A 72,089-nucleotide genomic window follows, 5' to 3' on the forward strand; every position below is an offset into this window, starting at 1 on the left:
TCAGAAAGTATTTTTTGACTAATTGGCTGGCTAAGAGAAGCAATACTGGCCCTGGGTATTTTCTTCTGAAGACAAATAGAAGGGATTTGCTACTAGAGTCCACAGAAGCAATGGAGAAGAAGAGAACTGAGGTGACAGTAACAATCTTATGACCACTCTTTCAGATGATAACTTTCAGTGCTTCTATGAGGTCAGATGTTTGCCTCCCTTTTCTCACAAGAAGAAACTGAGAAGGGAAGTGGCAGGTCTCCCAGGTCCTACAGCCAATCAGCAGTGGGGCTGGAACTCCAACCTTGGGATCCCAATACCAGACCCTAAACTTCCTGCTCTAGCTCCCCTAAATCTGGGCAGGAGTTACAGCTCAAACCTGACCTAGATGCATTCAGGATAAGGAGTTTCTCCATATGTTGCTTCTGACCCTGGGAATGCTGTCATGATCCTGGGTGGTCCGCGATGCTTTCCAGGGTGAGCCCATTTGCCCTGAGAGGATGTACTACCTCTCCAAGTAACCATGGAGTCAAATGTCTATCTCTGGCCAGCCTCAGGACAACAAAGATGTTTTCTCAGACATCACTGAGCTGTACATTGTGAACAAATTCAGGGGGAAGCAGCAGATACTGGAGAACCTTCTTGCTCCGCTTCTACCATCTATTGCCTGTGAGACATGAGGAAATCAGTCAACTTCTCTTCTTTTTGGACCCATTATTTCCTGAAACAAAATGAAAGGCACAGGTAATTGAGGGTGGCATATGGTACTGATAAGCCATGCACCTCACAGGCTTTTTGTGATGCTCTAGTCATATAATGAACAGCAAAACACTTGTGAGGTGTAATGGGATATTTAAGTGTAAAACAATGTTACCATAAATCAGTGAGTGAATATTATTCTTGCAGGAAAATGCAGATAGGAAATAAGTATAAAATCCAGAAACCGGTTTAATATCTGCAGTGCTCATCTATGCCATGATAGGAATTATAAGAGAGTGTAGAGCTGTAGTTTTTGAGATTTGAAGTTGAGGAACTTTTTATCTATTGGTAGTTTAAAGTTTACATTAATGATGTCATAAACCTGGACCTGTAACTGGCCACCTTTGAAAGTATATAGAGAAGATATGCATGAGAATAAAGGTACCACAGGGGGAAAAACAAATCACAAAATGAAACAAGCAAAAACTTTATCATGATTATAACATTTGAATCAATGTTTTTTTTTTTTTGAGATGGAGTCTCATTCTGTCTCCCAGACTGGAGTGCAGTGGTGTGATCTTGGCTCACTGCAACCTCCATCTCCTGGATTCAAGCATTTCTCCTGTCTCAGCCTCCAGAGTATCTGGGACTACAGGTGCCGGCCACCACCATGCCTGGCTAATTTTTGTATTTTTAGTAGAGACAGGGTTTCACCGTGTTGGCCAGGCTGCTGTTGAACTCCTGACTTGAGGTGATCGGCCCGCCTTGGCCTCCCAAAGTTCTGGGATTACAAGCATGAGCCATTGTGCCTATCCTGAATCTGTGGATTTAGAGAGGCTCTAGGCCTTTTCTTCCCTCTGTTTCTTCCAGTATTATTAGCCAATATATTGCTTTCACTTTCTGGCACCTACAAAAAAAGGAAAAAAAGATTTTAATTAATATGTTTCTTTGTTTTTCTTTTTAATTCCCATAACATTCTGTACCAGGAAAGGAAATGCCAATTTCTTACTTAGATGTATAGAAGATTGTTAACTGGGTATATAGAAATTAAGGATATAAGCATATACAGACAAGGACTGGTGGTAAGGTCAGAACAACAGAATTTAAGAGCTGTGCGGGCCTTGGGATTATCTAGTCTACCTCCTCATTTGTACAGAGTATGAAACAGGTCCAGAGAGGGGAAAGGTCCTATAGGAGTCAGGTCTTAAATCAGTGTGTCTGACTCCCAAGCCACGCTGCTGCTGCTCCTTCTCCTTCTTTTGTTCCCCCTGCCTTTTTTTTTTTTTTTTTTGTAAAGGAAATAAATTGTTAGAGATATACTTTTAGTTCTTATTTTATTCCAACCCCATTTTTTCCTTTTGTCACTGAACTGTAATTGATACAAGTTTATTTTTTCACTATATGTTTATCCCCAAAATATATCTGGTTTTCATCTTTTAAACTTTTACCCATATAGTGTACTATGCCAGTATTTCTGTATCCTGCTTTTTTTGCTCTATTTTTGTGACCTTTTCATATGGATATATAAAATGCCATTTTGTGGCTGTACCACAATGTATATATTCCCAAAGAATGAATATTTAGGTAATTGTCAGTTTGAGTTTTGTTTTTTCAGTCCTTGTTCTAAAACATTCTTACACATTTTTCCTTTTGCACATGAGTTTCTGTTGTGTATATGCCTATAATTGCTGGGTCATAGTGTGGGTACATTTTTTATTTTGCTAGAGAATACCAAACTTCTCTTCAGAATAGTGACATTGGTGTGTCAGATAGAACCAGAATCTGCTCTGAGTACATCACAAGGTTTAGTGAGGATCCAAGCAAAATAAGAGTGTGAAAACACTTTTGAAGTTGTTGACAATGCTGTGCCACGAATCGTGAGGAGGCAATTTTAAGTCAGTGTGTGGACAACAATGATCATAGGTAGACATTGGATAAATGACCAACTCTTAATGAAGTCTTAATTTTATCTACCTTAGGATCATGTCCAGAGAATCACCAAAAACGATCACATTTAAATATGTCTTCAGGTTTTGTGAGGGCTTTAGATCTGATATAAACACATAAGAAAAAAATCATTTTTAATATAGCTGGAAGAGATATAATAACATCAGTTTCTGGGCAGAAAATCAGCTCTATACAAATTCTAAAGGCCAGTTACAAACTGGACAAGTTTTAACATGGTTTAGAATGTCTTCACAGGAAACTAGCACTGTGCCTTTGTCTCTGAGAAAAATAAACAAACAAGTCAATTATGTGTTTACGGTTTAATTCATATTCAATCATATTTTGTAGCTTAAAAGGCCACTAATAAAAAAGAAGAACAGAACAAAATAAATCTCACTTGGAATATTGGGGTTTTTTTTGGCTGGTTGGTTATTTTAGTGTACTTTTCTTTTAACTGTGTTTTGGTTTCTGGGTAAAGATGGTAGCAAACTGGTGATGCTTCATCCACTTTTATTCTCCCACTGAATAATTCATGATGGACTGGAGAATCTCAATGATTGGTTCACCATACTCTGGCAGAAATTCCTACTGACTGCCATACCTTGAGTAAGAAACTCTTGGTAACCAATGCAGACTCAGACCTCTTGAAAAACGAAAAGCAGGGCCAAGCTGGATAAAAGCCAAAATTACTGTTTGCCAAATTACACTGTTGGGTTTCATGGAACAGCTAGGACTCTCATATACCTAAAGATAGTGAAAAGATGTATAGAGGTTACTGAGGTTGGAAATATATGTTGAGGTTAATCTAACACTGTAATCGACAATGGCCTTTCAATGAAGATTTAAGGAATTTGGAATCTATTCTGCAGGCAGAGGGAAAGTATTAATGATTTTGAGCAGTGACAATAGGATCAGATGCATGTTTTAAAAGGTCTAGAAGTGTAAAGAGTATATGTATATTAGGGCTAGAGTGGCTGGAGGCTGGGAGACAAACTTATTGCAAGGCTCCACGTAAAATCATATGGACCTCACTGAATCCTATCCTCAGGTAAATACTAATAATTAAAAGGGTTTCACCATTTATAGAGCTTTCAGATGATTTATCCTTAATATTATTATCCTCACATCTGCTGATGAGCAAGCCTCTCAGGATCTTCTGCTCCAGTCTTGTGATGGTAGCATGTTCCTGCTTCTGGTGGTGCTAAACCCTGGGCAATCATCTCTGCTAGGAACAACTGTTCTTCATGGTGACTGCTGTGAAACCAACAGGATGGCCTCTTTTCTATTTAGTCCTAAGAGTGAGCATAAGGTAAGCATTCGTAAGATTTTACTGAAACTTTTGGAGTATAAAAAGGAAAATGCTACACAGAATATAATTACAACTATTCAAGCACAGGCCCATCCCAGAGCCTCTTACCAAGTTGACTCTCCTCTTTGTCTTTCTTTTCTGCCTTCACATGGCTTCAGACAGCTCACCTTCCAACCACTGGAAGTGTTTACAGCATCTCCACATCTCTCCACAAGGTGGAGTTCAAGGCCAAATTTTTCACTAGCCCCAGATACTGGAAGGAGTATTTTTTTCTTCATTGTATTCAATGTAAGGCCTGCCTCCTAGGTCTTTATTTCCTATTCGCACATTAAATCTAACAGTGGCAACGTATTCCCTGTGGAGGAAGTTCTGTCTAGGCCTAAAGCAGTGTGGTCTAGCTTTACGGTTTGATAAAGACAATCACACAATATCCAATATATTTCCTACATCACATGTAGGCCATCAACAGTCTGATCAAGGTTGGGCTATGTCAAATCAAACACAGCTTCTAGATATCAAGTGATTATAAACTCTGGAGGTTCAGTCTCACTCATAGCACCTGCCTTAGCCTGTTTTCTGTTGCTTATAACAAAATACCTGAAAATTTATTTTTTTTTAAATTATTTCCTACAGTTCTGGAGTCTGGGAAGTTGAGGATTGAGGGGCCACATCTGGTGAGGGCCTTCTTGATGGTAGAAACTCTGCAGTCCTGAGGTAGCGCAGGGTATCACATGGAAGGGGCTAAGTATGCTAACATGGTAGCTTAGGTCTCTCTTTCTCTTCTTATAAAGCCACCATTTCTACTTCTATGATAATCCATCAACAGATTAATCCATTCACAAGGCCAGAACCCTATGATTCAATCACTGTACCTCTGAAAGGCCATACCTATGAATACTGCCACATAGGAGATCAAATTTCAACATAAGTTTTGGAGGAAATATTCATAGCAGTTTCTGTGTATTTGTGTGCATGCATGCACACATGTGTGTAGAGACACAGAGAGAGGACTAGAGAGGCAGAGATACCTATACATATATACACCTGTACATTAAATGCAATTATGTACATATATGCAAAGTTGTAAAAATGGAACCATGGTATATATCCTCCTTTATAAATTTCTCCACTTAATAGAACGTTAACATGTTTGTAGGTTCTTTTATGCAGAGTTACTTCTTTATATAATATTCCATTGTGTGTAGCAAATCCTTGTTGATACATATTGGGACAACTTTCAAAGTTTGGTTATTATGAACAGTGCAACCAAGAACATTGTCATACACATATTGTTATACCCGAGAGAGTTAGAAGGAAAGTGCCACACTCTGAGTTCCAGTTGAGAGTCCTTTATTACCGGTGACCGAGAGTCAGCTCCTGCTCAAAATCTCTCGTCCCCTTCTGATTTCCTTTTATACCTAACCTAGAAGAGAGGGGAGGGGGACTCTAGCTGAAGCAGAATTTTACAGAAGCAGAACAAGCAAGTTAGTAGGAGGAAGCTGGTAACCAGGAGGCAGGAGGTTCCCATAGTTGCTGGTTACTAAGAGTATTTCCATACAGTCATCAAGGAGGGTAGCAGGGGGGACTTTCCATACAATCAATGGGGGGGGTTTCACAATAGCAGGTAGACTTGCCAAGCAGGATATCGTTACAGCAGTTACAGGTACTGAGAACAGGTGACCCGAACCTCAGCAGTTCAAGGCTCTGAATACAGCTGACCCAGTAATGCACCTGAGGGGGCCATGGCAGGGAGGGCGAAGCTAAGCTGGAGCTTGTCAGGCTTATTTCTAAGATGAAGTCAGGTTAGTTCATTTCAATATATTGTGTACTTATACATGAATTTTAATAGGATGAGCTGTTAATATAAATATTTATTTCTTATCTTTCCAGGTAAAATATTGTTGGGTACTTCCTTTGGAGTTCTAGACTCAGGATGAGATTACAGAAGATATGCTCAACATCCTCCTTTGACCTGGTCCCAGTTTCACCATATTTGATAGATGCTTTACAGTCTCTGGTAAGGAGGTGTGCAATTCTCTGATTTTATTATAGTTTTTAGGGAATTTTATTTTGTACATTTCAACAAAAAAAAATTACATAAATAAGTAACAGCTCCACTGAAAGCTGTGTTTTAAATGAACAAATATTGGTACTTTGTGAACAAATGTGGTGCTTTTTCTTTCTCTAATTATTGGCTATCAGTCTTATTTTACTAAATATATACTGACAAATTTATTTTGGTCCATTTATTTGAGTTCAAAGACTATTTCATACTCTTCCCAGTGAAACAGTCATGGGCTATTGCTATCTTCAAAAGAACTAAATATATAAGTAGCAGCTCTCCTCAAAAAAGATGACAAAGTCTTCTTTTCCCTTTAGAGCTTAAATTTCAGTGGCTGGTAAAACTATTTTAGCAACAATATGCTCACTTCTTCTATGATATTTTTTTCTTCTCTACTAAGTTCAAAGTTTCTCTCAGTAACCATAGCAACTCAAAATTGTTTCTCTACCTGACTGAAGTTGCCCTCTTCCACTGATCATTAGGACATTAACTTTTAGAATCATTTCTGTTTCTGCCTCTTGTTTTGAAGGCGCTTTTTAATTTCCTCAAATAATTGCAATGGAACAAAAAATTGTTCTCTTTTTTACATATGTGAACTTTTATAAGAAATGTAATGTTTTTAAATAAAATTTTTAATTCATCAAAAGCATGTCTGTAACAATGTGAAGGTTATAAAGATTAATAATAGTAGAAATATCTGTGTACCGGTCACTCAAAATAATTCTAGTTAGATATAGTTGTTGTAAGGACAAAAAAGAAAATAGATCTAAAAAGGTAAATAAGTGAGATCATTGTATAGTTCTTTACAGTTTAACAAGAGTTGTTTAGATAGGACCTGCTCCACACTTATTCGATTCTCCGTTTTCCACTGAATTTCCTTTCCAAACAATGTACAGTGTTTCCAATATCTATCAAAATTTCATAAAAGCTATGATTCCCAACTTATACAAACTGTCCACCAAGATGTTTTCTCCCAAACATTGCATTCTTGAACCAAGCCATTAAAGACTTGGACTGTGACACAGTTTTCATTCTGAGAACCGTACACATCTGTGTAATTACCGTCACTCCCATTTACTACCCTATACAGGGAATCCCTATGGCCTTAGGCTTACACACACAACTGGGAGCTATAAGGACCAGAAAAAGTGAAAAGTGATCCATTCAGTAAAGACCCTTCATTGCCTACCACAAGGAGAAACAATTCCACAGGAAATGGCTTAGGCAGAGTCATCCCAAACCCAAGCCACCTCTACTGGCTGGAAATCAACTGTGGAGTGCCAACCCACACTCACCAGCCAGCCATACCCAGCGCTTTCATTCTCATAAAAGACTAAACTACTATAAAACCAAAATAAAATTATGAGCCCCCCAACTCCACAAACCATCTGAATGGACATCCTCCTCTGCCAGGGCATGCTAAAATTTAACCTGAAAGACTAGTTCAGGATATGACAGAAAGTTGGGGCAGGGCAGGTCAGACCTGCCTCATTATATCCTCCAACATTAACATAAACACAGACCTTAAATGTGATAAGAAACATAATATATTCTCTCTGAAGCCTTCTACCTGGAGGCCCCATCAGGATGATGAAACTTTGGTGTCTACAACCTCGTACTATAAGCCAGACATTGCATTTTATTGATAATAACTCTTTCAACCAGTTGTCAATCAGAAAATTTTATAAATCTGCCTATAAATTGGAAGTACCCCCCTTCCAGTTGTCCTGTCTTTCTGAACCGAATCATTGTATATCATAAATGTATTTAAATGATGTCTCATTTTTCCCTAAAATGCATAAAATCAACCTGCACCCCGACCACCTTGGGCACATGTTCTCAGGATATCCTGAGGGCTGTGTCAAAGGCCATAGTCACTCATATTTATCTCAGAATAAATCTTTTCAAATATTTTACAGAGTTTGACTCTTTCTCCACACTATGCCCCTATCCTCTGTCCCCAGTCACCACAAAAACACAACCCCCAGCTCCACTTACACCCCTATCCCTCACCCATTCACTCAAAAAACCCCGCCCACACCTTCACACACCATTCGACTCTCATCTCCCAAACTCAACAACAAACCAATCAACCCCCACCCCCACCTCCTGCACACATTGCAGCTCATCCAATCAGACGATGTCTCTCTGAGGGTCCTGTCAACTGGCCTTTTTCCCTACCTGGGGAATTTACCACACAGTAGAGCCCAGTATACAAGTTGAAAGCCAATTTCTCCTGGGCCAGTACCAGCCTGAAAAAAGGGAGGGGCCAGCCTAAGGGCCTCATCTGCTAGGAAAGGTTCCCAGCTATTCCCACTTGGAAAGAAGCCAGGAAAGATCAAAATTCGAGCTGATTTGTTAGTTCTCACTCTTCTGCCCCTATCCAGACCTCCACCCTGTTGGTTTGTAGTGCAAGTTTTTGTTTGTTTTCCTTGCCAGCTGCCTAGAAACCCTGCCTGCTGCCTAGACAGAAAAATTTATCAAGACAGGGGAATTGCAATGGAGAAAGAGTAATTCACACAGAGAGGCTGTGTGGAACACTGGAGTTTTATTATTACTCAAATCAGTCTCTCCAAGCCTTCCCTAGGATCAGAGCTTTTAAGGATAATTTGGTGGGGAGTGCTGATTGGTTGGATTGGAGATTAACTCATAAGGGGTCAAAGTGAGTTTCTCTTGCTGACTTCTGTTCCTGAGTGATCACAGAACTGGTTGAGCCAAATTACTGGTCTGGGTGGGGTCAGTTGGTGCCTGGAGTGCAGGGTCTGCAGAATAACTCAAACACTGATGTTAGGCTTTGCAATAGTGATGTTATTCCAAGGAGCAATTTGGGGAGATTCACACTCTTGCAGCCAGAGATTTCATGGCCCCAAACCATAGTTTCTAATCTTATAGCTGATTTGTTAGTCCTACAAAGACAGACTCAGACTGGTCCCCAGGCGAGAAGGGGTGATTTGTTTTGTTTTGCTTTCTCCTTCAGGAAAGGGCGATTAATGGTTTTTAAAAGTTAAACTATAAACTAAATTCCTTCCCAAGGTTAGATCGGCCTATGCCCAGGAATGAACAAGGACAGCTTAAATGTTAGAAGCAAGATGGAGTGAGAGTGAGTTAGGTCTGATCTCTTTAACTGTCATAATTTCCTCAGTTACAATTTTTGCAAAGGCGGCTTCAGCCTTGCTGAGACAAAGCCTATGATTGTTTTCAAGGTTACCTGACTTACATGGCATTTTTAAACTGACCTAGGCCTGCTTTTCTCCTTCCTTTCTTGTCCCAGTAGTTGTATAGGACCAGACTGTGACAACTTGCATTTGCTTTTGCCTTTATCCATTGTCCTGTCTGCTTTTGTGATTAGGATATAATAAAGTAGTTAGACGCATCCCTTCACATTTCTCCAATTGGCTCTGCCGACTCTATATATATAAAGTCGGTATTTGCTCTGCCAGTGCATCTGAAAAATCCATCCGTATATTCATGTATCCATTGTGGTGGTGCCATCTGAAAAAGCTTTGACTATTAATATATTGGTATGATACCGATTGATACGATACTAATAATTGATGGTGTCACAAAACAGAAGAGGAAAAGCAATGTGTGAATTCAAATTTTCTAGGTGAGACTGCACCCCAGAAGGTCTCTGACCTATAGGACACTCTTAAAATGCTTCCCTCTTGAATAAAAAACACTTTTTCAGCCTGGCAACTAAAAGCCTTCATGACCTGGGTCCTTTTCCTTTTCCACCTCTTCTGTTTATTACTTCTGCAGCATTTACTACAGTTTCCTGCTCATTTTGCTTCAGGCCATGCCCCTCAACATACCAAGTGTTTCAGGTCTTCCTTTTGTATTTATAGTTTCTCCTACCTGGAATTCACTTTCTCCATCTGCTGAGTAAAGTCATGCCGATTATTCTAAACTTTCATAACTTGTCTCTGGAGCCTTTCCTTGAAGCTGTACTTAGATAAGTTATCCCCCTTTTTTCACTCACCTACCCTCTGAGAACCCCACATATCTGAGACAGGTCTCAGTTAATTTAAAAAGTTTATTTTGCCAAGGTTAAGGACTCATGCCCATGACACAGCCTCAGGGGGTCCTTAAGACATGTGCCCAAGGTGGTCAGAACAAAGTGTGGTTGTATACATTTTAGGGAGACATGAGACATCGATCGACATATTTAAGATGAACTTTGGTTTGGTCTGAAAAGACAGCATAACTAGAAGCAATGGCAGGATGAATTGAAGTGGGGAGGGGACTTCCAGGTGATAGGTAGATAAGAGACAGATGGTAGCATTCTTTTGAGTTTCTGATTAGCCTCTCTAAAGGAGGCAATCAGATATGCATTTATCTCAGTGAGCAGAGGGGTGACTTTGAATAGAATGGGAGACAGGTATGCTCTAAGCAGTTCCTAGCTTGACTTTTCCATTTAGCTTAGTGATTTAGGGGCCCCAAGATTTATTTTCCTTTCATGCCTCCATCCCTCTGTTACAGTATTTACTACTGGCAGGGTGTGTGTGTGTGTGTGTGTGTGTGTGTGTATTATACACATAACAGAAATCTTCATTTACTGTCACCTATAGGTCCTTGGAAACTGTGATTTTAAGTGAAATGTTGTATGAGGAAACAAATTTTACCATAGGCTAATTGATATAAATAACTGTTCAATTCCTATGGCATATTTCTGGTCAAAAACCTCACCAGACTTCTAAATGAAGACCCCAAACACATCTAATATTAACATTGAGATAAACATAAAGTAACAAGTAAGAAAATTATTACCCAATATTTGGTGAATCAATGAATGATGGTGGTCATAGTGGTCATGGGTTAAATCAGGCAATAAATATTTGCAAAGGGAAAACTGTAATGAGTACTTTCTATTGTCAGAGGTGTGTGAACCAGAGTGAATCCATCTTTAATAGCAGCTAGGTAAAATGAGGCTGAGACTTACTAGGCTGCATTCCTAGATGGTTAAGGCATTCCAAGTCACAGGATGAGATAGGAGGTCAGCACAAGATACAAGTGATACAGATCTTGCTGTTAAAACAGGTTGCAGTAAAGAAGCCATCTAAAACCCACCAAAGCCAAGATAGCAACAAGAGTGACCTCTCTGGTCGCCCTCACTGCTATACTCCCAGCAGCACCATGACAGTTTACAAATGCCATGGCAATGACAGGAAGTTACCCTATATGGTCTAAAAAGGGGAGGCATGAATAATCCACCTCTTATTTAGCATATAATCAAGAAATAACAATAAAAATGGGCAACAGGCAGCCCTCTGGGATGCTCTGTCTATGGAGTAGCTTTTTTTTTTTTTTTAAGTTTAGGATACATGTGCATGTTTGTTACATAGGTATACATGTGCCATGGTGGTTCGCTGCACCTATTGACCTGTCCTCTAAGTTCCCTACCCTCCACCCCCACCCTCCAACAGGCCCTAGTGTGTGTGTTTTCCTCTCCCTGTGTCCATGTGTTCTCATTGTTCAACTTCCATTTATGAGTGAGAACATGTGGCATTTGATTTTCTGTTCCTGTGTTAGTTTGCTGAGGTTGATGGCTTCCAGCTTCATCCATGTCCCTGCAAAGGGCATAATCTCATTCCTTTTTATGTCTGCATAGTATTCCATGGTGTATATGTACCACATTTTCTTTATCTAGTCTATCATTGATGGGCATTTGGGTTGGTTCCATGACTTTGGTATTGTAAATAATGCTGCAATAAACATTCCTGTGCATGTGTCCTTATAGTATAACGATTTATAATCCTTTGGGTATATACCCAGTAATGGGATTGCTGGGTCAAATGGTATTTCTAGTTCTAGATCCTTAAGAAATCGCCACACTGTCTTCCATAATGGTTGAACTAATTTACACTCCCACCAACAGTGTAAAAGCATTTTTATTTATCCACAGCCTCGCCAGCCAAGAAATATCTATTGTTTCTTGACTTTATAATAATTGCTTTCCGACTGGCATAAGATATTATTGTGGTTTTGATTTGCATTTCTCTTTTTTTTTTTTTTTTTTTTTTGAGACAGAGTCTTGCTGTCACCCAGGCTGGAGTACAGTGGCACAATCTCAGCTTATTGCAACCTCTGCCTCCTGGGTTCAAGCAGTTCTCTTGCCTCAGCCTCCCAAGTAGCTGGGACTGCAGGCCCATACCACCATGCCAGGCTAATTTTTTGTATTTTTTTAGTAGAGACGAGGTTTCACTATGTTGCCCAGGCTGGTCACAAACTCCTGAGCTCAGGCAATCTGCCTGCCTCGGACTCCCAAAGTGCTGGGATTATAGGCATGAGCCACTGCACCCGGCTTTGATTTGCATTTCTCTAATGATCAGTGATGTTGAGCTTTTTTTTATGTGTTTCTTGGCCACGTACATGTCTTCTTTTGAGAAGTATTTGTTCATATCCTCTGCCCACTTTTTGATGAAGTTTTTTTTTCTTGTAAATATGTTTAAGTTTCTTGTAAATTCTAGATATTAGACCTTTGTCAGATGAGTAGACTGCAAAAATTTTCTTTCATTCTGTAGGTTGCCTGTTCACTCTGATGATAGTTTCCTTTGCTATGCAGAAACTCTTTAGTTTAATTAGATTTCATTTATCAATTTTGGTTTTTGTTGCAATTGTTTTTGGCATTTTTTTCATGAAGACTTCACCATACCTATACTCTGAACGGTATTGCCTAGGTTTTCTTCTCGGGCTTTTATGTTTTGGGGTTTTACATTTAACACTCTAATCCATTTTGAGTTACTTTTTGTACAAGGTGTAAGGAAGGGGTACAGTTTCAGTTTTCTACATATGGCTAGCCAGTTTTCCCAGCACCATTTATTGAATAGGAGATCCTTTCCCCATTGCTTGTTTTTGTCAGGTTTGTCCAAGATCAGATGGTTGTAGATATGTGGTATTATTATCTGAGGTCTCTTTTCTGTTCCATTGGTCTATATGTCTGTTTTGATACCAGTACCATGCTGTTTTGGTTACTGTAGCCTTCTAGTATAGTTTGAAGTCAGGTAGTGGGTCTTGTTTGATTTCATATGAAATCAGTAGTTTTTTCCTAATTCCATAAAGAATTTCAATGGTAGTTAGATAGGAATCACATTGAATCTATAAATTATTTTGGATAGCATGGATTATCTATTTTTTATTCCTTTACTTTCCTAATAAACTTGCTTTCACTTTACTGTATGGACCTGCCCTGAATTCTTTCTTCTGTGAGATCCAAGAACCCTCTCTTGGGGTCTGGATTGGGACCCTTTTCTGGTAACACTACCACCATAAACTTCAAAACAATAACAAATATTGCACTCACTGAATGTTTTTATACCTAATTGTTTATTGTCATGCACTTGTATGATTCTAGTATATGCTGCAAATTTTTTATTTGCCAATAATTTTATTCATTTATTTTCCACCTGGCTTATTCCAGTTTAGAGTCTTGCCTATCCAGAGCCTATCTCAACAGTTCAGGGCACAAGGCAGAAAGCAAGATATAAATAACCATGGAAGCAAATTCAACCACCACTTGTTTTTATAAAGTTTGTTGAAACACAGCCATGCTCATTTGCTTGCATACTATCTATAGCTGCATTTGCTATAAAAACAGAGTAGTTGGCTGGGTGTGGTGGCTTACACCTGTAATCCCAGTACTTTGAAAGACCAAGACAAGAACATCACTTGATCCTTGGAGTTCTAGACTAGCCTGGGCAACATGGCAGAACCCCCATCACTATTAAAATATTTTAAAAATTAGCCAGGCATGGTGGCACACACTTGTGTTCCCAGCTACTCAGGCGGCTGAGGTGGGAAGATCACCTGAGCTTAGGGAAGTCAAAGCTGCAGTAAGCCAAGATTGTGCTACTGCACTCCAGCCTGGGTGACAGAGACCCTGTCTCAGAAATACAAAGGAAATAAAAAAAGAGAAAAAGCAATGTGTGAATTCAAATTTTCTAGGTAAGACTACACCCCAGAAGGTCTCTGACCTATAGGACACTCTTAAAATGCTTTCCTCTTGAATAAAAAATACTGTTTCAGCCTGGCAACTAAAAGCCTTCATTACCTGAGTCCTTTTCCTTTTCCAACTCAAAGCGAGACTCAGTTGTGATTGCAACCATATGGATTGCAAAGTCTAAAATATTTACTGTTTGACCTCTCACATTAGAAAGCTTACTACATTCCTGGAACAAACTATGGTGACCACAGCCCCACAGGAGGAGCACCCCGGCCACTTCCTCAGATTGAGGATTGCATGAGAGGCAGAGTCATAATTCCTCCCTACTTGGAACATCAACATTCCTACAGATGCTAAGAGGTGCATGTCTGACCTGAATAGCCAAAACCCTGAGACAGCAATGAGCCTGTAAGGGGAACAGCTTTCCTGCTCACCAGGCAGGGGAGCTGAGATAGTTCCCACTTTTTACCCTGGTAAAACCTCAGCACACCTAATTGAGAGCTACCCCAGCCACCCTCATCAAGGCTGGGACCTTGTTCCACTGCTGGATATTACATCTACCCACCTGCCTTAGCTACAGGGATATTTTTCCTATTGGCCTGAAGCGTGAATCATCAACTCAGTAAATAAAATACCAGTAAATAAATAAATAAAATGTATACCACAAGAGAATGAGATAAGCTTCAAGAGATCCCTGCCATTTCAACCCGACAAGAGACAGTGAACTTACCACACATCAAGAACGTAACTACTACAACCAGCATCTGGAAATAGCCAGTGTACAAAGATTCTCTGTAACTAAGGAAATCATAAAGAGCCTTCACCACTAAAAGCACCAAAAATCAAATTAAGCTAAAATAAACATTAAAGTCTGATACCTAAGAGAGAAAAAAAGAAATTAAAAAGAAAAAACACAGTCCAATCAAAAATTCAAGAGCAATTTGAAGAAATAGTATATCCAACTGAAATGGAATTTGCAAAAGTAATTCTGGTAATACAACACAACAGGGTTGCATGACATGCTCAAAAGATCACACTAGCTCCCCAGCAATGGATCTAACCCAATAAGAAATCCCTGAATCACCAGATAAAGAATTCAAAAAGAATTCAAAGAGATACCAGAGAAACTTGAAAACGAACTTAAAGAAATTTTAAAAACAATTCAGGACATGGATAAAGAATTTTTCAGTGAGTTTTCAGTGAGACACAGTGGCTCATGCCTATATTCCCAGCACTTTGGGAGGCCAAGGTGGGTAGATCACCTGAGGTCGAGAGTTCAAGATCAGCCTGATCAACATGGAGAAGCCCTGTCTCTACTAAACATACAAAATTAGCTGGGCATGGTGGTCCATGCCTATAATTCCCAGCTATTCAGGAGGCTGAAGCAGGACAACTGCTGGAACCCTGGAGGTGGAGGTTGTGGTGGGCTGAGATTGCACCATTGCACTGCAGCCTGGTCAACAAGAGCGAAACTCTGCATCAAACAAACAAAAAAAAAAAAAAGAAAAAGAATTTTCCAGAGAAATAGATTCCATAAGGAAATCACAATCAGAACTTCTGGAAATAGAAGACACATTTAGGAAAACACAAAATACACTGGAAAGTGTCAAGGAAAGACTAGAGCAAGTAGAAGAAAGAATTTCAGAGCTGGAAGACAAGGCTTTCAAATTAACCAAATAAAACAAGACAAAGAAAAAATAATTTTTAAAAAATGAACAAAGTCTTTAAGAAATATGAGATTATATAAAATGGCCAAACCTAAGAATAATTAGTATTCCTGAGGAAGAAGAGAAATCTAAAAGTTTGGAAAACTTACTTGAGGGAATGAGGAAAACTTCCCTGGCTTTACTAGAGATCTAGACATCCAAATACATGAAGCTCACAAAACTCCTAGGAAATTAATCACAAAAATATTATTGCCAAAACACATAGTCATCAGGTTATTTAAAGTCAAGATGCAGGACAGAATCTTAAGAGCTGTGAGACAAAAGCATCAGGCAACCGATAAAGGAAAACCTATCAGATTAACAGAAGATTTCTCAGCAGAAACCTTAAAAACCAGAAAGGATTGGGGTACTATCTTTATGCTCCTTAAATAAAATAATTGTCAGTCACAAGTTTTGTAACCAGAAAAACTAAGCTTCATAAAACGAAGGAGCGATAGTCTTTTTCAGACAAACAAACGCTGATAGAATTTGACAATACCAAATCAGCACTACAAGAAATGATAAAAAAGATTTATAAATCTTTAAAGAAAACCTCAAAATACACTAAAATAGAAACTCCTTAAAGCATAAATCTCACAGAGCCTATAAAACAATAACACAATTTTTAAAAAGGTATTTAGGCAACAACTAACATCATAAATAGAACAGTAACTCACATCGCAATACTAACATTGAAAATCAGTGGCCTAAATTTTAAAATACAGAATGGCAGAGTAGATAAAAAATGAAAAAAAAAAGAACAGCAACAAAGTATCTTCTGTTTTCAGGAGACTCACCTAAAACATAATGACTTAGACACACCGTAAAGGGTTGGGAAAAGATATTTCATGCAAATGGAAACCAAAAGTGAGTAGTAGCTATTCTTATGTCAGACAAAACAGACTTTAAAACAACAACAGTAAAAATAGACAAAGAAAAACATTACATAATGATAAAAAGATTAGTCCACCAAAAAGATGTTACAATCCTAAATATATATACATTCAATATTGAAGCTTTTGAATTTATAAAACAATCATTACTAGGCCTAATAAATAAGATAAACAGCAACACTATAATAGTGGGGGACTTCAATGCTCCATTGACAGCACTAGACATATCATCAAAACAGAAAATCAACAAAGAAGCAATGGACTTAAGAGATATTTATGGAATATTAATTCTACCCAATTGCAGGCTATACATTCTTCTCATCAACCCATGGAACATATCTCTAAGATAGACCATATTATAAGACACAAAATATGTCTCAATATATATTAAGAAAATCAAGTATCTTCTCAGACCACAGTGGAATAAAACTGAAAACAAACACGAAAAGTAACCCTAAAGCTGTACAAATACATGGAAATTAAATAATCTGCTCTTGATTGATCCTTGGATCAGCCTGAGACCCATCACTAGGTGAGAAACTGGTTTAAGATTCTGTCTTGCAAATTCCTTTTAAAGGACTAAAGTTAGCATTTAACAACCAGCTGGTGTTAATTTCTGCTTACACTTAGAGCACTCAGAGATCTTATAATTTGTCTGATCATTGCTCATTTAGCAGCATTTTCTCCTAGCGAAAATATGGTAATAAGATTTTTAAAAATTGTTTTTAAAGAGCTCAATGGTTAAAAAGTCAGCTTAACTAAAAGGCTAATATCCAAGATATGTGTGTGTGTGTGTGTGTGTGTGTATGCATGTGTGCATGTTTGTGTGTGTGTGTGTGTGTGTATGCATGTGTGCATGTTTATATTTGAAAGGCCTTTATGTTTTGGGTGTTTGTTTGTTTCTCCTAAGACCTTATCTTTTTTGGGGCATACCTTTTTTCTTTTTATTCTCAGTTGACTGAATTTTGTTTTCACTTGATTTTTTTTTTCTTTTTTTTTTTTTTTTTGAGATGGAGTCTTTCTGTGTCACCCAGGCTGGAGTGCAGTGGCATGATCTTGGCTGACTGCAAACTCTGCCTCCAGGATTCAAGTAATTCTCTGCCTCAGCCTCCCAAGTAGCTGGGATTACAAGAGCCCACAACCACGTCTGGCTAATTATTGTATTTTTAGTAGTGATGAGATTTCACCATCCTGGCCAGGTTGGTCTTGAACTCCTGACCTCATGATCCACCAACCTCAGCCTCCCAAAGTGCTGGGCTTGCAGGCATGAGTCACTGCACCTGGCCTGCTAGCTTTAAAATTATTGGTAAATAATATTTTAGAAATACGTTAAGAATTTTCCAGCATATATTTTTGTTTGTATTTATTAATCAAGCAGTTTCATACTTACCCCTGCCAAATACTGTAAGGTGTCAAAATTTTGGGGGTTACAAAACTATACACCACCCCAAAACAGAATAGTTACAAAACCATACACCACCCCAAAACAGAATATTTGCTTGTGCAATTTTTAATAAATCAGACATTGATGTGGGTTTAATAAAAATAGCTGCATCTTAAATTTAGTAAAATTACCATAACTTTCAATCCTGTGGCTATAGGCAGTCTGGTTCACCAACAATAAAGATGTTTGTTTTGGGGAAGGACTGTTATTGTCATTGTTTCAAAGCTATACTATAAACTGTGTTTCTCCCTAAGTTTGTTCAGCCTATGCTGAGGAATAAACTAAGACAACTTGGAAGTTAAGAGCAATATGGAGTCAGTTACATGAAATCTTTTTTCACTGTCTCAGTTATAATTTTGCTATGGTGGTTTCATAAGTTTAAATCATGACTATTACAGTTTTCTTAATCCACATAAACAGTTAAAATAAAATCAGTAAATGTAATTGGATAAATATTTGTAGGCAAACTGGTCATAATTTAGAATATAAAGCTATATTAAATTAAATAATAGATATTTTATTATTTGGGTATTTTTCAATAAATATATATCACGGGAAAACATTCTTGCTAAAGAAAACAGAGTATGTCCTTCAAAAAAAAGATGAACAGATTTTATGTAATTCAAAGCTTATTTAAAGGTCTAAAGGTCCAAAATGTCTAAAACAAGTTAAAAGAAACCAGGAATAAAAAAAGATGTAAAGAGGGATTCCATGTTTGGGTCCCCTTCCACGAACACTCCCTTCGTGGAAGCCATCTTTCTCTCTCCTGGATTTCCCCTCTGGAGTCCCCTTCCACACTCTCTCGTGGAAGCCTGTCTTCCCCTCCTAAACTCCATCTCTCTCTCTATTCCCTTCCCCTCAGTGTGGAAGCTGCTTTTCTCTCCTGGATTCCATCTTTCTGGATTCTCTCTTTAAAATAATAATAATAATAATAATAATAATAATAAAGATGTAAAGAAAGTTATAAAACTAAAGAAGTATTTTTTTGAGGTTAAAAAACTTAAAGAGAAATAATTTTATATAAGAAATAATCTTGTAGGGTAACATTAGTCCTAAAGTAAAATAACTGCTTTTTTAAAAAGGTGGGATGTTGGGAACTAATCAGAAAGTCTGACCATGTCATGAACAGTCAGTGTAAGTCACAATAAGAGGACTTACATATATTTACAAAAAAATCCCAAAAACTTTTATATAATCAAGTTTTCATACTAAGTTTTGGTTTACTTAGAAAAAAAAGAGATAATTTTTTTTAATGAAAGTTATTATATTCATGTTCTGTATGTGCTTTTAAAGTCCTTGTAATGGCTGAGTGCGGTGATTCACGCCTGTAATCCCAGCACTTTGGGAGGCCAAGATGGGCAGATCAGGAGTTGGAGACCAGCCTGGCCAGCATAGTGAAACCCTGTCTCTACTAAAAATACAAAAATTAGCCAGGCATGGTGGTTCACACCTGTAGTCCCAGCTACTTGAGAGACTCAGGCAGGAATGTTGCTTGAACCCAGCACGCAGAGGTTGCAGTGAGCTGAGTTTGCACCACTGCACTCCAGCCTGGGCGACAAAGCGAGACTCAGTCACAAAAAAAAAAAAAAAAAAAAAAAAAGGTCCTTGTAACATTGAGTTACAGGGCATTAGCTCCTGGGTTAAAGAAACCAAATTCTGCTAAATCTCAAATACTGACAGCAATTAAAGCCTCATCTTCAGGCCCCTTGGAAGATGCCAATAAAAACAAACTACGTTCCTGAGATACAGGGCAAGAAATTAAAGCTATTCAACTCCTCAAGTCCCAGGGACTATAGCAGAAGAGATGGACCCATAAGATTGTAAGGGCTGATTTTGAAAGATAAAATGAGTTCAGTTTCTCTATAAATTAATGTCAAAGGCACACTGATGTAAAACCAGTATATGGACTCCTGTGTCAGATTAACAAGGTTTTCTTGAAACATTAACCAGCTTCTTAATAAAGGTTATTAAAGGCTAATGGAAGTTATATTTTATAATCAAGATGAAATTTAATAGATTACAAAATTTTGAAAAACAAACGTAATTGGCTTCATGCTTTTTTCTTTTTTCTTTTCTTTTTTCTTTTTTTTTTTTTTTTTTTGAGACAGAGTCTTGCTCTTCTGCCAGGCTGGAGTGCAGTGGCATGATCTTGGCTCACTGCTACCTCTGTCTCCTGGATTCAGGCAATTTCCCTGCCTCAGCCTCCTAAGTAGCTGGGACTACAGGCGCATGCCACAACGCCCGGTTAATTTTTTGTATTGTAGTAGAGACGGTGTTTCACCAGGGCCAGGATGGTCTCGATCTCCTGACCTCATGATCTGCCCTCCTCGGCCTCCCAAAGTGCTGGGATTACAGGCGTGAGCTACCATACCTGGCCTTCATGCTGTTTTCATTAGGGTTTCTGGTTTAGAAAACTAAGTCTCCTCTCTCAAAGATTGAAGGATTTTTGAAATGCTTGAATTATCACTTTGGCTAAATAAATGTCTTTTCAATGACTTGTAATTCCATTGTTTAATATCAAGTGATTTAAACCTTTTATATTTGACAAATTTTCCAAAATCAAATTTTAAATTATGTATTTTTCTAACCTAATTAATCCTTTAAGACATTAGGTTTCCTAAAATCTAAAAATGAAATGATTTGACTTATTTTGATATAAAAATTATACAGGAAGCTTTGTCAAATATGAAATGGTATTTGCTTTTCTTTGGGCTGTATTTGTATTAAAATGTTACAGGTATGTGTGCCAAAATTATGAGAAACTCCTGTAATGCTGATATAACTTAGTGTACATTATCAGTAATCATCATAATTGTTATGTTAAAATTATTGTGTACCATAGAGTTAAGAAATTTTCTTGTCAGTTGTGTCTTTTTACTATGGCTGCCTTAAAACTTTCTTTTTTTTCCTGGCTGGGTGCGGTGGGTCACGCCTGTAATCTCAGCACTTTGGGAGGCTGAGGCAGGTGGATCATTTGAGGTCAGGAGTTAGAGACCAGCCTGGCCAACATGGTGAAACCCTGTCTCTACTAAAAATACAAAAGTTAGCCAGGTGTGGTGGTGGGAGCCTGTAATCCCAGCTACTCAGGAAACTGAGGCAGGAGAATCACTTGAACCTGGGAGGTGGAGGTTGCAGTGAGCCAAGATGGCACCACTGCACTCCAGCCTGAGCCACAGAGCGAGACTCCATCTCAAGAAAACAAAAAACACACCAACGAAATACCTTTTTTTAATCCACAAACAATTATCTTGTTCAGCATTGTTTTAAAATAAAATGACATAATGGAATTCTGAGCTTGGGGAGAAGGGTGGGAGGGGAGTGAGGGATAAAAGACATATATTAGGTACTGTGTACACTGCTTGGGTGACAGGTTCACCAGAATCTCAGAAATCACCACTAAAGAACTTTGCCATGTAACCAAAAACCACCTTTACCCCACAAACTATTGAAATATAAAAAAGATCCAGGCTCTAACAGATCAGTGTTTTCCAGAGGTTAAGACAGTGGGGGGCAGGAGGGTAACGGATGTGACAATAAATAGAGGTGTACCATGTGGTATTCCGTCCCACTGTCTCTTACCTATATTAAAGGCAAGATACTGGCTGTGCTATGGTACTATATTATTAAAAGACCAGCTCCCAACATATCAACGTGGATTCAAAGTCTGTCAAAGTGATCAAGTGGTCAGTGAAAAGAAAGAAAGACAAGGAAACAGTTTTCCTTAAGGCTGGGCCCAGGGGAGACACCACATAATGCTGCTCTGGGCATGTCTAACATTCCCCTGAAAACCTCACTTTTTATTATGTTCTTTCATTAGGGGAGGAGGAGTGAGGTTACACAAAGTTTCAGTGATAATTATACAAAAAGAAACATGAGCAAAAACTGTTGACCAAAGATCACAATATGGTATTGTAAAAGCAGAACAATGTAAAAGTTACTATCTGTGCATCAGCATAAAATCCATAAACCTTAGCAAGAATAGAGGTTAATTATAAACTTATAATTATCAGCAAGAAAAGCATTGGGCTCACAGCTGCAGGGAGAACAGGATCTGACACAATACAAGCAGCCTGACCACAAAACTGCAAGAGGAGGGAGACCTCCATGCAGGCCTGGAGGAGCAGAGGGAGAAGAAAGACTTACATCCTTATCTGAACCACAGAGGTTTTTCCTCACAACAGACGACCCTCATGCATCTGTTTATAGGCTCTCAATAAGGGTTGCATTCCCTTTCCAGGGCTATAATTAACATGCCTTTCCTGGGAAAGGAATCTGAGTAATAAGCCTCTCCATTACATGTTTGTTTATAGGCTATCTGCAACAGGAAGCTTATTACGTGCTTTGCTGTTATCTCTCTCTGGCAGTCAGGCTATGTGGTTTGTCTTTAACAGAGTTCCTGTTTTACAAGAACAACTCAGCAGAGCCAAAGTTACAAGCTACATTTTAACTTTTCACATCATTCTTCATTTTCTCAAATATAATCGATTCAGGAAGTAACAAGCATAACAAAGCAAATAACTCATTTTGGGGGAACCAAATTCTTAAGAGAATTTACAGGTTAAAAATTAACAACAATTTCTTGTTATTTCAGTTAGCTCGGGTTTTACCAATTCTTCCAGAATCTTGGGGTTTCTCATCATCACCAAGGGGTCCACACTGTTCCCAGCATTATTTATTAAGTTGGAAACTGGGTAAAGAATATGTGGGCATTTCTATATTATTTCTTAAAACTTCATGTAAATCTACAATTATCTAAAAACAAAAAGGTTAATTTAAAATAAATTTTATTTTTAAAAAAGTTGCTGATCCTGTTATACAATGTCAAGGATTTTGCAAGTCCTCCTTATATGGCTACCTGAGCATCCTTTGTAAATTGTTATTATTATTATTATTATTATTATTTTGAGACAGAGTTTCGCTCTTGTTACCCAGGCTGGAGTGCAATGGCTCGATCTCAGCTCACTGCAACCTCCGCCTCCTGGGTTCAAGCAATTCTCCTGCCTCAGACTCCCGAGTAGCTGGGACTACAGGCGTGCGCCACCATGCCCAGCTAATTTTTGTATTTTTAGTAGAGACGAGGTTTCACCATGTTGACCAGGATGGTCTTGATCTCTTGACCTTGTGACCCACCCACCTCGGCCTCCCAATGTGTTGGGATTATAGGCGTGAGCCACCGCGCCCGGCCAATAAATTATTTTATATATTGTATAATTTTATCAGGTAGCTGCTTCTTTTTAAATTTAGTGAACCATCAGCATTTAAGACAAAAAAAAAACTGAAAGAACTAAAAATTAAGAACCATGATAAAATCTACCCAGAGTTTCTTCAAAAATTAAAGATAAATGAGTGTAAAATATCTACAGCATAAAGTTTGTAATTTATTATGAAAGCAGAGATGAAATTAGGTCTTTCACTTAGCCCAGGTGGCCAAGATTATAGTGAGCTATGATTGCACCATTGCACTGCAGCCTGAGTGACAGAGCAAGACTGTGTCAAAAAAAAAAAAAAAAAAGGCTAGGTCCATCTGCCTAAAGTCTTCCTCTAGACTTTTCTTGGAAATGTGGCTGAGTGGAGAAAGAGGATGGCCAGGTCAAAACAGTTTCACATTAAAGATGAAGTTACAGGTAGTATTTCCTTATCAAAAGAACACAAGACAGTAAGGCTATTAATGAGAGATAAGTGCCATTGTTTTCCAACCACTTTTTACCTATGTGAGGTGTAATGTAATGGTTCTGAAACTGAAGTACAAGTGGTGAAATGTTAAATGATCTTGGGTGATCTAAGGAGTGAAGTACCTAAAAGATATCAGAGCAGTTGCCCATGCAACAACACTGGATGGCACATTAATTTGAGGAACATTTGAAAAGTTAAATGTATCTCAAGAAAACATTATATTAAAGGTAGTATAACAGTACTGAAAATATCATTAAGTGGTACATGAATGACTTAAGGATGCAGTGCAGATTCAGAACAATCACTGTGGAGGGTGTCTAGGTTCTTGGCATCTTAAACAAAGAATTGGACAAAATGCACAAACAAACCAAGGCAAGAGTCACAGTGTAGGAGCAGGCCTGAGCATAGGGGCTCGAAGTCCCTGTTACAAAGTTTTTATGAGTTTAAATACTCTCTAATTGGGGTACGCCCTACGTAAATGAAGAGGATGAAGTAAAGTTACAAAGTTATTTACTCGTTGTATGCTCTATGAAGAAGATATTTCCAGTTATAGCTGAAGTGTAAATCAGCCTTATGTTCCCTGCCTTCAGACCCTATTTTCCTGCCTCATCTCCCCCTGAGAGATGCGATTCCCATAAAACTTTATGGGAGGAAGAGGGACCAATGATCTTTTTTCTGTAAATGCTTCATGCTGACATGTGGCATAGTCCCTACCTATTGGGGATTATGGAACTCTTACCCTGTTCTGTCTAGTGGAGGCAGGGTAGCTCCTTGATGGCCAGGAATGGTGTCTTCACCTGGAACTGGCTGGAGCCTTTGTTGCATGATCATCTGAAGCTTGATGGTCTTTAGGTGAGAGGAAATGTGTTTGGTTGAAAGATTTAATGGGAACTTCAGGGGGAGGATACCTATTCTTGTTAGAAATGTTTGTTAAAGATATTTACAGAAGAAAGAAAAAACTGGTCTGTTCTAGAATCCATGTGTTATCTTAAAGTCTTAGCACAAGCAACTCCATTTTAGTTTGGTGTGGTTTGTTGGGGCCTAGTGCCTGAGCTTAGTCCCAAACAATGGCTTCCCAGAATTTTGCTTAAAAAATTCCTCCTTTTTGGTCAGGTTCTCACTTAGGTGAGAGTGTGACCAAAACTTAGGGCCTTAGCACCACTCTCAGTTATCATCATTTTGAGTTTCCAGTATTAGCACGTCATAAATAGCTTACAGTGTCCTCATGGTTGCACATTTCTTTTAGCTCCTGTTATTCCAGTTGAAGAGAGACCATGTGACATTCTAGAGATGGCCACATGCTGTCAAGAAAACAAAACAAAAAAGGACCTTTTTTTTCATCCACAAACAATTATCTTGTTCGGTATTGTTTTAAAATAGAATGATATAATGGAATTTTGAGCTTGGGGAGAAGGGTGGGAGGGGAGTGAGGAATAAAAGACATATATTAGGTAATGTGTACACTGCTTGGGTGACAGGTTCACCAAAATCTCAGAAATTACCACTAAATAATTTTTCCATGTAACCAGAAACCACCTTTGAAAGGTGGTTTAAAGGTTTAAAACCTTTGGAAGTCTCCACACCAGGGAGACTACCAAGAGTTCAACATATGCTCCTTACCCAAGGTCCCCTTAAACCAAACTTCCTAAAATCAAATAGATCAAAGAATGAGCTAGATAAAGAGTTGACTCACTTAACTAAGCAGTCTCTTTGTTAACCCCCTACCACCGAAATTCCATAATCTTCACTAGATGTATTTCTCTATAGGCCAAAAGTGCCAGCAGCTGCACAGACACTTTCTGTTTAGCCAATTTTATCATAACTTTCACAAGAGAATTTAGGGCCTATTGTGTAACTGTAGAATTTGCTATAGAACCTATCATGAGGGATACATTTCTAATCATTGCTTCTTTTGTTTTAAATCATGGAAAAAAGGACCGGACAAATGATGCCCCTTTAGAAGAGTGAAGGCCTTCTGACAACTTTCTCTTTAACCCATGATGTGGGCTAAGAGGAGTGAACCAATGTTTTGTTTTTGATTGATTATGAGGCAATGCATTTACCATTAAAATTTCTTACTTTAAGACTTCATCTTTTATCTATCAGAATATAAGGTAATCCATGTACAAGGCTGGCTGCTAACTCCTTCACAAATAAAAGTACACCCCATTAGTATACATAACAGACTCCATCTTCACTTCTATTGTTCATAGAGGCATAAGCAGAAAAAGAAAATCATAGATAATAGTTTCATGGCAGTAGAAATCTTTTTTTTTGTTTTTGTTTTTGAGAGAGAGTCTCACTCTCCATCCGGGCTGAAAGGGCAGTGGCGCAATCTCGGCTTACTCCATCCTCAGCCTCCTGGGTTCAAGTGATTGATTCTCCTGCCAGGCCCAGTGGCACACGCCTGCTGTCCCAGCCTCCTGAGTAGCTGGCACAGTGGGCGTGTGCCACCGGTCCTGGCTAATTTTTGTATTTTTAGTAGAGTCAGGGTTTCACCATGTTGGTCAGGCTGGTCTCGATCTCCTGACCTCAGGTGATCCACCTGCCTCGGCCTCCCAAAGTGCTGGGATTACAGGCGTGAACCACCTCTCCCGGCCAATGGTAGAAGTCTTATTCTGTGAACTTGGGTAAGCTGTTCACATCAAGGATGCCATCTTCCTCTTGGGACAAATTTCCCTACTTAGCTTTAACTCAAGGGTTCCAGTGGGTGTGAAGTTCCCAGAGTGTGGAGGGATCTTTCTCAGTTGGGAAACCAAGAACTGAAAGCCCAAAGTCCTGAAGTTTTGTTGCAGTAAGGATGTCAAGGTCAGTCTTTCTCTAATGTTTCCAGAAGATTGAAATCATAAAAAAGCTTTCTTTACCTGGTAAAAATACACTGTAGCATAATAATCAACTGTTATAATATCAGCCCTCTTGCATAGGAAAGCTTTCATACAACCAGAAAACATGCATTGAAAGTAACAATCAAAGGAAATCCCTTTATAAAATGTTTAAATGGTCTTAAAAGGTGACCAAATGCACCTGAAGCTTTAATTGTTTTCCCAGGAATATGGAATCAAGCATTGCTTATAAACTACTTTAAACAATTTTAGTATTAGCTGGATTAACATGAAAGTATTTTCTTGATATTTAATTAATTTTATGTTTTACTTAGGTTAGTAGCTTTATAGAAGGAAATTTGGTTATTTCTGTGGTTTACAATAACTTAACATGATAACTATAATTGTGATTGGTATTGTAAACTTAGAAATCCCATACAATTTCAGAATATATATTAGTATTCACAAAAATATAACCTAAAGAAGATTGAATATCATTTTGACAATCTCCTGTACCTAAACATATCAAATAATCCTGTTTACCTCTTCTCTCGATGTTTTTAAGGGCCCTCTAATCCATCCAGAAAGCCAGGCGTTAGGAAAGACAATTTTGAAACTTAAGTTTGATTTTGAAATTCCAGATTACCATACATTATTTATTTTGCCAAAATGATGACTCAGAAATTTTAAAGAAGCAAAAACCTTTTATAACCTTTACACACACACACACACAGACACACACACACACAGACACACACACACACACATCCTACTGTTCTTACACAACTTACATATGAAAGTGTTTCTAATAGTCTTAATTGTATGTTACAATGGCAAGTCTTAGCAATTTTAACTTTAATGTAAAACCTGGTAAGTTATATTCTAATAAAGTTTGACTGTTTCCAGCATAGCTAAAGGGTGGCCAACTCGACATGTCCCCAGGCCTTACCTAGCTGTAAGGGAGGCAAGTTAAACAATTTTCAAAAGCCAAAGAAGCAGTTTATGACCTTAAAGCATTTAGCAAACCTAATATTTGAACATAATTTAAACCACGTTTATGTTTTGAAGACATTTTTATTTTACCAATAATCTTGAAAAACAACTTTATTTCCCAAAGATTGCTAAAATCACATGAACTAAAAGGTGTACACTTTCTATTTTTCTATATTTGATTTGAGCTATTATTATTAAACCAATTAAAAATTTACAGAGGAGATACACAGTGACTTTTACTTTATATTTAGTTTACGTAGAGAGAAAGGGGCCAGAGACTGACAGGTAAGAAATTCTTACCCTTTTTCTGGCATGCCAGGTTTCTGAGTTCTCTGTCCCTGAGCAACTTTGGTGACCCTGCTTAACTGTATGCAAACAGACACATTGCCATGAATTAAGACTATTCATAGATAATTTACAAATTCTGGAGAAACTAGGCAGAGAGAGAAATATGACTCAAATTCTATTTGTGAGAGTATACTTAACACACTTAAGTATCAGGAAGCATAAAATCAAAAAATTAGTTTAAAGATAAAAAGATGGTGTGCTCCATTAATTCTTGCAGGCCCAACAAAGGTTGCTTAGTAATTCCATATAAATGGAATGAATGATGACTTCCTAGAAATTCATAGGAACACAGAACTAAATAAAAGTCTTCCACTAGGAACAAAAAAGAATCATGGAGATTTTATACATATATATGTATATCTCCATACACAAGCAAAGCCAGAAAAGAATAAATAGCAAACAAAAGAAAACTAGAAGCAAAAACACACAAGCAGGAATCCAACCTGAATTTTTCTACTCAATTTACCCTGGAGGTTACAGTGTTACCTAAGGCCCCCAAAAACCCACATAATGAATATTTTATTTCCGATATGCAATTCAACATCCTTAAGTTCACCAATATCATTATACATTCTGTGCAATCAAGAAATCCACTTTACGGCCATGACCAATAAGTACTTTAGCACTATTCACACAAAAAAGTAAAAATAGTGAGAAGCAATGCAAACGTGTATGTGAAATTTGGCTTCACACTAAATCCAGCTTCACGTTCAAATATATTAAAAAAAAAAAGAATTGCCAAACTTCTGATGCATTTTTACAATACTTATTATTTTACTTTAATCAAGAATAAGAGCTTTAGACTGGGCGTGGTGGCTCATGTCTGTAAATCCCAGCACTTTGGGAGGCTGAGGCAGGTGGATAACCTGAGGTCAGGAGTTTGAGATTAGCCTGGCCAACATGGTGAAAACCCGTCTCTACTAAAAATACAAAAATATTGGTTGGGCGTGGTGGTGCATGCCTGTAACCCCAGCTACTTGTGAGGCTACAGTAGGAGAATTCTTTGAACCTGGGAGGTGGAGATTGCAGTGGGCCAAGATTGTGCCATTGCATTCTAGCCTGGGCGACAGAGGGAGACTCAACATAGGGAGACTCTTTTTCAAAAAAAAAAACAACTAAGAGTTTTAACTATGAAAATGTTAATTAGCCAAATGTCTCCAATTCTCTATCATGTTTTAAAAAAGATTTTATTATTTAAACTTTTTTATATCTTTCTCCCCTACTCAATAATTGCTTACTACATTGTTTCATAAATAACCTCTTCAAATCTGTAATTTGAACTAACTTTTAAATAACTTTTTTAGACAATTTTTTTTTCCACTAACATAAGCCTTTTTGACACATTTTATATACAGAATTACATGTTAGGCTGGGTGCAGTGGCTCTCATCTGTAATCCCAGCACTTTGTGAGGCCGAGGTGGGCAGATCACCTGAGTTCAGGACTTCGAGACCATCCTGACCAACATGGAGAAACCCCGTCTCTACTAAAAATACAAAAAAATTAGCCAGGCATGGTGGCGCATGCCTATAATCTCAGCTACTTGGGAGGCTGAGGTAGGAGAATCGCTTGAACTCAGGAGGCGGAGGTTGCGGTGAGCGGAGATGGCGCCATTGCACTCCAGCCTGAGGAATAAGAGTGAATCTCCGTCTCAAAAAAAAAAAAAAAAAAAAAAAGCCAGGCACTGTGGCTCATGCCTGTAATCCCAGCACTTTGGGAGGCCGAGGCGGGCAGATCAACAAGTCAGGAGTTTGACACAATCCTGGCCAAACATAGTTAAACCCCATCTCTACTAAAAAGTACAAAAAAATGAGCCGGGCATGGTGGTGGGCACCTGGAATCCCAGCTACTCCAGAGGCTGAGGTGGGAGAATTGCTTGAACCCAGGAGGCAGAGATTGCTGTGAGCCGAGATCACACCATTGCACTCCAGCCTGGGGGACAGAGCAAGACTCCATCAAAAAATACATATATATATATATATATGTGTGTGTTAACTAAAATTTTTATTTTTAGTAACCTTAAACTTTAGTGAAACCCTAAAAAGCAAGAACTTCTGAACTATTAGATATGGGCATGTATTGATAAGAACAATTCCACAATTTTAGAAACATATTTCTCCATATTACAACCCTTTTTTAACTGGAAGTGACCCAGATATCAAATGAGCGTTAATAATAACTTTAAGATTTTAATTAACACAAAAATTTAGCTAAAACAATTACCCTATTCACTGTACTTAATTTTTTACTTCTAATAAGGGAGTCATGAGACCTCAATCAATATATGTAAAACAAACATTGGTTTGGTCCAGAAAAGTGGGACAACTGGAGGCATGGAGGAGGTTTGGAGGCTTTCAGATCACAGGTGGGAGACAAAGCGTTGCATTATTTTGAGTTTCTGATTAGCCTTTCCAAAAGAAGCAATCAGACATGCATCTATCTCAGTGAGGTTTTAAATAGAATGGGAGGCAGGCTCCCCCCAGACAGCTCCAGCTTGAGTTAACACAGACATTTAAAAATATCTATCAAAGACAAACATAAAATTAAAGCAAAATGTGGCCAAGCGTAATGGCTCACGCCTGTAATCCAGCACTTTGGGAGGCCAAGGCGGATGGATCACGAGGTCTAGAGATCGAAACCATCATGGCCAACATGGTGAGAAACCCTGTCTCTACTAAAATATAAAAAATTAGCCGGGCATAGTGATGAGTGCCTGTAATTCAAGCTATTCGGGAGGCTGAGGCAGGGGAATTGCTTGAATCAGGAGGCAGAGGTTGCAGTGAGCCGAGATCGTGCCACTGCACTCGAGCCTGGTGACAGAGCAAGACTCTGTCTCAAAAAAGAAAATGTGTGCTGACAATTCTGAAGGCCTTTCTATTTTTATTCCATTAATAATATTAAAGCTAGCTTTCTTAGTAAGTTATACTTACATCACGTAAACTTGAAAATTGCTCAGACTTATTTACTTGATTTATGACCATTCTTTTACTTGTAAGCAAATTTGGTAGACACAACATATAACAATAGGTGTACTTACAAATAAACACATCTAAACATGTATATGCACACATAAACAAAGATCCAATAATGTGAAACCTTTGCCATGAGATACCAATACAAGCTTGCCCGTTTTACTTTGCCCCAGTAGATAATTCAAAGAAGGTGGTGAACCTAAATTTTGGGTAAAGCAGTCTCCATGGCAGTTTGATTTTTAAAGGCTAAACTTCCTCAGACTCCAAGGAACACTAGAACCAAACAGTATCAAAGTAGGGTTTCATGTTAACTAGGCCCCTGCTTACAACAGTAGCACAAAAGCCTGGATACATGAAATGCCATTCTCCTTTTCCATTAGACAGGAAACTTGAGATTCTAAACAATTTTGGGACCAAGCAGCATTTCAACTTCGAGGGAAAATTTTAAGGAGGGCTTAATACTAGACTTCAGAACCTCTTCCAAGGCATCGTTTTTGGTCAGGCTGTGGTCCACAGGACCCATGGAGCCTCCTCCTGTGGGGGTCCAATATCAGAGTTCCAGACAGCTCTGGCCTTTCTTAGGTGGGCACTGGTACCACTTGGGATGCATTCCCTCCAGAGCCATCTATGAGCTTTCTTTTGTTACCTGGGTGTGATCCCCAATTTGTAGTATCCTTATAATTTGATAAGGCCACGCTTTTCCCTGCTTCCTGTTTCATTAACTTTAATAATAGAAACTAGAGGCTAGATGGGTTTCCTTTGCCTTTAGCCGGTTGAATAGGGGAAGGGAAAAATTTAGCATAAGAAAATAAGGTTTAAGTTGCCTGAAACTTGTTTGAGGTTGCTCCCAGCTATGCCACATTTAGGAATCAGAGACCACACATGGAAAAGATTTTTAAAAAGGTCTTCCCCCTTTGGGGCAGGGTGATTATTCCCACTCGTTCCTAGGCCTTCAGGCAATACCAGGTAGTGGCCCCAGCCAATTGCCCTCAATTGCCAAGGAGCTACTAGGAAACAGCCGCTGAAAGACTAAACAGAAATAAAGAAAAAAATAAAAGGACCCAGGTTCCTTAAGTGAACCGGGTGGTAGTATCAGACTTCTCCAAATGAAAACCCCTCAGTTTCACTGTCCACAGCCAGAAACCTGCAGTTGCTTCCATGTTTAGGTGCTGCCCACCAAGGGTCCCAGGTTGAAAAGGAAAAGAAATTCCTCTGTACGAAGCAGAAAGGAAAAGGAGAAAGGAGAAGAATAAATCCCAAATTTGGCTTACCGCTTCCTCCTGGCTCACCAAAATATGTTAACAGTGCAGGATGTCCAGGTTCTTGACGTCTTGAACAAATAATTCGACAAAACTCACAAACAAAGCAAGGAAGGAATTAAGGGATTTATTGAAAATGAAAGTGCACTCCACAGTGTGGGAGCAGGCCTGAGCATAGGAGCTCAAAGTCCCTGTTACAGAGTTTTTGAGAGTTTAAATTTACAGCTCAAGTATGAATCAGCCTTATGTTCCCTGCCTCCAGATTCTATTTTCCTGCCTCATCTCTACTATACATTTCAGGGAAATGTATATAGTGAAATTACAAACATTTCACTATACCAACCTCAGTTCATGGACAAAGAGGAGAAATGGGGAAGGGACACAATAAGGGCAACAAATTTATTCTGAATATTTTATTTCCTTTAAAAAAACTGAAGGATATTGTCCCAGCTTCTCGGGGAGCAGGGGAAGGAGGGTCCTTTGTACCCAGGAGTTTGAGTCCAGCCTAGGCAACAGAGCCAGATCCCAGGGTCAATCAATCAATCAATGACTGAAAGAAAAAAGGAAGAGCAGCAGTAGAAGCAACCTGGCCTGAGAATGAGAAAATACTACTTTAGGGCCTGATTTACAGGACATTACCATGGTACTTTAAATCTCTTCTCTCTCTTGACCTGATTCACACTCTATGCAAATAAGGAAGTAGATTAGATAATCTTCAGGTCCACACAGCTCTGGAATTCTATTAATCTGTGTAATCAAAAGTCATGGCTTATATAGGCTAAAACCTTAATATGTCATATACATAGTTAAGAATTTTCTATGTATCCAATCACCAAATTGACATTTAACTTACAGGTGCAGAATGAGACAGGAAATTACACAAAAAATAAAAAGGGCCAGACATAGTGGCTCACACCTGTAATATCAGTTACTTGAGAATTTGAAGTGGAAGGATCACTTGAGGTCAGGATTTTGAGACCAGCCTGGGCAACATAGCAAGACATCCACCTCTAAACACACACACACAAACGTAATATAATACTATGTATGTGTATGCATATGTGTGTGCATTTGTAGAACAAATTTTAGCTACAAGATCCACTATATACACATACATATATATTGAAAATGAAAGTACGCTTCACAGTGTGGGATTATATATATATATATACACACATACACATGCACATACATATATGTACACATACAGTCTATGCATGTACATACATATATACATATACATACATACGTGTGTGTGTGTGTATATATATATATGAAATAAAAACACTGAAAGAGAAAGGGATGTTGAGGGACATGACCCGGAGCATAACAAGCTGGAAATTGTAGTAAATGTTGCAGGAGTAGTAAACAGTGGAAGTGGAAAAGAACCCAGTGTTATGGGACTTTTCCTTAGTTCAGCTAAAGACAGCGTTCTTTGTCCTGCGGCCAGCTCGCAGACAATTTATGTGGTGAGTAAGACAGGGTTTTATTGGGAAAAAAGGAAGAAAAGGGGGAAACAGAGTGTCACAAAGCCAGAGTCCCTCCACTAGAGTGCTACCTGCCCACCGTGTGAATCCCAGGTTCCATCCAGGAAGAGGAGGAGCCCAGCTCCTTCCCACTGCAAAGGGTGGGAACTTCTGTGGCTCCACCCCAGTGGGCAGGCTGCTTGGAGTTTCTCTAGAGACCCCCTCCCACCTGTCTGTCTCATTTCTCACTCTAAAGAAGTACATCTAACTGCCATTAGATTAAGGATAAGGACAAAGACTGATCTTAACTGCTTCCTGTTGACAGGGGGTGCTGTTTTGGGGAAACAGCAGTCAGAGAGTCAGAGCTCCCTCGGAGGCCTATCCTAAGGGTTCCCAGCAGAAAGGGCCGTTGCTTGGGTTGTGTTTGCGTGACTGTTTGGAGTTTGATGGCCTGAGGGCAAGAAATTAGAAATCAAGTTATTAGAAATCATGTATCAAAACGAAACAAGGGGGAGATAAGGACAGCTCAAAAATTCCAAGGCGTTTTTCTGGTTTGCACAAGGAGAGGGGGACAAAAGCCCGACTGATAAAAGCAACTTTACCCTTTTGCTGGCTTGTTGGTCTTCTGGGTTCCCTTCCCCTGAGCCCAGTCATAAGCCAACCAGTTTAAGGTTTAGGAAATTAATTCTTTCCAGTTTGGAGGATGCATCTGAGGGGAGTGTCCCATAGTACGGAGACACAATTACCTATCAGTGAAGAGAGGACTATCAGTGAAAAGAGGACCGAGAAGGAGAAAGGAATAAAAGAGGGCACTTTTTAAAGGAGTCCCAGGGGTTTAGGATGCATTTGAAAGCGGTATAGACTGAAGATGAATAGCTACCCATCTAGAAAGAGGGGAGCAGGCATCCCTGGTTCCCTTCTCTTCCTAGCAGATACCTGGGAGTAACTGAGGGAGAGAGAGAAGAGCGTCCTCTTTTCCTCTTCCATCCTTGCCTCCCCAAGTCCCGGTTACCTTGTTAGGTCCCACTATGAGTACCAAAGCAGCTTGCACCCATGAAGCAGGGGGCCTAGAAAATAGGAATTATCTGTTCTCGTCTATGTCTCTTTCCCACCTACTGTCAGTAGCCTTGGATTTCCCTAGACCTCATTTATGCCATGGATATTAACGTGGCCTTTATCCATGAAACAGGAAGCTTGGGGTTGGCTTATTTGGCAGGAATCAGCCACGCTCACCTGTGCTGTGCCTTTTAACCTCTATTGTCATTTGCCTCTGGATCTCAGATCCAGTTTCCCTTCCTAGGGTTTTAACCTGAAGCTTGGTATTGAGTTTGGGACAAAAATGTGTCTCAGGGCCATGTTGCATGGACTCCTTAGTGGAATGCTAAGGTGCAACTGTGGAACTGAGTCTTCTTCCAGCAAGGGAGCGAAAAGGATGTCTTGTAACACACCCAGATAACTGGTGGCTATAGTTAGGCTTGCTAAGATTTGGGTGCATGGTGCTTGGCTTTGGTTATTTTTCGTGGTCTTACTTTCCCAAAAAGGAAACCCTCTCGTGATGCACATTCTATTTATTCCCATCACCTGGCAGAATTTGCAGGATAATTGCTCAGAAGTAGGATACTGATTCACATTTTTACAATTCATCTTGTTCTTTCTGAGCTGCAGCTGGAGATTGCTTGTTGGTTCACAGGAACAAGCAGGGTTAAAGTGTAGGGGAAAACTCAAAAACAACTAGTGAGTTTAGAATTTAATGACAAATATATGATAAGTTTTAAAACATGATTTCTCTCTCCAGTCTTCATTTTTGTTAAAAGATCATAGAACTGAATGGTTTGAAAAATAGACTTTAGTCTTATACATGGCCTGATTATCTGCATAAAGTGCAGCAAGGATAATTATTTCTACATAGGCTTTATAGATTGGCTTTAATGGATGTTTGTTCCACAAGGAATCTTAAATAAGACCTTTTAAAACTGAGCCCAGCTATGGGTTTATATCCTTAAATACCTGTGAGTTGGGTGATCCTCTCCTTGTAAGTTCCCAAGATAAACTTGGAGCGCCTAGACCTCCTCTTAGAAAGTGATATTCTTTACTGACCACAGGTTAGGAATCCTGTACAGAGACTGTGTAGATGAGGGTATGAGGCCAGTTTCCCCACTGGGTTTTATTGGAGCTGCAAGTTGAGATTGACTCCTTAAAGGAAAGCATACCCTTCAGTTAAAGCCTTGGTAAAATTAACAGTTTTTCCAATTGTGTCCTGTTGCGAAAGAAAAAAATTATTATTATTATTATTATCGTTATTTCTGAGATGGAGTCTTGCTCTGTTGCCCAGGCTGGAGTGCAATGGCTCTATCTCAGCTCACTGCAATCTCTGCCTCCCAGACTCAAAGAATTCTCTTGTCTCAGACTCCCAATTAGCTGGGAATACAGGCGCCACCACCATGCCCGGCCAATTTTTATATTTTTAGTACAGATGGGGTTTCACCATGTTGACCAGGCTGGTGTTGAACTCCTGACCCCAAATGATCTGCCCATCTTGGCCTCCAAACATGCTGGGATTACAGGCATGAGCCACTGCACCCACCTGGCCTGAAAAATGGATTTTTATTGCACTGATGCAAACAATTATATTGTCATAAGTTAAGAATACTCAGTTTCCAAGTTCTGCAGGAACCAGGCAGAGAGAAGCAAACATACTCCAAATTTTATTCTTAAGAGTATAGCTTACTTAATTATTAAAGGCCGTAAATCATTCAAAATAAGTTTCTTTGACTCTGAAAACCAGGATTAGTAATATTTCAAGCGAAAGTCAGAAAGGTTGCTTCAGCTCTCTGAGTTCAATATAGTTAACTCTTGTTTTCCTTTTATTTGTGAACATTTCAGCTCTTTATGAGTCCTGTACATCTTCCTTTATTCTGATGTTACAATCTGTAAAGTTATCACAAGCCTGTATTTGAGAGTACTGGTGAAAGTTCTATAACCATGTTTGAAAAGGATTAAAACAAGACAACAATTGCCTGTGAATAGCAAAATGTCCAAGGTAGTGACAGTTAGAAACACAATTAACAAAAAAGTTTGTTTATCTTCGTTGTTTACAATAACTTCAAAACCTTAATTATGATTTATAGCACATAGACATTAGAATTTTAGAAATCTCATACAATTTTGGAATATACATTAGCATTATTCACAAAAATAAAACCTAAAGATTGAACATCATTTTGGCAATCCGGTGTACCTAAACATATCAAATAATCCTGTTTACCTCTCTTTTCTGGACACATCAGGGGCCCTCTAAAGTATTCAAAAAGCCAAGTGCCCAGGAAGACAATTTTGAAACTGAAGTTTGATTTTGAGATGCCTTTTAAATATGTTTAAAGCACTCGATATTATGAAATAGAGTTCCAGATTTCAATAAACTGTTTTCCAAAAATGATGACTTAGAAATTTTAAAGAAGCAAAAACTTTTTATGACCCTTTTTAATTTTGTTAATATGTTCACACAGAGAACCTCATCTGCAAGATTAATTTCCACAACTTTTCCACCACTTGTCTGAACCTTCAGCTTTCTCTATCTAACTCAAAGAATCCTTTAACCCTAGGCAAAAGTTTACATTTCCATGCCTACTTATAACCTTCTTATATAAAAACACATGTTACTGTTCTTATACCCTTTGCATGTAAATTTATTTTTGATGGTTTCAATTACACGTTATAGCCATAATTCCTAGCAATTTTATTTTATTTTTTTTTTTTTTTGAGATGGAGTCTCTGTCACCAGGCTGGAGTGCAGTGGTGCAATCTTGGCTCATTGCAACATCCACCTCCTGGGTTCAAGCGATTCTCCAGCCTGAGCCTCCCGAGTAGCTGGAACTACAGGTGCCCAACATCACACCTGCTGATTTTTGCATATTTAGTAAAGACCAGGTTTCACCATGTTGGCCAGGATGGTCTCAATCTCCTGACCTCATGATCTGCCCACTTCGGCCTCCCAAAGTGCTGGGATTACCGGCGTGAACCACTGTGCCCGGCCAATTTCTAGCAATTTTTAACTTTAAGGTAAAACTTGGTAAGTTGCTTTAATTGTGAACTAAATGCAGCCAAGGTTTGCATTCTTAGTCAAGGGCATGGTTAGTTCCATATGTCCCCAGTCCTTACCAATTGTGAAGCCCTGAAGTCAAGTAGTTTTCAAAATCCAAAAAGCAGTTTGTTACCTCAAAACACTTAGCAAACCTTGCATCTGACCTGCATTTTACCAATAGTCTTCAGGGCTGTTTTTATTACTTCTGTGGCTCCACCCTATTACACAGGCCCTTGGAGTTTCTCTAGGGATCCCTTCCCACTTGGCTGTCTTACCAGGTCATGAAGGTCTTTAGTTGTCAGACTGAAAAAGTGGTTTTTATTCAAATGGGAAGCATTTCAAGAGTGTCCTGCAGGGCAGAAACCTCCTGGGGTTCAGTCTCACCTAGAAAATTTGAATTCACACATTGCTTTTCCTCTTCTGTTTTGTGACACCATCAATTATTAGTATCGTATCAATCGGTATCATGCCAATATATTAATAGTCAAAGCTTTTTCAGATGGCACCACCACAATGGATACATGAATATACGGATGGATTTTTCAGATGCACTGGCAGAGCAAATACCGACTTTATATATATAGAGTCGGCAGAGCCAATTGGAGAAATGTGAAGGGATGCGTCTAACTACTTTATTATATCCTAATCACAAAAGCAGACAGGACAATGGATAAAGGCAAAAGCAAATGCAAGTTGTCACAGTCTGGTCCTATACAACTACTGGGACAAGAAAGGAAGGAGAAAAGCAGGCCTAGGTCAGTTTAAAAATGCCATGTAAGTCAGGTAACGTTGAAAACAATCATAGGCTTTGTCTCAGCAAGGCTGAAGCCGCCTTTGCAAAAATTGTAACTGAGGAAATTATGACAGTTAAAGAGATCAGACCTAACTCACTCTCACTCCATCTTGCTTCTAACATTTAAGCTGTCCTTGTTCATTCCTGGGCATAGGCCGATCTAACCTTGGGAAGGAATTTAGTTTATAGTTTAACTTTTAAAAACCATTAATCGCCCTTTCCTGAAGGAGAAAGCAAAACAAAACAAATCACCCCTTCTCGCCTGGGGACCAGTCTGAGTCTGTCTTTGTAGGACTAACAAATCAGCTATAAGATTAGAAATTATGGTTTGGGGCCATGAAGTTTCTGGCTGCAAGAGTGTGAACCTCCCCAAATTGCTCCTGGAATAACATCACTATTGCAAAACCTATTATCAATGTTTGAGATATTTTGCAAACCCTGCACTCCAGGCACCAGCTGACCCCACCCAGACTGGTAATATGGCTCAACCAGTTCTGTGATCACCCAGGAACAGAAGGCAGCAAGAGAAACTCACTTCGACCCCTTATGAGTCCCTCCCCACTTCTGGAGCTCCTCACCACCAAATTATCCTTAAAAACTCTGATCCCAGCCAAGGCTTAGGGAGACTGATTTGAGTAATAATAAAACTCCAGTGTTCTACACAGCCTCTCTGCGTGAATTACTCTTTCTCCATTGCAATTCTCCTGTCATGATAAATCGGTTCTGCCTAGACAACAGGCAGCGTTTCTAGTCGGGCAAAGTGATCACGTTGGGTGGTTTCAAGGCTCCTTAGGGAACTCTATTTTAAGTACAAAACCGGTGGGGCGCGGTGGCTCACGCCTGTAATCCCGGCACTTTGGGAGGCCGAGGTGAGCGAATCACGAGGTCAGGAGGTAGAGATCAGCGTGACCAACATGGTGAAACCCCGTCTCTACCAAAAAAGAAAAAAAATTAGCTGGGCCCGGTGGTGCGCCCTGTAATCCCAGCTACTCAGGAGGCTGAGGCAGGAGAATCGCTTAAACCCGCGAGGCGGAGGTTGCAGTGAGCCAAGATCGCGCCACTGCACTCCAGCCTGGGCAACAAAGCGAGACTCCTTCTCAACAACAATAACAACAAAAATAAAAAACAATCTGATACGCAAAACAGATTAGGCCCAAAGGTAATTGGCACAGTTACTTGGACTAGTACTGCCTCGGAATAGCTCATCATGAAGGAAGTCTCTAGGTAAACCAGAATCTATCCATGTAATGGAATGGCACATGGGCAGTTCCATAAACCTTGGGAGGAAAAGCAACCCTATAAAGTGAAAAAGGAAGAATCCAAGGTGTTTGCTGAACTAAGGAATGACATGTATCCTGACCGGCTAGCCTTTTAAGTGTGCCTTTCCTCTGCGAAGACTGTTGAGAAGCCGGTTGCCTTCTCCTTGCTCTGCCCTTCCCTCTGCCGGTCGCAGCTAGTAAATTCAGGGACGGCTGGTTCGTGGCCGCCTGCAGGCAATCTGAACTTGGGTGAACGTTTGGGCCGCCAGGGATCACAAACCGTCTACACTGGAGAAGCCTGAAAATGAGTACTTTTCAAGGGACAAAGTCCAGACTTTCCCTAAATATTTCAAAGGAGCCCATATCCCCAGTTTAAAACAAATAAATAAATAAATAACAAAAAACTTGCCCTAGAACCAATAGGGAGGAGGTCGGGATGGGGGCAGAAGGGCGAGAACTAACAAATTAGCTCGGATTCCGGCCTCTCCCCGCTTTTTTCCAACTAGGAATCGCGGGAACCTTCCGGCAGCAGATGAGGCCCTTAGGCCCGCCCCTGCTTCCTTTTCCTCGGCGCGCTGGCCCACGGGAAATCGGCTTTCAACCAGTGCACTAGGCTCCATTGTGTCGTAAATTCCCCAGGTAGGGGCAAAGGCCAGCCGACAGGACCCTCAGAGAAACATCGTCTGATTGGCTGAGCCCCAGCGTTTGCACGGGAGGTTGATTGGTTTGTTCTTGTGCTTGGATGATGAGGGTAGAGGGTGTGTGAAGACGTGGGCGGGGTTTGTTGAGCGGATGGGCGGGGAATGGAGGTGTAAATGGTGCCGGAGGTTGTGTTTGCTTGGTGTCCAGGGGCGGGGGGTTGGGGGATAGTTTATTCTTTTATGGCCAAAGATGACCTCAGGAATGAAAGCCCTGGGTATGGCTAGCTGGTAAGGGTTGACTGGTGCTCTGCAGAGCCAGTTGCTAGCCGGTAGAGGCAGCTTGGGTTTGGAATTACTGCCTAGGCCATTTGCTGTAGAAATGCTCCCCGACTCGTGGTGGGCAGTGAAGGGTCAGAAGAACTGCGGTTTTATGTTTGTCGTTTTCACTTTCCCCTATGTCTGCTTTTACATAATGCCTATGGCTGGTGATTTTGGATGCGGAAAGAATGACTGGTCTGCAGTGCTACAGTAACTGGAGACATAAAATTCTTAATGTTTTCTGTTGTCTCTTTAAAAGTCGCTGGATGAGCCTTGATGCTGAGGTCTATTGTGTGTGGGAAGTGTGACTGCCTTTACTTTAATTACTATTAATATTTCCCTGGAGCCTAACTATGGTGCAGGAGATAGTGAAAGAAAAATATTTTTCTTTCTTGGAATTTCTCAACTTTGTCCATTGTGCGGGAAAGAGCCGAGAAGGTGGGAAAAGCCAGATGGTCACAGAAATCACTTTAACTTAATAGGTTGTTAGGACTGGAAAGGCGATTAGGGAAGCACATTCACGTTAATCTATGAAGAGGAAAAGTAATGTGTGTTTAAATTCTTAGTAATTGCTGCACTAACGGGGTCATAGGAGGTTGAGGTCACAGACAAGGAAGGAAAAAGGAAATGAATGTTGTAGAGGAGACTTCATATTAAAATAAGGGTCAGTTTCTCATTTGATTTTGATACAAACGTGTAAGGCAGAATGTTGGAATTATCACCAAGTCTGGTGTGATAAAAGAAAAGAACTTTTGTCTGAGGAAGGCGAATTATTTTAAATTATCAGTCCCAGAGAGATGTTAACATGAGACAGCAATCACATCCTAGTCCAGTTTCCTTTGGAGCAGTTTCATCTCTTGAAACTGCTTGCTGTTGCCACTGGTAGCTATAAATTAACCTAATAATGCCACACCCTACAACTTAACATGTATATAGCCCATCAATAGTATGTATTATTTAATGTAAATTCTTGGTAAACAAAACAAAAAACAGGAACCACTTCTTTCCATTTAAAAATCCACTAGTAACTGGTGTTAATAAGGGTGTATATTTAGGGCAACTTGAATCGGTGGTCCTGGATTGCAGTCCTCAAGCTTTGCCCAAATAAACTATTCTGTTAATTTTGCCACAGCTTCTTCATTTTAGGTCAACGGTGACTTCGCCCTCTGTTATCTCAATACTACCCTACCTTGCACAGTTTCAGAGGCACCAGCTGTCAAAAGGAAATTTGTAACACCTTCACTGTGTTTTTTCACCTAGATAAGAGTAGTAAGTCAGTACACATGTGTGTAAGACAGTGCAGGTAGCGTGAACAGCATGAACAAAAAGGTACGAAGGCCAGAGAGTACAGGGCATCCTTTGGAATGGCAATTAAGTCACTGGAGTTGAAAATTCAGGAAACGAGTGATGGGGAAATCAGTTGTCTAAGATGAACCCAGGGTTCACAGCCGCAGCCCCATTCTTGGAAGCATAAGACACCCCTGGGGAAAAGGAAGAGAAGAAAGAGAGAGGGAAGAAGTTGAAAAAAATTCATGTGGTTTATTTATTAATAAACTTTCATTCTCTTCACTCAGCACATTGTCTTATCAGCCTGTGTTCACTTATCGATCAGTAGTTATTTATGAAGAACTGATCATATCCTCTATTTTGTCTTGGCTGCAATGGAGGAAACAAGACAAATATTCAAGAAAATTGTAAACTGGCTGGGCACAGTGACTCATGCCTTTTATCCCAGCACTTTGGCAGCCGAGGCGGGAGGATGGCTTGAGGCCAGGAGTTTGAGACTAGCCTGGGCAACAAAGTGAGACCTGATCTCTAAAACAAAAATTAAAATTAAGCTGGATATGGTGGCACCTGCCTGGTGTGCCAGCTACTCAGGAGGCTGAGGCTGTAGGATTGCTCGAGCTCAGGAGTTGGAGGCTTCAGTAAGCTATGATCACGCCACTGTACTCCAGCCTGGGTGACAGAGGGAGACCCTGTCTCAAAAAAGGAAAAAAGAAAAAAAAAAAAGAAAAAAGAAAGTTGGTGTCTTTGAGGAGGTGATTATGTGATTTTGGAGGCAAAACTTGCAGATCTGAAACAACTTAAGGAATTGTTACCTGCACCCCCCCGCCCTGCCGTGACGTTAGCAGCTCAGTTAGGGTCCAGAAAAGGGAACAGTAACATGGGATTATAAATGAAAATATATCTGAGACAGATCTTAATCCATTTAGAAGGTTAATTTTGTGAAGGTTAGGGACGTGCCTGTTACACAGCCTCAGAAGGACCTGATGACATGTGATCAAGGTGGTCAGGCACAGCTTGGTTTTATACATGTTAGGGAGACATGAGACATTAGTCAATGTATGTAAGATGTACATTGGTTCAGTCCAGAAAGGTGGGACAACTGGAAGCAAGGAGGGGGTCTTCCAGATCATAGGTAGATAAGAGACAACCAATTACATTCTTTTGAGTTTCTGATTAGCGCAATTTACAGATATAGTCATTTATGCCTTAATCTGGCTTAGTAAAACAACAGGACAAAGGAAACAATCAGATATGCATTTGTCTCATATGAACAGAGGAATGACTTTGAGGTCTGCTTTTCTTTGTCCACAAGGAATTTTCCTGTTGGCAAATTGTGAGAATGGTACATAGCTTTTTAGAAATCTTTGCAGCTGTCTTATTTAGGAATAGAATGGGAGACAGGTTTGGCCGATACAGTTCTAAACGACTTTTTCCTTTCACTTAGTGATATTGGAGAGATTTATTTTCCTTTTATAGGATCGAGTAGTCAAAGAAGCTGAAATAACCTGAGACAGTAGATGACTAGGCTTAGGAGGGAGACAACTCTTGGAGGGGAAAGTATATATCAAACAGTAAGAAAAACAATGACTGATTTTCTGGAAAACTGGTGGTATGTATGAGATGTAGTGTCCATTTTCCAATCTACAAAAAAATTAGGTTGAAACTAGTGCAAGAACAAATCAGTGGCTCAGAAGGATCAATCCAGAAATAGACTCTAGATCATAAAGAAGCACTCCATCTATGATAGAAGGATGTATTAGAAACTAATCAGAAAAGATTGTTTGCTTGTTTATATTTTTATTTTTTATTTTTTGAGACTGAATTTTGCTCTTGTTGCCCAGGCTGGAGTGCAATGATGTGATCTCGGCTCACTACAACCACCACCTCCTGCGTGATTCTCCTGCCACAGCCTCCCTAGTAGCTGGGATTACAACAAGCATGTTCCACCACGCCTGGCTAATTTTGTATTTTTAGTAGAGACGGCGTTTCTTCATGTTGTCATGTTGGCCAGGCTGGTCTCGAACTCAGGCCTCAGGTGATCTGCCTACCTTGGCCTCCCAAAGTGCTGGGATTAGAGGCGTGAGCCACCGCGCCGGGCCTAAAATAGCTTATTTAATAATCTGTGCTGGGGCAGTTGGATAGCTACTTGAATGGGGGTACATTTAAATTTTTTCATCACGCACACACAAAAATAAATTATAAATGGTTCACAGAATTAAATGTAGGGAAAATATTTTCAAGTAAAATGGTAAAATGTCTGGAAAGTCCGTTTTTATTTTATTTTTTGAGATGGAGTTTCATTTACTGCTGCCTAGGCTGGAGTGCAATGGCACCATCTAGGCTCACAGCAACCTTCGCCTCTCCGACACAAGCGATTCTCCTGCCTCAGCCTCCCAAGTAGCTGGAATGAGAGGCATGTGCCACTGCCCAGCTAATTTTTGTATTTTTAGTAGAGACACGGTTTCTCCATGTTGTTCAGGCTGGTCTCGAACTCCCGACCTCAAGTGATCTGCCCATCTCGGCCAACCAAAGTGCTGATATTACAGACGTGAGCTACCGCGCCAGGCCGAAAGTCCTTAAAATAATCCACAAGTTCTCATTCATAGGTGGGTGTTGAACAATGAGAACACGTGGACACAGAGAGGGGAGCATCACACACCGGGGTCCTTTGGGGGGGGGCTAGGAGAGGGATAGTGGGAGGGAGGGTGGGGAGGGATAACATGAGGAGAAATGTCAGGTATAGGTGATGGGGGGATGGAGGCAGCAAACCACCTTGCCATGAATGTACCTATGCAACAATCTTGCATGATCTGCACATGTACCCCAGAATCTAAAGTACAATAAAAAATAGTAATAATCCACAAAAGTGAAAAAGAGGAAGATAGATGAAACAGAAATGGCATCCCCTCAAGTGTCTGGGTCCCTGCTACCTTGCTAAACTGTGGTTCATTAATTCTGTTAGTAAAAGGCTTAGAATTCTCTTAGAATTACCTCATGACATACTATCTAGTGAATGAAACAGCGTACATGCGAAGAAACAAACATTTTCAGTAGGAAAAAATACCCATAATCCTATCTCTATCACCGTTGTTTGCTTGGGCTACTTCTCCAATTCTCTCCCCACCCTCAAAAAAAATGAGAATTATTTAAGTATGGATAGTGTGCCACTTTCTGATGTAACTACATTCTTATGAGCATTGGGATGTAAATTGGCTATGTCTTGCCATTCTGTCTTACTTTTCATTATTTTTACTCAAAATGTTATTGCAAATAAATTTTTCATCTTCCTAGAAGAGTTGACATATGCTCCCTGTTAAGTTTTTGAATCTCTGTGTGTGGAAGTTAGATACTAGGACTTGGAATGACCTTTAGAAATAAAACACAATTTGCACCACATTTGGATCCAGGATTTGACATTTTTTGGATCACACACCTAACCAAATTTGTATTGTAATTCAGTTTATGGGGCTTTAACAAAAATTGTTTAAACAAAATGAAAACACATGTAATGCATGCTTGCTTTTTGTTCACAGAGCCAGTACTAAGTATGAAAATGTTGCCTTCTGGTTTCTATATGAATTGAGTAATAATAGTAGCTCAGAGTTGTTGAACATATACTATTTGCCAGGCACACATGTATTTTCTCATTAACACCTAACAGTGAAGTAGGTTCTGATAGTGTGTTTGATGACAGATATAGGAATAGATGATGAGCATATGAGTCCTGGGTTGGAGGTCAGGGTCAAATGTTAACATTTGAGTTATACCAAAATGTTAAGGTATGTCTTATTGCTACACTAGCAGTATGTACAGCAGGCTACAGGAACATATACAATTATATCTTGAAAAAATGTAGGCAGAGCAATCATGGTTTTTGTTTGTTTGTTTTGTTTTTGTTTTTTGTTTTTGTTTTTATTTTTTGTTTGTTTTTTGATATGTGTGGAATTTTTGTTTGGGAAGGATTTCTATTTAAATAATAAAAATGAAAATTACAGGGAAGAACAAATACACTGTTTTCTCACCATCCAGAAGAAGTGATTGTTAACATTTTATCTTACTTGACTTGTTTTTGTAAATATAAGAAAGAAAACATAAGTTCCCATTTAACTTACCAGCCCATTCCCATTTCTCTCTCTTCACAAAGGCAAGAATTGTCATAGATTTATGATTCTTCTTTAAAAAACATGTACATAGCAACATATGAGTCTATGAGCAATATATGATGCAAGGTAAATACTTTTAAAATAATATACATTGTAGTTGTTCTGTATCTTGTTTTTTGAACTTAATGTTACCTTTTATGATTTATCCATATTGATAACTAGAGAGCTCCATGATTTATTTTTGCTGCTGTATTATATTTATTTGTATGTTTTATTTACACTCCAATATCCTATTCATGGACATTTGGGGTTTACTGGTTATTCTTTAGTTTGTTTTTGTTTTTTGGCTAGTATGAACAGTAATTGCTATGAACATTCTAGAACATATCTCCTACTGTACATGCATTTTTTTCTTATATATAACTAAGAAGAGGAATTGCTAGGATATGGGCATATATTAATTCTTGATGAACACTCTCACACTGAGTTCCCTATATATATATATATTTTACTTTTATTTTTGGCTCAGGGATACATGTGCAGGTTCGCTATGTAGGTAAATTTTGTGTTGTGGGGATTTGGTCTACATATTATCTTATCTCCCAGCTAATAAACATAGTGCCACACAGGTAGTTTTTCAAACCTCATCCTGCTCCCACCCTCCACCCACAATTAGGCACCAGTGTCTGTTGTTCTCTCCTTTGTGTCCATATGTACTAAATGTTTAGCTCCCACTTATGGGTGAGAACATGCAGTATTTAATTTTCTGTTCCTGCATTAGTTTCCTTAGGATAATGTTCTCCAACTCCATCCATACTGCTGCAAAGGACATAATCTCATACATACATTTTTTATGTCTGCATAGTTTTTCATGGTGTATATGTACCACATTTTCTTTATCCAGTCTACCTTTGATGGGCACTTAGGTTGATTTCAGGTCTTTGCTTTTGTGAATAGTGCTGAGATGAGCATACAGGTACATGCATCGTTATGGTAGAATAATTTATATTCTTTTGTGTGTATACCCAATAATGGGATTGCTAGGTCAAATGCTAATGCTGTTTTAAGTTCTTTGAGAAATCGCCAAACTGCTTTTCACAATGGCTAAACTAGTTTACAGTTTTGCCAACAGTACATAAGCATTTATTTTTCTCCACAACCTCACCAGTATCTGTTATTTTTGAATTTTTAGTAATAGCTATTCTAACTGGTATGAGATGATATCTCATTGTGGTTTTGATTTGCATTTATCTTATGATTAGTGATGCTGAGCAATTTTTTATATGCTTCTTGGCCACATGCATGTCTTCTTTTGAAAGGTGTCTGTTCATACCATTTACCTACTTTTTAATAGGGATTTATTTTGCTTATTAGTTTACATTTCTTATAGATCCTGGATATTAGACCTTTGTTGGATGCATAGTTTGCAAATATTTTCTTTTATTCTGTAGGTTGTCTGTTTGCTCTGTTTATAGTTTCTTTTGCTGTGCATAAGCTCTTTAGTTTGATTAGGTCCCATCTGTCAATTTTTTGTTGTTGTTGTAATTGCTTTTGGCATCTTTGTCATGAAGTCTTTGCCAGCTCCTGTGTCCAGAATGGTATTTCCTAGGTAATCTTCCAAGATTTTTATAGTTTTTGGTTTTAGATTTAAGTTTTTAATCCAGCTTCAGTTAATGTTTGTGTATAGCATAAGGAATGGGTTCAGGTTTAATCTTCTGCATATTTCTAGCAAGTTATTCCAGCACCATTTATTGAATAGGGAGTCCATCCTGCATTTCTTGTTTTTGTGGCTTTTGTCAAAGATCAGATGGTTGTAGGTGTGCAGCAATATTTCTGGGCTCTCTATTTTGCTCTGTTTTTATATCAGTGCCATGCTGTTTTTGTTACCATAGCCTTGTAGTATATATTAAAGCTGGGGAATGTGGTGCCTCCAGCTTTGCTTTTTCTTTGGCCTAGGATTGCCTTGGCTATTCCAGCTCCTTTTTGGTTCCACATGAATTTTAAAGTATTATTTTTTCGAATTCTGTGAAGAATGTTATTGATAGTTAGATAGGAATAGCATTGAATCTGTAAATTGCTTTGGGCAGTGTATTAGTCCATTCTCACATTGCTATAAAGAAAAGCCCAATACTTGATAATAAAGAGATTTAATTGACTAACAGTTCCACATGGTTGGGGAGGTCTCAGGAAACTTACAATCATGGCGGAAATCTTTTACATGGTGGCAGGCAAGAGAGAGTGGATGTGTGAAGGAGGAACTGTCAGAAACATAAAATCATTATATCTTGTGAGAACTATCTCACTATCATGAGAACTACATGAAGTACACTGCCCCTGTGATCCAATCACCTGCCACCAGGTCTCTCCTTTGAAACGTGGGGATTATGGGGATTATGGGGATTACAATTAAACATGAAATTTGGGTGAGGGCACAAAGCCTAACCATGCAATTCTACCCCGGCCCCTCCCAAATCTCATGCTTTCACATTTCAAAACCAATCATGCCTTCCCAACAATCCCCCAAAGTCTTAACTTATTTCAGCATTAACCCAAAAGTCCAAGTTTGAAGTCTCACCTAAGACAAAGCCAGTCCCTTCTGAATAGAAGCCTATGAAATCAAAAGCAAGTTAGTTACTTCCCAGATATAATATGGGTACAGGCTTTGGATGAATGCTTCCATTTCAAATGGGAGAAACAAAGGGGCTACAGGCCCCATGCAAGTCTGAAAAATAGCAGGGCAGTACATTAAATCTTAAAGCTCTAAAGTGATCTCCTTTGACTCCATGTCTCAATCTGAGGCATGCTGATGCAAGAGGTTGGCTCCCATGGTCTTCAGCAGCTCTGCCTCCATGGCTTTAAAGGGTGCAGACCCCTTCCTGGCTGCTTTTACCGGCTAGTGTTGAGTGTCTGTGGCTTTTTCAGGCACACAGTACAAGCTGTTGGTGAATCTGCCATTGTGGGTTTTAGAGGATGGTAGCCCTCTTCTCACAGCTCCACTAGGCAGTGATGCACTGGGGACTTGGTGTGGTGGCTGCAACCCCATATTTTCCTTCCACACTGTCCTAGCAGAGGTTGTCCATGAGGGCTTCACACCCTGCAATGAACTTCTGCCCGGAAATCCAGGGATTTCCATACACCCTCTGAAATCTAGGCGAAGATTCCCAAACCTCAATTTTTGACTTATGTGCACCTGTAGGCCCAACACTACATGGAAGCCACCAAGCTTGGGGCTTCCACCCTTTGAAGCAATGGCCTGAGCTGTATGTTGACCCCTTTTAGCCATGGCTGGGACATAGGACACCAAGTTGTGAGGCTTCACAGAGCATCTTATTATATAAGATAATAAGTGCTATAATATCTGATTTTAATGGCCAGGTACAAAGAAAGTGGCAATGTCTCAACCAATCCATCTTCAAAAAATTATCTATATTTACATGTACACACACACACACACACACACAGAGAGAGAGAGAGAGAGAGAGAGAGAGAGAGAGAGAGAGAGTCATGTAATGTACAACGTTTTTTTGAACCATGGACTACAAATATGATGGTGGTCCCATAAGATTATGATGGAGCTGAAATACTTCGGTCACCTAGTGACATTGTAGATTTTATAATGTTGTAGCACAACCCATTACTCATATGTATGTAATAATGCTGGTGTAATAGAATTTACTGAGCTGCCAGTTGTATAAAAATATGGTACATTTAATTATTTATAGCACATAATATTTTACAATAAGCAACTATGTTACTGGTTTGTGTATTTACTGTATTATACCTTTTATTATCTTAGAGTGTATTACTTCTTATTTTTTAAAAAATTGTATTTTTAGTAGAGACAAGGTTTCACCATGTTGGCCAGGCTGGTCTCAAATTTGTGACCTCAAGCTATCCAGGAAGCTGAGGTAGGAGACTTGCTTGAGCCCAGGAGGGGGAGGCGGAGTTTGCAGGAAGCCGAGATCATGCCACTGCACTCCAGCCTGGGCAACAAAGCAAGACTCCACCTCAATAAATAAATAAATAAATAAAAATTAAAGCATAAAATGAAATTAAAAGCTTAACTGTTAAAAAGCCTCAGGTGGGTCCTCAGGAGATATTCCAGGAGAAGCATTGTTATCATAGAAGGTGATAACCTCATACGTTTTATTACCCCTGAAGACATCCCAGTGAGACAAGATGTGAAGGCCTGAACCTGCATAGGCCTATATTAATATGTGTTTATGTCTTACTTTTTTAATACAAAAAGTATAAAAAGTAAAATTTAAAAATGAAAAGTGGGAAAAAGCTTATAGAATAATCGTATAAAGAAAGAAAATATTTTTGTACACCTCTACAATGTGTTATGGTTTTAAGTAAGGTAGTATTACAAGAGTCAAAAAGTTAAAAAAATAAAATATTTATAAAGTAAAAATCTTACAGTAAGCTAAGGTTAATTTACATTTTTTCCTTGTTAGTGTCCATATATACATGTGTCTGTGTGTGTGTGTGTGTGTGTGTGTGTGTGTGTGTGTGTATATATACTCTTTAAGTTCCAGGGTACATGTGCAGATTGTGCAGGATTGTTACATAGGTATACACATGCCATGGTGGTTTGCTGCATCCATTCCCCCTGCTCACCTACATTAGGTATTTCTCCTAATGTTATAATGTTATCCGGCCCCAATCCCCTCACCTCCTGCTATCCCACCCCTGGGCCCCCCTACCCGCCAAAAGGGGCCGGTGGTTGATGTTCCCCTCCCTGTGTCCATGTGTTCTCATTGTTCCATACCCACTTATGAGTGAGAATATGCAGTGTTTGGTTGTCTGTTCTTGTGTCAGTTTGCTCAGAATGATGGTTTTCAGTTTCATCCATGCCCATGCAAAGGACATGAACTCATCCCTTTTTATGGCTGCATAGTATTCCATGCTGCATATGTGCCACATTTTCTTTATCCAGTCTATCATTGATGGGCATGTGGGTTGGTTCCAAGTCTTTGCCATTGTAAACTGTGCTGCAATGAACATACGTGGGCATCTGTCTTTATAATACAACAATTTCTAATGTTTTAGCTATATGGCCAGTAATGGGATTGTTAGGTCAAATGGTATTTCTATTTCTAGATCCTTGAGGAATCACCACACTGTCTTCCACAATGGTTGAACTAATTTACATTCTCAAAACAGTGTAAAAGGATTCCTATTTCTCTACATCCTCTCCAGCATCTGTTATCTCCTGATTTTTTAATGATTGCCATTCTAGCTGGCGTGAGATGGTATCTCAATATGGTTTTGATTTGCATTTCTCTAATGACCAGTGATGATGAGCATTTTTTATATGTTTGTTGGCTGCATAAATGTGTTCTTTTGATGAGTGTCTGTTCATCTCCTTTTGATGGGGTTGTTTCTTTTTTCTTACAAATTTGTTTTAGTTTTTTGTAGATTCTGGATATAAGCCTTTTGTCAGATGAGTAGCTTGCAAAAAATTTTCCCATTCTGTTGGTTGCTAGATCACTCCAATGATTGTTTCTTTTGCTGTGCAGAAGCTCTTAAGTGTAAATAGATCCCATTTATTTTGGCTTTTGTTGCCATTGCTTTTGGTGTTTTAGTCATGAAGTCCTTGCCTATGCCTGTGTCCTGAATGGTATTGCCTAGGTTTTCTTCTAGGTTTTTTATGGTGTTAGGTCAAATCCTTAATCCATCTGGAGTTAATTATTGTATAAGATGTAAGGAAGGGGTCCAGTTTCAGCTTTCTGCACATGGCTAGCCGGTTTTCCCAACACCATTTATTAAACAAGGACTTTTTCTTCATTACTTGTTTTTGTGAGATTCGTCAAAGATCAGGTGGTTGTAGGTGTGTGGCATTACTTCCAGGCTTCTATTCTGTTCCATTGGTCTATATCTCTGTTTTGGTACCAGTACCATGCTATTTTGATTACTGTAGCCTTGTAGTTTGAAGTCAGGTAGCATGATGTCTCCAGCTTTTTTTTTCCCCCTTAGGATTTTCTTGGCTATGTGGGCTCTTCTTTGGTTCCATATGAAGTTTAAGGTTGCTTTTTCCAGTTCTGTGAAGTAGGTCACTGGTAGCTTGATGGAAATAGCATTGAATCTATAAATTACTTTGGCAGTATGGCTATTTTCATGATATTGATTCTTCCTAACCATGAGCATGGAATGTTTTTCCATCTGTTTTTGTCCTGTCTTATTTCCTTCAGCAGTGGTTTGTAGTTCTCCTTGAAGACATCCTTTACGTCCTTGTTAGTTGTATTCCTAGGTATTTTATTCTCTTTGTAGCAATTATGAATAGGAGTTCACTCATGATTTGGCTCTGTTTGTCTGTTGTTGGTGTATAGGAATGCTTGTGATTTTTGCACATTGATTTTGTATCCTGAGACTTTGCTGAAGTTGCCTATCAGCTTAAGGAGATTTTGGGCTGAGATGATGGGGTCTTCTAAATATACAATCATGTTGTCTGCAAATAGAGACAGTTTGACTTCCTCTTTTCCTAATTGAATGCACTTTATGTCTTTTTCATGCCTGATTGCTCTGGCCAGAACTTCGAATACTATGTTGAATAGGAGTGGTGAGAGGGGGCACCCTTGTCTTGTGCCACTTTTCAAAGGGAATGCTTCCAGGTTTTGCCGATTAATTATGATATTGGCTATGGGTTTATCATAAATAGCTTTTATTATTTTGAGATACATTCCATCAATACCTAGTTTATTGAGAGTTTTTAGCATAAAGAGCTATTGAATTTTGTCAAACGCTTTCTCTGCTTCTATTGAGATAATCATGTGGTTTTTGTCTTTGGTTCTGTTTAGGTGATGGATTACATTTATAGATTTGCATATGTTGAACCAGCCTTGCATCCCTGGGATGAAGTTGACTTGTTCGTGATGGATAAGCTTTTTAATTTGCTGTTGGATTCGGATTGCAAGTATTTGACTGAAGATTTTTGCTTCAGTGTTCATCATGGATATTGACCTGAAATTTTCTTTTTTATTTATGTCTCTGCCAGGTTTTGGTATCAGGATGATGTTGGCCTCATAAAATGAGTTAGGGAGGATTCCCTCTTTTTGTATTGTTTGAAATAGAAGGAATAGTACCAGCTCCTCTTTGTACATATGGTAGAATTTATCTGGTCCTGGACTTTGCTTGGTAGGCTATTAATTGCTGCCTCAACTTCAGACCTTGTTACTGGTCTATTTAGTGATCCAGCTTCTTCCTGGTTTAGTCTTAGGAGGGTGTAAGTGTCCAAGAATTTATCCATTTCTTCTAGATTTACTGGTTTATGTGCATAGAGGTGTTTGTAGTAATCTCTGATGGTGGTTTGTATTTCTGTGGAATTGGTGGTGATATCCCCTTTATCATTTTTTATTGTATCTATTCAGTTCTTCTTTTTTTTTTTATTAGTCTGGCCAGTGGTCTATCTATTTTGATCATTTTTTCAAAAAACTAGTTCCTGGATTCATTGATTTTTCTGAAGGGATTTTTGTGTGTCTATCTCTTTCAGTTCTTCTCTGATCTTAGTTATTTCTTGTCTTTTGCTAGCTTTTGAATTGTTTGATCTTACTCCTCTAGTTCTTTTAATTTTGATGCTGGGTATCAATTTTAGATCTTTCCTCACTTCTTATGTGGGCATTTAGAGCTATAAATTCCCTCTAGACACTGCTTTAAATGTGTTCCAGAGATTCTGGTACATTGTGTCTTTGTTCTCATTTGTTTTGCAGAACATTTTTGTGTCTGCCTTCATTTCATTATTTATTCAGTAGTCACTCAAGAGCAGGTTGTTCAGTTTCCATGTAGTTGTGCAGTTTTGAGTGAGTTTCTTAATCCTGAGTTCTAATTTGATTGCACTGTGGTCTTGTTGTTATGATTTCCATTATTTTGCATTTGCTAAGGAGTGATTTACTTCCAATTATGTGGTCAATTTTAGAGTAAATGTGATGTGGTGCTGAGAAGAATGTCTATTCTGTGGATTTTGGGTGGAGAGTTCTGTAGATGTCTATTAGGTCCATTTGGTCCAGATCTGAGTTCAAGTCCTGGATATCCTTGTTAATTTTCTGTCTTGTTGATCTGTCCAATATTGTCAGTATAGTTTTAAAGTCTCCCACTATGATTGTGCGGGAGTCTAAGTCTCTTTGTAGGTCAGTAAGAACTTGCTTTATGTATCTGGGTGCTCCCGTATTGAATGCATATATATTTAGGATCGTTAGCTGTTCTTGTTGGATTGATCCTTTTACCATTATATAAAGCCCTTCTTTGTCTCTTTTGATCTTTGTTGGTTTAAAGTCTATTTTATCAGAGACTAGGATTGTAACCCCTGATTTTTTTTTCTCTCCATTTGCTTGGTAAATCTTCTTCTATCCCTTTATTTTGAGTCTATCTGTGTCTTTGCATGTAAGATGGATCTCCTGAATATAGCACACCAATGGGTCTTGATTTTTTATCTAATTTGCCAGTCTCTGTCTTTTGATTGGGGCATTTAGCTCATTTGCTTTTAAGGTTAATATTGTTATGTGTGAGTTTGATCCTGCCATTTTGATACTAGCAGGGGTCTTGTCCATTAGTTGAAGCAGTTTCTTCACTGTGTCAATGGTCTCTACCATTTGGTATGTTTTTGCAGTGGCTGATACTGGCTGTTCCTTTCCATGTTTAGTGCTTCCTTCAGGAGCTCTTGTAAGTCAGGCCTGGCAGTGATGAAATCTCTCAGCATTTGCTTGTTTGTAAAATATTTTATTTCTCCTTCACTTATGAAGTTTATTTGGCTGGATATGAAATTCTGGGTTGAAATTTCTTTTCTTTAAGGATGTTGAATATTGCCCCCCACTCTCTTTTGACTTATAGGGCTTCTGCAGAGAGATCCTCTGTGAGTCTGATGGCCTTCCCTTTGCGGGTTACCCAACCTTTCTCTCTGACTGCTATTAGCATTTTTTCCTTTATTTCAACCCTGGTGAACCTCTGTCTTGGTGTTGCTCTTCTTGAGGAGTATCTTTGTGGTGTTCTCTGTATTTTCTGAATTCGAATGTTAGCCTGCCTTGATAGGTTGGGAAAGTTCTCCTGGATAGTATCCTGAAGAGTGTTTTCCAACTTGGTTTCATTCTTTCTGTCACATTCAGGTACACCGGTCAAACGTAGATTTGGTCTTTTCACATAATCCCACATTTCTTGGAGGATTTGTTCATCTCTTTCTACTTTGTTTATCTAATCTTGCCCTCTCATTTTATTTCATAGAGTTGATCTTGAATCTCTGATATCCTTTCTTCTGCTTGATCAATTAGGCTATTGAAACTTGTGTATGCTTCACGAAGTTCTTGTGCTGTGTTTTTCAGCTCCATCAATTCATTTATGTTCTTCTCTAAGCTGGTTATTCTAGTTAACATTTTGTCTAACCTTTTGTCGAGGTTCTAGTTTCTTTGCAAAGTTAGAACATGGTCCTTTAGCTCAGAGAAGTTTGTTATTACCCACCTTCTGAAGCCTGCTTCTGTCAATTTGTCAAACTCATTTTCTATCCAGGTTTGTTCCCTTGCTGGTGAGTTGTGATCCCTTGGAGGAGAAGAGGCTTTCTGGTTTTTTGGTGAATTCAGCCTTTTTGTGATGGTTTCTTCCCATCTTCATGGATTTATTTACCTTTGGTCTTTGAAGTTGGTGACTTTTTGATGGGTTCTCTGAGTGGACGTCCTTTCTGTTGATGTTGAAGCTATTTCTTTCTGTTTTTTAGTTTTCCTTCTAACAGTCAGGCCCATCTGCTGCAGGACTGCTAGAGGTCCACTCCAGACCCTGCTTGCCTGGAAATCACCTGTAGGGACTGACAAACAGCAAGGATTACTGTCTGTTCCTTCTTCTTGTAGCTTCATCCCAGAAGGGTACTCACCAGATGTCAACCAGAGCTCTCCTGTATGAGATGTCTCTTAGGATAAATGGGCTCAGGGAGCCACTTGAGGAGACAATCTGTCCCTTATCAGAGCTCAAGTGCTGTTCTGGGAGCTCTATTGCTCCCTTCAGAGCTGCTGGGCAAGGATGTTTAAGTCTGCTGAAGTGGAACTCACAACCACCCCTTTTTCCAGGTGCTCTGTCCCAGGAAGGAGGGCGTTTATTTATAAGTCCATGATGGGCTCCGGTTTTTTTTCAGCGATGTCCTGCCCAGCAAGGAGGGAGTCTAGGCAGAGTCTTCCTGTAAAGGCCTTGTTGAGCAGCTGGGGGCTCTACCCATCTGCTGTGTAAATTTCCTTGGGGTTTTGTTTACACAGGCAAGGTTAGAACTGCCTTGGTAATGGCAGACTGCCTTGGTAATGGCAGACAACCCTCCCCACACTGAGCTCAACTGTCCCAGGTCAAGCTCAAACTTCTGTGCTGGCTGCAAAAATCTCCATGCAGTGGGTTTCAGCTTGCTGCTCTTTGTGGGGGTGGGATCCACCAAGCCAGATCACTTGGCTCCCTGCCTTCAGCCCCACTTTTTTCAGAGGAATAGGTAGCTCTGTCTTGCAGGTGTTCCAGGCACAGGCTAAAATGTCAGCTTAGTTTTGTCCTGAAAACATGTGCAGCACTGCTGGGAATCTCCTGGTCTGTGGGTTGTAAAGATCATGGGAAAAGTGCAGTATCTGAGCTGGAGTGCCGGAGTGTCCAGCGAAGTCCCTGGTGGCCTCCCTTGGGTAGGAGAGGGAGTCTTCCAGTCCCTTGCACTTCCTGGGTGAGGCAACACCCCACCCTGCCTCGGTTTGCCCTCCTTGGGCTACACCCACTCTCCAACTGGTCCCATTGAGATGAACCTGGTACCTCAGTTGGAAATGTGGAGATCACTCACCTTTTGTGTTGCTCTCGCTGGGAACTGTGCTGCGGAGTTGTTCCTATTTGGCCATCTTGGCAGAAGTCCTTGCTAAGGTTAATTTGTTATTGAAGAAAGAAAAGATACTTTAAAAATAAAGTTAGTGTAGTTCAAGTGTAAAGTGTTTGTAAAATCTACAGTAGGATATAGTAATGTTTTAAGCCTTCACTTTTACTCACCATGTACTTACTGACTCAACCAGAGCAACTTCCAGTTCTGCAAGCTTCATTTGTGGCAAGTTTTCTATACAGGTATACCATATTTTAATAATTCATGTTATATTTTCACTGTACCTTTTTATGCTTAGATATGACTAGATACACAAATATCTACCATTGTGTTACATTTGTCTATAGTACGCAGTACAGTAATGTGCTGTAAAGGTTTATAGCCTAGGAAAAATAGGCTGTACTATGTAGCCTAAGTGTGTAGTAGCCTATCTCATATAGGTTTGTGTAAGTATACTCTGAAATGTTCACACAGGAATTATATCACCTAACCATGCATTTCGCTGAAAGTATCCCCATCATTGTGAAACATGACACTATATGTGTGTGTGTATATGTGTGTATATTACATATATAATCAGGTAGCATATAATGGATTACAATGAAAAGCCTGTAGAAGATTATCCCCCTACGAAAATATTATGCACTGTATCAGCAAATTTTTTTCGTTAGACTTTCTCAAAAAGATAATTTAAAATGTGTATAAAAGATGTCTTCCAAGAGCAAAACATACTTCTCTGACTCATATAGGAAAGTATGAAAGGACTCATCACTGAGTATATGGAGTCACAGATCTGATTAGGAAAATAGATGATGGCATTTTGTGTATTTTAATGGGCTATGGGGGTTTAAAAGTTTCTTCCAATATGTGTTAAAAAGTTTAAGATTAAATATACTTTTTAAATGTTTCTTATGCAATATGAGTCAGAAATCTTGGTATGTAAAGGAGTTTTGCTAGGAAATGTTTGGCACAGTTTGCTTTCCCTAGGAAAATCAAGTGTTTTAATTTCTCAAGCCTGCCTAAAATGATAGAGAAATAAAAAGCACAGTAAATACCAAACTTGACAAAAATGTGCAATAGACATATATTTGCATCTTTTAAGACATTCTGAATATTAATAAAGATGGAAAATGCTTATATAGCACTAACCATGTGCCAGATACTGTTGTGAGGGTTTCTATATATTAATTAGTTCAATTCTCATAGGACATTATGATGTAATTGCTGACAGAATACATTGCCACAAACTTGGTGGCTTAAAGTGATACTCGTTTATCTTATAATTTTGTTGGTCAGAAGCCAGTGTCAGCCTGTTGGACGTTTATCTGAGAAGAATCTGCTTTCAAATTTTTTCAGGTTATTGGTAGAATCTAGTTTTTCTCAGTCGTAGGACTAAGGTCCCCATATTCTTTCTAGCTGTCAGTCAGGATCCTCCTTATCTTCTAAAAGCTTCTCTCTATTCTTTGCAAATGGCCCCCTACAACTCAAATCCAGCATTGAATCTTTATGTTTGAAATATCTTTGACTTCCCCTTCTTCATCTGTCTTTTGGCTTCTTCTTCTTCTACAGTCAATTATAAAGTTCTCTGTTTTTGAGTGTTCATTTGATTATATTGTACGCACTGTATAATCAAGGATAATCTCCCTATTTTAAGGCCTGTTGCTTCGTAAATTTAATCATGTTTGCAAAGTCCCTTTTGCAGGTAAGACAAGGTACTCACAACTTAAAGAGATTAAGATGTAGACATCTTTGGGTGGCAGGGGTCATTAGTTTTCCTACCAAATAGACTGATTGCTATTTAGCTGATCACTTTCCAAAAAACAGCAAGACTAGACAGACTGTAATGTAGATTGGCTGATGGATCATAATTCAGTGCTTTTAGATGGACCTGGATTCAGAAATATTGCTATATGTCGGCTTATCATTTGGGCCAAGGAAAAAACATTTATGTGAACAGCCCCCTGATACATTTACTTTTAAAAAATTATAGGCAAGCTATCCAAAAAATCTTTGTATTGACTTTCTATTTCATCTCTCTATATCAGGTTGCAATATCAGAAATCAAATATGAAGAAGAGATTTAGATGGAGGTTGATTACCTAAATTTTCTTCTATTACTGCAGTTTCTCACTTAATAGCACAAGCTGATATGAGCTGAAGTGTTTTATAAAGCTATATGGTTCACTACTCAAAATATTTAACATTATCGTTTTCTCTTTACCTCCTCTGGTGTTGGTGACCCCTCCCACAAACCCTAATATCTTTGTGGTATCATAAAATGTTTCTAGACAAAGATGCTACTTCTGACATTCAATGTATGATTCCCTTAACTGTAAGCTCTGTCTTATCACCTATAGTTTTATAAGCAAGTGCTGTTGTCTGAAAAATAAATTCTAATGTACATCTCTGCTGGCAATTTGAGTTTCCATAAGTAGTCCTCAAAAAGAAGGTCCAGGATTTTTTTCTCTAATAATGAAAGCCATTAAACAGATTGTCATGTAAATAGTCAAGAAAAATATAACGGTTTTGTCAGGCATGTGCACTGAAGGCAATGGATGTCTTTTGCATGGTATATATCTTTAGCAAATCCTTGCTTTACTATTGTTTATGAGGTTGCTATATGAAACTTTACAAGAGAGCGAAAACATCCTTGAACAGCAATGCGAGATTCTTACCAGGGTGATGCCAGATATGCTGCTACAATGAGAAAATATATCCCATAGGAATTTGGGGGAAAAAAAAAAACAGGCTATCTACATCCTAGCAAGATACAGGGGAATTTGATCAATATCCATCTGTATGTTCTTTTCCTACCAATAGTCCATAGTTAATTAGGCCTCTTGCCTCAATATTATACACTAACCTGGTAAACCAGAAGCATCCTTTTACAACAGAGGTATAATCAGACAAGCTCATCAAAATGCTTCTATGGAACCTTTTTTGAAATGCCAAATATTGGACATGTTGGCCACCACATATCATCTGTCTAGAGGAGCATTTAATTTCATTATGAACAGGTCTCTAGTAAGTCTCAGTTGTGTTGACATTGGGCCCGATCATTTGACTCAGGAGAGGTAAGGCAGAGTATAATCTAGCTTGCTACTCATTCAGAATAATATGATGTGAGGGGGCAGGGGGTAGGCACCTAGTCATCTGCATGGTTGCAACTTTATCTCTTATAATTTCGCTTATATTAAAGCCAAAATAGACAAATGGGACCTAATCAAACTCCACAGCTTCTGCACAGCAAAAGAAACAGTCATTAGAGTGATTCGGCAACCAACAGAATGGGAAAAAAATTTTGCAGTTTACCCATCTGACAAAGGGCTGATATCCAGAATTTACAAAGAACTAAAACAGATTTACAAGAGAAAAACAAACAAGCCCATTCAAAAGTGGGCAAAAGATATGAACAGACACTTTACAAAAGAAGACATACATGAGGCCAACAAACATATGAAAAAATGCTTACCATAACTGGCCATTAGAGAAATGCAAATCAAAACTACATTGAGATACCATCTCACACCAGTTAGAATGGCAATCATTAAAAAATCTGGAGACAACAGATGCTGTAGAGGGTGTGGAGAAATAGGAACACTTTTACACTGTTGGTGGGAGTGTAAATTAGTTCAACCACTGTGGAAAACAGTGTGGCGATTCCTCAAGGACCTAGAAATAGAAATTCCATTTGACCCAGCAATCCCATTACTGGGCATATATCCAAAGGATTATAAATCGTTCTACTATAAGGACACATGCACACGAATGTTCATAGCAGCACAGTTTACAATAGCAAAGACCTGGAACCAACCCAAATGCCCATTGATGATAGACTGTACAGGGAAAATGTGGCACATATACGCCATGGAATATTATGCAGCCATCAAAAACGATGAGTTCACGTCCTTTGTAGGGACATGGATGAACCTGGAAACCATCATTCTCAGCAAACTGACACAAGAACAGAAAATCAAACACCGCATGTTCTCATTCATAGGCGGGTGTTGAACAATGAGAACACATGGACACAGGGAGGGGAGCACTACACACTGGGGACTGTTGGGGGGAATAGGGGAGGGACAGCGGGGAGTGGGGAGTTGGGGAGAGATAGCATGGGGAGAAATGCCAGATATAGGTGAAGAGGAGGAAGGCAACAAATCACACTGCCATATGTGTACCTATGCAACAATCTTGCATGTTCTTCACATGTACCCCAAAACCGAAAATGCATTAAAAAAAATTTAGCTTGTATTGAATACTCTCCAATACTACTTGAAATACTTTCTGGATTGTTTAGTGGGGCAGACGCTATGTTGAAAACATCCACATTTGTATATGTGACTCAAGACTTAGAATCATTATCAAACAGATTTCTAGTCTGACTTCTAAATAGCAAATGGTCTTACAAAAAGAGCAAGAGATACTGGTAAGTAGCTTATTACATCAGTTTCCAATACTCACACAATGCAGTTAGCTGAGAAGTATTATATCTTTAAAGTTATAACACCACAATAATGCTCCTTCTGAAGCAATGATTACCTATTTCCAATTCCTTTCTGTTAGATAACACCTAAATGATTTTCAGAAAGCATGCAATCTAGGTCATTTAAAACTTTGTGCAGAAAAAATATCATAAAAACCTATGAATCAGTTGGGCCTATTCTTGTAGCTAAGTTTTTTCTTGATTCATGAAGAGATACATAAATTATGCAGCAAAATATTAATTGTCATGGTAAAGTCTACTAAGTTGTACTTCTCTTTTAGTTTGGATCACAAGATTATAAATTATATCCTGTAACATCTGTGTGGCCCATGCCCCCTCACATTTGTAATTACCACTACTCTTAATATTAGCTTCAGAGTAACATATCCAAGAAATTCCCAATTACTCTTATATTTACCAATGTGATTTAAGAACTGTCTCTCCTACATCAAGCTTCATAAGTAAGGACACAAGTTTGTTTAAATTATCATCCTGTAATGAGTTCATGTCCTTTGCAGAGACATGGATGAAGCTGGAAACCATCATTCACAGCAAACTGACACAGGAACAGAAAACCGAACACTGCACATTCTCACTCATAAGTGGGTATTGAACAATGAAAACACATGGACACAGGGAGGGGAACATCACACACTGGGGACTGTCGGGGGTGGGGGTCTAGGGGAAGGATAGCAGGGGGTGGAGGGATTGGGGATGGATAATATTAGGAGAAATACCTAATATAGGTAAAGGGGGGATTGATGCAGCAAACCACCATGGCATGTGTATACCTATGTAACAATCCTGCACAACCTGCACATATACCCCAGAACTTAATTTTAAAAAAAGAAAAAAATTACCATCCTGTAATTAATTCATGCTATATAAAAACCTCAAGGACCCTTATCTTGAATCACAACCTGTTGATACCAAAGACATAGTGAAAATATTTACTTGGCCATAAAGCACTTGATAGATTTCTCCAAGCTTCTCATTCTTTCATTTTACATGAAATTCCCATCTACAGGCTTAGGTGCAATCTGTCCTTATCACAAGTTTCAAAAGTCTGATTTGATTGAGATGGTCCAAGTGAGAGGAAAAAAAAAATGTCTGATCTGAAGGCCTGTGGGGAATACTAGGCCTTTTCAAACCCCATTGTGAGTTAGACATATTTTGGAGACCTGGCTTGTGGAACAAGTAGATACTAGATAATAACTATAGATATTAAAAGATGATGACTTTTGGCCCAGAGGCACATTGGATTAGTGACCTGTAATCAATATTAGAATCTTTAGCACCCAATGCCATTTTTGATCATAGTGGTCAAATGCTGTCTGTTGGATTTATCTCTAACCATTCTGAACTAGATGGAATATATTTAACCATAATCACAATTTATTGTGTTTGACAAACATTTTAGTGGACAGGGTTAATCTTTAGCTAGTTAAAAATTTTCAGTACATTTAAGGCTCTATCTATGTCTAGGCATCACAGGCACATATAAACACATGCACACTCACACACCGATGTAGTGTTCAGAACATCCATGACCCTGACATCTTTAGCTGCTCTAATGTCTCCCTCATGAGACTTTTCCCAAATTATTTATTGTTGAGTAGAGATGGATGGCCATTTGTTGAACTCTTAATGTCCATAATTCTTGATATTTAGCATTAAGTGTTTCAACTATTCTCACAAATCCTTTTAAGAGTTAAAATGGATGGCGACAGCACCAAGATGGCTGAGAGAAGCCAGTGCCAGAATGCAGATCACAGCGAATGATACGCAGAGGGCTGGAGGACATCACGGTTCCAAACGAGGTGCTGAGTTCTTTTCTGTGGGACTGATAGGGCACTGGAATTGGGCCCAGGGAAGGAGCTGCAGGGCGACAGCCACCTAGGGGGGCAAATCAAGACAGGGTGAAATGTGCAGCTGGCTCAGAGGGTCAGGGGACTTAACCCCCTTGGAGCTCCATTTCGGATCCTATGCTTACCTAATCCCTCCTGCAACCCACTGTCTGTGGGGGCCCTACCAGATGTTGGGGCATTATGGGTAGTCGATGCAAATCTGAGCAGCGGCTACTGCCCAGCTCGGGAAGTCGCAGGGACCTGGGCGGGAGTTTGGACTAATGCCAGTAGGAAGGACCGTCCCACTCTGGGAGAGACCATTAGGAAGGCAGGGCCAATCTCATCTGCAAACAAACTCCAGGGAAGGACCACCCACCCAACAACCTGACTGAACCCGAGAGAGCCCAGCAACGCCCTCTACAGGCCAAAAAAGATACAGTTCCAACCTCAATAGAAAAAAAGTCCACTTAGAGACTCCTCCTGAAATCACCACTTCAAAGATTAAACGGAGATAAATCCACGGAGATGGGGGGGAAAAAGCCCAAAAAGGATGAAACCACCAAGGAACAGAACACCTTTTCTCTTCCCAGAGATCACAACTCCTCACCAGAAAGGGAACAAAAAAAGACAGAGAATGAATCTGATGAATTGACAGAAGCAGGCTTCAGAAGGTGGGTAATAACAAACTTCTCTCAGTTAAAATACCATGTTCTAACCTAATGTAAAGAAACTAAGAACCTTGAAAAAAGGTTAGACGAAATGCTAACTAGAAATATCAGCTTAGAGAAGAACATGAACGACTTGATGGAGCTGAAAAACACAGCACGAGAACTTCGCTAGGCATACACAAGTTTCAACAGCTGAGTCAATCAAGCACAAGAAAGGATATCAGAGATATAAGATCAAATCAATGAAATAAAATGAGAAGGCAATATTAGAGAAAAAAGAGTGAAAAGAAATGAACAAAGCCTCTAAGAACTATGGGATTATGTGAAAAAACCTAATCTACGCTGGATTGGTGTACCTGAATGTGACAGGAAGAATGACTCCAAGTTGCAACATACTCTTCAAGATATCATGCAAGAGAATATACCCAACCAACAAGGCAGGCCAACATTCAAATCCAGGAAATACAGAGAACACCACAAAGATATTCCTCAAGAAGAACAAACCCAAGGCACATAGTTATCAGATTCACCAGGGTTGAAATGAAGGAAAAAATCCTAAGGGCAGCTAGAGAGAAAACACGAGTCACCCACAAAGGAAAAACCATCAGACTCACAGTGGATCTCTTGGCCGAAACCCTGCAAGCTAGAAGGGAGAGGGGGCCAATATTCAACATCCTTAAAGAAAAGAACTTTCAACCCAGAATTTCATATCTGGCCAAACTAAGCTTCATAAGTGAAGAAGAAATAAAATCCTTTATGGACAAGCAATTGCTGAGAGATTTTATCGCTACAAGACCTGCCTTACAAGAGCTACTGAAGGAAGTATTAATAGGGAAAAGAACAACCAGTACCAGCCACTACAAAAACGTACCAAATGGTAAAGAATAATGACACAATGAAGGAGCCATGTCAATTAACGGGCAAAACAACCAACCAGTAACAAAATGGCAGGATCAGATTCAAATGTAACAATATTAATGTTGAATGTTTAAATGGCCTAAATACCCCAATCAACAGACACAGACTAGCAAACTGGATAAAAAGTCAACACCCATCAGTGTGCTGTACTCAAGAGACCCATCTCACATGCAAAGACACACATAGACTCAAAATAAACGAATGGAAGCAGATTTACCAAGCAAATGGAGAGCAAAAAAAGCAGGGGTAGCAATCCTAGTCTCTGAGAAAACACACTTTAAACCAACAAAGATCAAAAGAGACAAATGAGGGCATTATATAATGATAAAAGGATCAATGCAACAAGAAGAGCTAACTATCCTAAATATTTATGCACCCAATGCAGGAGCACCCAGATAAATAAAGCAAGTTCTTAAAGACCTACAAAGAGACTTAGACTCCCACACAATCATAGTGGGAGACTTTAAAACTACACTGACAATATTGGACAGATCAACAAGACAGAAAGTCAACAAGGAGAGAGGGAGGATCCAAGATGGCTGAATGGGAAAAGCTCTAGATTGCAGTTCCCAGCAAAAACACAGAGGGTGAGTGATCACCGCATTTCCAAATGAAATTTTACTTCCCACAGATCAGAAGATTCCTGGGCAGAAAAGCACCATGAGTTTCCAGCATGGCTGTTTCAGCCAGCGCAGAGGGTCTCCACACAAAAACTCACAAAAATCCAGGAGCCATTTCCACTGGTGACTGGAATGCCTTGGAGATAGAGTCTTCCATTCAACTGAAAAAAGGGGGGCTGAAACAAGGAGCCAGGTGATCTGGCTCAGCTGGTCCCACCCCCACAAAGATCAGCAATCTGAAACACTCTGGCTTGAGAGTTTCACAGCAAGCACAGCTGGACCTGGGATGGTCCAGCTCTGTGGGGGTAGGGACGCCTGCCATTACCGAGGCAGTCAACCACTACTGAGGCAGTCCGCCATTACTGAGGCAGTCCACCATTACCAAGGCAATCCACCATTACTGAGGTAGTCCGCCATTACCAAGGCAGTCTGCCATTACAGAGACAGTCCACTGTTACTGATACAGGCAGCCATTACCGAGGCAGTTCTAACTATACCCCTATAAACAAAACGGCAAGGAAGTTCACACAGCAGCTAGGCAGAGCCCACGGCAACTCAGCAATACGTCTGCTGGCAGACTATGACTAGGCTACCTCCTCGTTGGGCAGGGCATCTCTGAAAAAAGGAAGCAGAATGACAGGAACTTATAAATAAAGCCCCACCTTCCCAGCATAGAGCACCTGAAAAAAAAAGTGGTTATGAGTTCCTCTGCAGCAGACGTAAACGTACCTGCCCAGCAGCTCTGAACAGAACAATGTAGCTCATAGCTCAGCACTTGAGCTCCCATAAGGGACAGACTGTCTCCTGAGGCAGCTCACCAACTCCTGTATAATCAGAGAAACCTCAAAAAGGACAGCTCAGGCTGACATCAGGCAGGTATCCTTCTGGGACAAAGATAACAGAAGAAGAAACTAGCAGCAACTCTGACGGTTCTGCAGCCGCTACAGGTGATCCACAGGTAAGCAGCCCTGGAGTGGACCTCCAGGAGTCATATAGCAGGGAGGCCAGACTGTTAGAAGGAAAACTAAAAAACAGAAAGAAATAACTTCATCAGCAATAAAAAGGATGTCCACTTAGAGACCCCATCTGAAGGTCACCAACTACAAAGACCACAGGTAGATAAATCCACAAAAATGGGAAGAAACCAGGGCAAAAATGATGAAAATACCCAAAACTAGAATGCCACTCCTCCTCCAAGGATTCACAACTACTCACTAGCAAGGGAAAATGGCTGTATGGAGAATGAATCTGATAAATTGACAGAAATAGGCTTCAGAACATGGTTAATAACAAACTTCTCTGAGCTAAAAGGTAACCTTATAACCCAATGCAAAGAAACTAAGAACGTTGAAAAAAGGTTTGATGAAATGCTAATGAGAATAAACAGCATAGAGAGGAATATAAATGAATTGATGGAGCTGAAAAACACAACACGAGAACTTTGCAAAGCATACGGAAGATTCAATAGCCAAATCAAACAAGTAGAAGAAAGCATATCAGAGATTGAAGATCAATTGAATGAAATAAAATGAAAAGGCAAGATTAGAGAAAAAAGAGTAAAAAGAAATGAACAAAGCCTCCAAGAAATATGGGATTATGTGAAAAGGCCTAATCCAGGTTTTATAGGTGTACCTGAATGTGACAGAGAATGAATCCAAACTGGAAAACACTCTTCATGATATTATCCAGTAGAACTTCCCCAACCTAGTAAGGCAGGCCAACATTCAAGTCCAGGAAATACAGAGAACACCAAAAAGATATTCCTCAAGAAGAGCAATCCCAAGACACATAATCATCAGATTCCCCAGGGTTTAAATAAAGCAAAAAATCCTAGGGGCAGCCAGACAGAAAGGACGGGTTACCCACAAAGGGAAGCCCATCAGATTCACAGCAGATCTCTCAGCAGAAACCCTACAAGCCAGAAGAGAGTGGGAGCCAATATTCAACATCCTTAAAGAAAAGAACTTTCAACCCAGAATTTCATATCCAGCCAAACTAAGCTTCATAAGTGAAGGAAAAATAAAATCCTTTATGAACAAGCAAGTACTCAGAGATTTGATCACTACCAGGCCTGCTTTACATGAGATCCTGAAAGAGGCACTACACATAGAAAGGAACAACTAGTACCAGCTACTCCAAAAACAAACCAAATGGTAAAGAGCATCAACACAATGAAGAAACTGCATCAACTAATGGGCAAAACAGCCAGCTAGCATCAAAATGGCAGGATCAAAATCACACATAACAATATTAACCCTAAATGTAAATGGGCTAAATGCCCCAATCAAAAGACACAGACTGGCAAATTGGATAAAAAGCCAAAACCCATCAATGTGCTGTATCCAGGAAACGCATCTCACATGCAAGGATACGCAAAGGCTCAAAATAAAGGGATGGAGGAAGATTTATCAAGGAAATGAAGAGCAAAAAAAAGCAAGAGTTGCAATTCTCATATCTGATAAAATAGACTTAAATCAACAAACATCAAAAGAGACAAAGAAGGACATTACATAATGGTAAAAGGATCAATGCAACAAGAAGAGCTAATGATCCTAAATATATACACACCCAATACAGGAGCACCCAGATACATAAAGCAAGTTCTTAATGACTTACAAAGAGACTTAGACTCCCACACAATAAAAGTGGGAGACTTTAACACCCCATTGTCAATATTAGACAGATCAATAAGACAGAAAATTAACAAGGATATCCAGGACTTGAAATCAGAACTGGACCAAGCAAACCTAATAGACATCTATAGAACTGTCCACCCCAAATCCACAGAATATACATTCTTCTCACCACCACATCACACCTACTCTAAAATTGACCACATAATTGGAAGTAAATCACTCCTCAGCAAATGCGAAAGAAGGAAGATCAAAACAAACACTCTCTCAGAACACAGTGCAATCAAGTTATAACTCAGAATTGAGAAACTAACTCAGAACCACAAAGCTTCATGGAAACTGAACAACTGGCTCTTGAAAGTTGACTGGATAAACAATGAAATGAAGGCAGAAATAAAGATGTTCTTCGAAACCAATGAGAACGAACACACAACATACAAGAATATCCGGGACACATTTAAAGCACTATCTACAGGAAAATATACAGCAATAAATGCCCACATGAGAAGCAAGGAAAGATCTAAAATTGACACCCTATTGTCAAAACTGAAAGAACTAGAGAGTGAGATCAAGAAACCCAAAGAGTAGCAGAAGACAAGAAATAACTAAGATCAGAGCAGAACTGAAGGAGACAGAGACATAAAAAGCCCTTCAAAAAATCAATAAATCCAGGAGCTGGTTTTTCGAAAAGATCAACAAAATAGACCACTAGCCAGATTAATAAAAAAGAAAACAGAGAATAATCAAATAGATGTAATAAAAAAAGATAAAGGGGATATCACTACAGATTCCACAGAAATTCAAACCATCATCAGAGATTATTACAAACAACTCTATGCACATAAACTAGGAAACCTGGAAGAAATGGATAAATTCCTGGACACATGCATCCTCCCAAGACTAAACCAGGAAGAAGTCAAAACCCTGAATAGACCAACAACAAGATTTGAAGATGAGGCAGCAATTAATAGCCTACCACTCAAAAAAAGCCCAGGTTAAGATGGGTTCACAGCCGAATTCTAACAGAAATACAAGGATGAGCTAGTACCATTCCTTCTGAAAGTATTCCAAAATATCCAAAAAGAGGGAATCCTTCCCAAATCATTTTATGAGACCAACATCATCCTGATGCCAAAATATGGCAAAGATTCAGCAAGAAGAGAAAACTTCAGGCCAATATCCATGATGAACATAGATGCAAAAATTTTCAATAAAATACTGGCAAACCGATTGCAACATCATATCAAAAAGCTTATCCACCATAATTAAGTAGGCTTCATCCCGTGGATGCAAGGCTGTTTCAACATAATGCAAGTCTATAAATGTAATTCACCACATAAACAGAACCAAAGACAAAAACCGCATGATTATCTCAATTGATGCACAGAAGACATTTGACAAAATTCAACATTACTTTATGCTAAAAATCCTCAATAAACTAGGTATTGATGAAATGTATCTCAAAATAATAAAAGGTATTTACGACAAACCAACAGCCAATATCATACTGAGTGGGCAAAAACTGGAAACATTCCCTTTGAAATCTGACACTAGACAAGAATGCCCTCTCTCACCACTCATATTCAATATAGTACTGGAAGTTCTAGCCAGAGCAATCAGACAAGAAAAAGAAATAAAGTGTATTCAAATAGGAAAGGAGGAAGTCAAATTGTCTCTATTTGCAGACGACATGATTGTATATCTAGAACACCCCATCATTTCAGCCCAAAATCTCCTGAAACTGATAAGCAACTTCAGCAAACTCTCAGGATAAAAAAATCAATGTGGAAAAATCACAAGCATTCCTATACACCAATAACAGACTTAAAGAGAGCCAAATCAAAAACGAACTGCCATTCACAATGGCTACAAAGAGAATAAAATACCTAGGAATACAGCTAACAAGGAACGTAAAGGACCTCTTCAAGGAGAACTACAAATCACTGCTCAATGAAATAAGAGAGGAGAGAAACAGATGGAGAATCGTTCAATGTTCATGGTTAGGAAGAATCAATATTGTGAAAATGACAATGCTGCCCAAAGTAATTTACACATTCAATGGTATCCCCATCAAGCTACCAGTGACCTTCTTCACAGAACTGGAAAAAACCACCTTAAACTTCATATGGAACCAAAAGACAGCCCGCATAGCCAAGTCAATTCTAAGCAAAAAGAACAAAGTGGGAGGCATCACACTACCAGACTTCAAACTATACTACAAGGCTACAGTAATCAAAACAGCATGGTACTGGTACCAAAAGAGAGATATAGACAAATGGAACAGAACAGAGGCCTCAGAGGCAACACCACACATCTACAACCATCCGATCTTTGACAAACCTGACAAAAACAAGCAATGGGGAAAGGATTCCCTGTTTAATAAATGGTGTTGGGAAAACTGGCTAGCCATGTGCAGAAACTGGACCCCTTCCTGACACCTTACACTAAAATTGACTCCAGATTGATTAAAGACTTAAACATAAGACCTAACGCCATAAAAACCCTAGAAGAAAATCTAGGCAAAACCATTCAGGACATAGGCGTAGGCAAGGACTTCATGATCAAAACACCAAAAGCATTGGCAACAAAAGCCAAATAGACAAATGGGATATAATCAAACTCCACAGCCTCTGCACAGCAACAGAAACATTCATTAGAGTGAATTTACAATCAACAGAATGGGAAAAAATGTTTGCAATCTACCCATCTTACAAAGGGCTGATATCCAGAATCTACAAAGAACTAAAACAGATTTACAAGAAAAAAACAAATAAGCCCATTCAAAAGTGGGTTAAGGATATCAACAGACTCCTTTCAAAAGAAGACATACATGAGGCCAACAAACATATGAAAAAATGCTCATCATCACTGGTCATTAGAGAAATGCAAATCAAAACTACATTGAGATACCATCTCATGCCAGTTAGAATGGCGATCATTAAAAAATCTGGAGATAGCAGATACTGGAGAGGATGTGGAGAAATAGTAACACTTTTACACTGTTCGTGGGAGTGTAATTTAGTTCAACCATTGTGGAAGACAGTGTGGCGATTCCTCAAGGAACTAGAGATAGAAATTCCATTTGACCCAGCAATCCCATTACTGGGTATATATCCAAAGGATTATAAATCGTTCTACTATAAGGACACATGCACACGAATGTTCATTGCAGCACAGTTTACAATAGCAAAGACCTGGAACCAACCCAAATGCCCATCGATGATAGACTGGACAGGAAAAATGTGGCACATATACACCATGGAATATTATGTTGCCATCAAAAACGATGAGTTCGCGTCCTTCGTAGGGACATGGATGAACCTGGAAACCATCATTCTCAACAAACTGACACAAGAACAGAAAATAAAACAACGCATGTTCTCACTCATAGGTGGGTGTTGAACACTGAGAACACATGGACACAGGGAGGGGAGCATCATACACTGGGGTCTGTCTGGGGTAAATAGGGTAGGGACAGCGGTGGGTGGGGATTTGGGGAGAGATAGCATGGGTAGAAATGCCAGATATAAGTGATGAGGAGAAAGGCAGTAAATCACACTGCCATGTGTGTATCTATGCAACAGTCTTGCATGTTCTTCACATGTACCCCAAAATCTAAAATGCAATAAAATAAGAAATATAGGGTATTCAAATAGGAAAGGAAGAAGTCAAACTCTATTTGCAGATGACATGATTGTATATCTAGAAGACCCCGTTGTCTCAGCCCAAAATCTTCTCAATCTGATAAGCAACTTCAGCAAAGTCTCAGGATACAGAATCAATGTGCAGAAATCACAAGCATTCCTATACACCAATGACAGATAAACAGAGAGCCAAATCAAGAGCGAACTCCCATTCACAATTGCTACAAAGAGAATAAAATACCTAGGAATACAACTAACAAAGAATGTAAAGGACCTCTTTAAGGAGAACTACAAACCACTGCTCAACGAAATAAGAGGGGACACAAACAGATGGAGAAGCATTCCATGCTCATGATTATGAAGAATTAATATCGTCAAAATGGCCATACTGCCCAAAGTAATCTATAGATTCAACAATATCCACATCAAGCCACCAATGACCCTCTTCACAGAACTGGA

At 39.3% G+C, this 72,089-nt stretch overlaps 1 long non-coding RNA gene across 3 annotated transcripts; it reads right to left on the reverse strand.

Moving 5' to 3' along the window:
• Window positions 1-1,158: 1,158 nt before the first annotated feature.
• Window positions 1,159-32,317, reverse strand: LOC135269889 (uncharacterized). 3 transcript variants are annotated; one of them, XR_010338125.1, is made up of 4 exons: window positions 32,066-32,317; window positions 3,760-3,926; window positions 2,662-2,737; window positions 1,159-1,594 (listed from the first exon to the last, which is right to left on the reverse strand). It is a non-coding gene; the product is annotated as an uncharacterized LOC135269889 (long non-coding RNA). The 3 variants fall into 3 exon arrangements; XR_010338126.1 differs by having other exon boundaries at window positions 2,662-3,378; XR_010338127.1 differs by lacking the exon at window positions 2,662-2,737 and having other exon boundaries at window positions 32,066-32,311.
• Window positions 32,318-72,089: the final 39,772 nt, after the last annotated feature.

The sequence above is a fragment of the Aotus nancymaae genome, unplaced genomic scaffold, assembly GCF_030222135.1.
Source record: "Aotus nancymaae isolate 86718 unplaced genomic scaffold, 86718_ANA_hifiasm-v0.15.2.pri h1tg000058l, whole genome shotgun sequence".
Taxonomy (NCBI): domain Eukaryota; kingdom Metazoa; phylum Chordata; class Mammalia; order Primates; family Aotidae; genus Aotus; species Aotus nancymaae.